Source organism: Manis pentadactyla, chromosome 1 (assembly GCF_030020395.1).
Source record: "Manis pentadactyla isolate mManPen7 chromosome 1, mManPen7.hap1, whole genome shotgun sequence".
NCBI classification, from domain to species: domain Eukaryota; kingdom Metazoa; phylum Chordata; class Mammalia; order Pholidota; family Manidae; genus Manis; species Manis pentadactyla.
Window position 1 is genome coordinate 34,586,291 of NC_080019.1, and position 72,089 is coordinate 34,658,379.

At 36.9% G+C, this 72,089-nt stretch overlaps 1 pseudogene; it reads left to right on the forward strand.

The window, feature by feature from the left end:
- Nucleotides 1-26,147: 26,147 nt before the first annotated feature.
- Nucleotides 26,148-27,706, forward strand: LOC130682573 (BTB/POZ domain-containing protein 10-like; annotated as a pseudogene).
- The last annotated feature ends 44,383 nt before the right edge of the window (nucleotides 27,707-72,089 follow it).

The following is a 72,089-nucleotide window of genomic DNA, read 5'->3' on the forward strand; positions in this document are numbered from 1 at the left end:
ATTACTCCATATTCATTTGTGCATTACTCCAAATTTTCTTAGAACTTAATTTAAATTTGTATGCCAAATTTGAAATGTGGTGGGAAATTTCATGAAATAAGGTGAAGGAAATAATACACTGTGATATTGTGATTTGTAATAGGAAATATGCTTTGACCCAGTTTCTGACACAGAGATTCTGAAACCCTTGGAATTTCCTCAGTGTGGAGAGTGATTAAGGTGTCTTGTCATGATAAAGAAGTAACTTTTGGACCCCCCCACCCCAACTAGTTGCCAGGAGAACCAACCATGTGACTAGAGGGTTGGGACTTCAGTGTCCTGCCCCGCATTCCAGGGTCAATGATGAATTGGCCTATGGGTAAGGAAGGCTCCTTAAAAACCCCAAGAGGATGGGTTCAGAGAACTCGGTTGGGAAGCATGTGGAGGTGCTGAGAGTGGCATGGCTGGTGAGGGCATGGAAGATCTGCAACCTTGTCCCATGCCTTGTCCTATTCATCTCTTCTGCCTGGTCATACCTGAGTTATATCCATTTATAATAAATCAGTATACAGTAAGTAAAATGTTTTTCTGAGCTCACTGAGCCACCCTAGCAAATTAACCAATGCAAAAATGGAGGGATCATGAGGACTTAGGATTTATGGCAAGTCAGTAAGAAGTACAGGTGATAACCTAAACTTGTGACTGGCATGTGAAGTCCAATGAGAAGGTCTTGGGAACCTTCAAACTGTAGCCAGGTGGTCAGGCGCAGAGGTAATAATTTGGGCTTGTGACTGGTGTCTTAAGTGGGGAGGGGAGAGCAGTCTTACAGGACTGAACCCTTAACCTGTGGAATCTGATACTATCTCTGGAGAGATACTGTTGGAATAGAGTTGAATTTTAGGACATCCAACTGGTGTCCAAAATTGCTTGTTGGTGTGTGGAACCACAGTACATTGGAATTGATAATAGGACCTATTTGTACATTCAGAATATTGTTTACAAAATAAAATTTGAATAAAATATGAAAATTATTTTACTTTTCAATTAAATGAGAAAGTTGCAAAAGAAAAATTTATGTGTAGTTATGGTTAAATGATAATAGCATAAATTTCATTAAAATAAGAAAGAAAACCTTGAAAAAGTAGAATAAAAGTAATTGAACTTGTGTGATCCAATATCTTTTACTGTGAATCATAATGTAGCTTTATTTTGTGAGAACAATGTTTCAGTCCTCTTCCTGTACAAGAAAAAAATATCCAAGCTATAACAACTCATTTCTTATTCTTTAAGTTTGCAAACATCAAGTGAAACACAACTCTACCAGCTGTTTTTCAACACACATAATTTTACCTTTTTAAAATTTATTGTTTATACTCTGGAAATTAATGACATAGTGTCACATAGGCCTTTGCAATCTGTCATTCATGTTGAAAGATATTTTTTATTTTATATTGGGATAACTGTATATAGCTTGTTTCCTTCTGTGACTTGTCTGTCAGCTTACCTGTCAACATAAATTGAAGTTTTGTTGGGCGGTTGAGTTTGTCCTCCTCGGTTCTTGTCCGGCCACAACAAAGAATTGAAGGGCAGAGGCACAGCAGTGAAGCAGAATGAAACTTGTATTTGAATACACTCTAAAGGAGGAGTGGGTGATAGGCAAAGCAGACAAAGTCAAGTTTACTTGAATAAAGCAAGAATGCAGAGGAAAGGGAGGCTCATTGAACTGCTGCTTGGCATAGGACACATCCCTTGTCAACTCCTAAAGCCAGCATCACCTGGCATCCATTGCCCCCTTGAATCTGCATGGCATGGGAACTGAGTCCCGACCATCCCCAGAGTCAGGCTTGCCACAGAGTCCTGGATGGCTTGAGATTAAGTTCTGAGAACTTCCCAAAGAAAAGAAGATTTTCAGTCAGGCTACTAAGGAGCATGATCATATGGCTGTGGTCCCATCCTGGTCGCCCAGGCAATGGGAATTTGCAAGCCCAAACCAGAGCTCTCAGCAGCCCCTCTCTACTTATCTGGAGTAGCACAGAGAGAGTGACACACTTGGAGGAAGGCAAGTGAGGGCAACCTCAGAGAGGAAGCACACTTAAGGGTTTGGGGTTGGGGTTTTAGAGAGCTTTTTTGGTGTAAGGTCAGCATAAGGCATGGTGTATACAGGTGATTCATAATTCCTTTGAAGTTTCTTCTTAAGAATATGGTTATTTAGGTGACTATGTTGGTTTGGAACTTTAGCATGTTTGTTCACATAGGTTTATTTATACTTAGGATGTCTGTCTTCTGCCCTGGTTACAAAGTGTCTTGATTAAGAGCTGGAGGAAGAGGAAAAAACAGCATATAGGTTAAGCTAAAGTATAAGCTGGGCCTTTTCTGCAGGCTAAGTTGAATTTACAATGATATGACCTAATTGACACAATGAAGACATGGCCTGTGCTGGGATACTTTTCTTTATCTAGGGAATATGTGGACATTCTGAGCTACTCCTGGCTTTTGGAACTTCAGCTAATTAACACATTAACTCTGTGAGTCCTTTCTTGCTCTCTAGTTTTATCTGGTTAACTCTTTGACTCCCTTTTAGTGGGCTTTACTGGCCTCTTCTCCCTCTACCTACTCATATCTAATTTTTGCCTAATAGCTTGGATGTTTGCCTGTTTAACTTGATATGTATAATCTAGGAGTGAAAGATAATTACATGAATATTAATTTTAAACTGGTAAGGTATAGTTGCATGTATAGCAAAATAACAATTTTCTCATGACTATATATTAGAATTTATCCATCTTATATACAACCATGTCTCTCTCTCTCTTTCTCTCTCTCTCTCTCTCTCTCTCTCTCTCTCTCTCTCTATATATATATATATATATATATATATATACACACACATATATATATATGTACAGATGAAACAAATATAGATAGATTTATATCAAACTAGATATATACGTGAGTATACACATATCTAAATCTACCTATCATCTTGCATGTATCTGTCAAAACATGCTAGGTTATGATGTGGAGAAAAGGAAAATCAGAATGTCAATGAGTGGCTTAAATCAACAAAGATTTTTTTTTTTGTACACAATTTATATCTGTCTCAGGTTGAAAAGAGTCTGCTTTCATTATTCAATGATATAATTGCATCCCTTTAGGGTGATGAAGCCCCCATCATGAATGTTGCTGGTTGCTGTGCCAGAGAAGGAGATCTCTAAAGGTACTCAAACCAACAATTAAATGTTCTGGCCAAGTAATAGCCATATCTTAGAAAACCTATCATATTTTGGGTACCACCCAAATAGGGGCACATCCATATACCCAGAAAGCAGAGTTGAAAATATATGATGAATGTACTAATTCCAATGACAATCTATACTTTATCATTAAATACTCAGTTCATCACTTAGCCAAAATATAGACACCCCAAAGGAAACAACTTAAAAGCCCAGTTCAGTAAGAACATTACGGCATAAAATTTAAAAGCTCAGGAACTCTGAGTGATGTGTGATTATCTCTTCATCAGACCCAGATTGCTCACCCTTGATCTAGAAATGTATGAAATAAAAACATGAGTTTGCTTCCTCTTTATATATTCAATCGATATAGGAGGAACCGGAATGATATAACTACAATAAATATCTTTATTGAGATAAGAGAAGTAGACACAAAACATGTAGCCTATAGCAGTTATGAGACATCTTTTGGTGGAGTTGAGCAGGAAAGGAGACCTCTGTCCTGCAAGTTCTCCCTGGATTATCATTATCACATTTTGCTCTACCTTTAGATACAGGGACTGTGTGAAATATTTATTTTTGTGGGTTCTGAGAAATGTTTTTTAGCCCACACTATAAATATAGATATGGGGACAGAGTTTTGTTTTAGGTCTTCATTAGCCATGTTTTCTTTCAGATACTTAGGAAATACAGTTCTCTTAAAAAATGTAATGAGCTGTTTGTTTAATTCAGGTTGCATCTCTCTCCATAATAAAACCCAAATGCGACTGGTATAATTAGTAAGACAAAGAGCCCTATTCAAACCTAAACTGTAGGTCCCAGTATCTGTATTCCTGGCGACAATGCTACACTGACTCTTAGTTTTTTGTTTTTTTTTTCCTTTAGCTTTCCCAACTATAATCACTTCAAAGGGCAATGATTGGAATTTCAACATGTTTACCTTAAAATAATTAGTGTATATTAAAGGCCTATTATTTTATGCCAAAAATACCTAGTTCATTTTAAAAAGTTTATACAGCAGGGTTTTGAGATCATAGAGCATCCCAATTCACTCCATGTCATCAATTTCTCACTATGTATGACATGACACCTAGCAATCAATAATGTATCTTACAAGTGCTATGATCACCTTCAGCTACACCAGCTTCTTTGATATAGATTTTACACAATTTAAAAAACATCTCACCAGTAACATTGCCTTGATCTACATTTTAGCAGAACCCCAAATTATGTTGTGATCAATATACAAGTTTCTTTATTATTCCACATCCCATTCTTACTAGTACTTTTTCTAACCCATTCTTATTTATTTACAAACACATTTTATTATTTTGTAGGATATTCATATTTTTATATTGTTTATATTTTTCTGCGACAATATTTAAGGTTTCTGCCTTTTTAAAAAATAATGCATTACATTTTGATTCTGTTACTCGCCAAATTGCTAGCTATCACTCAATGATGGGAATCCTCACAGATTGGACTAGAATTTGCCATGTTAGACTGAGGTAACTGCTGAAAATGTTAGGATAGAAATTACGTAGTACATTGACACAAAAATGAAGGATTATCAATTTTCTGGGTCTGAATATTTAAGTAGCAACAGAATTGCCTAAAGTAGCCTATGAGCATGTGAGTACCCAATGAGCAGCTTATCTGCAAAGGTAATACTCCCTAGGAGGTGCACTATCTGGAATTGTGGTGGACCAAAAGGGTACAGAACAAAGATGAAGGAAACCAGTATTCTCCATTCTGAAACTTACAAGCTATGAGACTGGTAGCCACCTAAACTCTACGGGCTTTAGTTCCGTGTATTAGTAGTAAAAGGACTGTCTTAAGTACACGACTGGTGTGCAGTCCGTGCTCCCTGGCGATGTCATCTACTGCTGCAGTTGTGGGCAGTGACGCAGCAGTACCCCAAACACCACTTACTGAGTGCTTTCTACATGAGAGAAAGTTTTTGATTTTTTGAATTTGACCTTTCCAATAATCCTATAGGGTAGGTAACATAAATATATGCTGCCTTTTTGAAAATGAGAAAACAGAGGCACAACGAAATTTCATAAATTGTTAGTTATTGGCATAGTTTGGCAGTGAGATCTGGCTTGAAACACACTCTTCAGTAAAGTGTAATGGATATGAAAATCCTTTGTAAGATGTAAAGTTTGGCAAATGTAAAGTATTATGCTTCTGAATAGAATAAACTACAATAATTTGACAATTTTTATTAGATTACCTTTCCTTTCTTTTAGTAAGAGATTATGTTTTAATTCTACTAATCAGTATACAAATCTTACTTAAATGAATGCTCTCTGAAAACTAAAACTGCATTAATAAAATGAAATCTCTGTAAAAAATTAGAAAGAAGCAGTAATTCTCATTGCAGTAATAAGTTGGGAATGGACAAATATTTTAAATATGCAATAAATAGTAATATGACAAGAAATGGCTGAAGAATATAGGAAAAATCATCAAATTCATCAATACAATCAACCATTGAACATTTAATAACATAAACTGTAAAGTATGTAAACACTTAATATGGATGATAAATAGTGTTTTTTAGGGCAGATTAGGCAGAAATTCACATTAAAATTCAGATAAAACTGGAATAAGCCCAAATTTCCTTTAAAAAAATAATGCATGTGTAAGTATGTGTATATGTTTATATACATGTCTATTTTTATTTATATGCCTATATACTTATATACATGCATATATTTATATACATATATAAACACATGCATTTAAAAAGTTCAAGTGCTTTATTGCTATTTCCACATCCAGAAATTTGGTTCAATTAAATAATATAAATTATAGTCAGAGATGAATGTTTACAAATATTCATTAGATTGTTACATATATCCCACAAAATTTAAACACATACTAAAAAATATGAAAATGAACTTAAGGAATTACATCATAACTTTCAAGTAGAATATTATAATTCCACCTAATAATACCTTACTAAGAATATATAATAATGTTGGAATATGTTTAAATTGTTAAGAACAGAAGCAAGAAACAAAATATATAATAATGCCCATTCTTTTTTATAATCTTTCTCATTTTGCAAAAGTTTTATATTTACAGAAAAGTCGAGGGGACAATGCAGAGTTTCCCTATACCACACACAACATTTTCCCTATATGATCCTCTCCTAAATCTCCCATATATGAACTCTGAATGAACGTCTCCTTTAAAAAATCCTACTTTTTATTACACTATCATGGATTGAAAAAAGATGATGGGAGACAAATTTCTTCTGTTGAAGTGGGAGTTCATAGAAAAGCAAGAGGATTAAGCTGCAGTGATCTATATGCTAATGGGTTAGAGTTGGAGACTTGCTGTGAATTCAAGTTTAGCCTGATAAACTTACAGTTTCAGATAGGAATAGTCACTATGTAAATATGCACAGGTCAGCATACACATGTTTCCTTACTCAGTCAGCTGACAGGGCCTGGAAGCCACAGCACCTCAGGAACAAGAAGCAAATCTAACACCCAGATCTTGGTTTATGACAGCATCATTCTCCAGTGAAAGAACCAAACTTCCTTAAAGAAACAGCTGATTGTAAAACTGGTCAGGAAATATATAGCATGAGCCTAGAGCAACTTGGAGTGCCATTAGGTGAGGAAATGCTAAGAAAATTACAAAATAATAGGAGTATATCGAAGGGACCTAGGAGTAAACTGCAAGACCTCCCAATGTCCAAGTATGGAACCATTTGAGCAGAATAATAATGTATTGGATTAGGGCCCAAAGTGTAAAATAAATATATATGCATTCATCCTGATTGGTTTAGTTTGAGTAATGATTAAATACATAAATAAATGGAGAAGAAACAATTCTCCCATGCAGAATTCTAAATAATTAATGTAGATACTCCATCTTCAAGGAGGTAAAGCATAACTAGCCACTCTTTAAATACACACATAGTCAATTTCTTGAAAATGTACAGTTGAAAGAGGACAGGGAAGAGAGTGCCTATGGAGTGGAGAAACCTGACCTTGATCATCAGCTAGGTGATCAAGGTCAACATCAACTAAGTGATGAAAATGTGGTACAAAGTGATGAAAATGGCATTTTAACTCTGTGTCTTCCTTTTCAATAATCCCAGTGCAATCAGGAAAAAAACATTAAGTAAATTTCATTTCAGGAGCATTCTGCAAAATACCTAACCAGTACTCTCAAAATTGCTAAGATCATCAAAAGTACGGAAAGTCTGGGAAACTGTCAGTCAAGAGGACCCTAAGGAGACACGACTACTAAATGTATATTGGATCAACTTCTGAACAGATAAAGGATATTAAGTAAAAAGTAAGAAAATGGAATAATGCATGCATTTGAGTTAATAATAATGCATGGTAGTCTGTGCATCAACATTGTTTAATTAACTGAAACAAATGTACCGTAGGAATGTAAGAAATTAATCTTAAAATTTAAGATTAATTATGAAACTGGTGTGGAATATTTGGGGACTTTGAGCAGTATCTTCACAATTTTTCTGCAAGTTCAAAAGTGCTCTAAAATTAAAAGATTGTCTTAAAAAATTCTTGTGCTTCACCTATTCAATGATTACTTCTAATTCCTGGCAGCTGTAAATCTATTGATTAGCTCTATAGTTTTGCCTTTTGCAACTGTCATATAAATGGAATCATACAGAATGTAGCCTTGTGGACTGGCTGCTTTCACTTAAAATATACATTTAAAATTCATGCATGATTTTGCTTGATAGAATATTCATTTTGATAACTGAACAGTATTCCATTGTGCCATTTTGTTTATCCATTCACTTATTGAATAACATCCTGTTTGCTTCCAGTTTTTGTTGATTATCTATAGAGCTACTATAAGCATTTGTGTGCAATATGAAGATAGAAGATTTCAAAGGAGTTTTGTAATTACCTAGATGTGTCATTGCTCCATGATATGGTAAAGCTAAGTTTGGAAGAAATGACCAAACTGTTTTCCAGAGTGGTTATGTCATTTTTCATTCCCACCAGCAATGAATGAAAGTTCCTATTGTTCACATCCTCTCTGTCAGTTAGTATTACCACTTGTTTTGATTTTAGCATTCTGATAGGTGTTATCACATATTGTTTTAGTTTGCACAAAATATTTCCACTGACACTTCAGCAAAAACAGGAGGAAGGTCACCAAAAGATGCTCAATAAAATTATTTAGTAGGTAAATACAAATACAAATTAATACCATAATAATATAATATTATGTTACAATTAGAATGTCTGAAGTTAAAAGACTCACCATACCAAGTATTGGCTAGAATGTGGATTAATTCAACCTCTAATGTACTACATATGAGAGAAAAGATTGTGTAATGTCATTGCAAAGCATTTATATAAAATTCAACAGTAAAGTATAATGCCATAAACATCAGTGGCCATCTTCCAATGGGGATCATGGAGGGATAAATTGAAATACAAATGGAGACAGACTTTTGGAGGTGATGGACACATTCATTATCTCGTAGTGATGGCTTAATAAGTACTCAGTATATTGTACATTTTAACCATGTGGACTTAATCTGTATCAAACCTTAATAAAAACTTTTTTAATTATAAAATTTTTATAATTATATTTCTTTGTATATACATAAATTTGGAATTCTGTTTGGTTATGACTCACAGAAAATTTGAGCCAGTAATCGCTTAAATAAATGATTTTTTTTCCAATTTAAGAATTTCAGAATTCCATTGTGTAATTAAACTGGCAAGCTTCTTAAATTTTTCTGTCCCACTGTTATTAGTGTTGAGTCTTTTCCTCACTGGTTCAGAAATGTACCTCTACCTGCAGAAATCAATCCAGAGAATAAGCAGTTTTAAAAAGAAAAGTAAATGAAAAAGGAGAGAAGCCTGTACCTGCTGACCCTACTTAAAACAGGTTTCTCATTTCTGTACAGCTTTGGTCAAAAGTTTATCCTATGGCAATCTCTTCCCAAAGATATTCTATAAAATATGGTTTTCATTTTCTTTGTTTAGCTTTACACATTGCCTCTCCAAACTAAATTGAAGTTTTTATAGTTTCTATTATTAATGAAGAAGGTTAGAATGGATATTAGATTGGTAACTAGCAGTGTGTGCCAGGGGCATCAATAGTCCTTTTATAAGATGTGGATACAAGAAAGGGAAAAGTCCTCAAGGTCAGGAATAGTAAAGCATATGCAGTATGATTCCTGGAGAATCAAACCTGCATGTTCGCCATCCCCACCTGCCTCAGTCCTGACAGCAGTGTCATGTATGGGCACCACACAGAAATGACTGCATGGGTTGGGATGGAAGACATAGACCATGCCTAACCTGCCCTGCTGTGTATGAAGAGTAAGTGGAGCAGCCCCACCCAAGGGACTCGACAGTCAAGTACCCCAAACAGTAAATGCCATCTCCCAATCTTATTTTCCATTAAAATTTTTAAAAAGCCAGAATACATGCCAAAGTCGTTATACTACCTGCCCACCCAGTGCCCCCAAAAGATACATCACAGATCTGGAGGGAAATATCAAGTGAGAAGATGAATAAAGACACAAAAGCACCAAGTGACTAAAAAGATCCCCTCCATGGATGAGACAATGTTAGAAATTATGCACACTGAGACTGAATTGATTCTGATTAGCTCTTTTCTATTCGTTGATAAAGTGAAATATATTCTCACGCTCTAAAGGATGTTAAATGTTTATTCCAAAGTCCTAAGGAACATGTTAAAAAGCATAAGGTATTCAGTATTAAAACGTATTTTTGAAATGGGTAAAAAATTACATTTTATAATCAAAGAGAACATATTTTAAACAGCAAGATCAATGAATGATGATATAGCCAGCCTGAAGTTGTAAGATTTATAACATACAATTCTATTCAATTTACACAATGTGCTTATAAAAGCATTATAAATTAAATGAGAAACTTTCAAATGGTTAAAATTGAACCAAGAAGTAGAAACTTGAATGAAGCAATGACCATAGAAACAGTTGGAAAGATAATCAAGAATCCTAATATCTGAGGTCCAGATCATGATATAGATGAAACTTGTCAAGTTTTATACATGGACCATTCAATGTTATAGAAAATGCTCCCCAATATTAAAGATCATCTTTCCAACCAGACAAGGTAAATAGTCAATAAATTTAACCACTTTTGAGTTATAGTCAGAATCTGATACAAGAAATTAGGGAATTGTCACACAGGTATACTTTTCACTTACAGAAACAGCTTGACAAGATTTTAGATTTTAGGCAAAGCTATAAGAAATAATATTCATTTTTACCTCAATGAACATGCACCTATTGTACAGTTTGTTTACATCTAAAAGTGCAAATAGACTTACAGATGATTTTCAGGCTAGTTTTGCAGGATAATATCAGCTAAAACTTAATTTCTCTAGAGCTAAAAAAAAAATGAAAGGAAAATATATTTGTTTCCAGAGTGAATTACCTATGAAATTATTTAATCTTTAATTTGCTGATTGTTAGAGATTGAAATTTCTATAACTGGTGTCATTTGTAGTGAAGGCCAATGACAACTGTAATGTTTGATAGTATTATTTATATCAAGAAGTACAACCATGCAACAGACTTTGATTAAGTTTTAGTGAACTGTATCGGATTTGCTTAGTAAAGTTGTGCTAATCCTTCTTGAAATCTGTGGTGTGTCTTTATTAAACCCAGTGAAGAGAAGACAGTACATATCATCTGTGATTATAATTTGAGAATGAATGCAATATAGAATCAAATTGAATTATGAATGAAGATACTGTTTTGTGTTTGGTGATAGATAAAAATACATTTAAAGGTTAAATACAGTTTGCTTGATAATTTATTAACATGGGGAAAATGAAATAATATAAAATAGCAATATTTGATGGGAGATATTTAAGAAAACAGAACTACAGATATCAACAGTAGATATCATCTCAAACATGAAAACAAAACAGAAAATAAAATTAGGTAACAAACAGAAAATTGAAATGGATATCATCATATTTTAAACTCTCAGTACAAATGTAGGTTTTCTTTCTTTAAAAGTAGAATTGATGGCTGGTAAAATTGGTTTGTTTTCAAATTTTATAAATATCTTGAAATCATTTTCCAAATTGCTTTTAACAGTTAAACCTACCAAAAATTCCATTTTCCCATATTCTGTCCATTTGATTAGTTTTCTATTGATTTTGTGGTATTTTTACCATTTAAAAAATATCTGTTTTATATTCTGAATACCAGTTCTTTGAATTTGCCATATGTAAATACACCATTTCAAACTGGTCCTTGCATTTTTTTAATTAAGGTAATATTAATATACACTCTTATGAAGGTGTCCAAGAAAAACAATGTGGTTATTACATTCACCCTTAATATCAAGTCACCCCCATATCCCATTGCAGTCACTGTCCATCACTGTAGTAAGATGCCACAGAGTTCCTATTTGCCTTCTCTGAGTTACACTGACTTCCCCATGATCCCACACACACCATGTGCACTAATTATCATAGCCACAATCCCCTTCTCGTCCTTCCCCACTCATCCTCCCCCAACCCTCCCACTTGGTAATGACTAGTTCATTCTTGGAGTCTCTTGAGTCTGCTGCTATTTTGTTCCTGCAGTTTTGTTTCATTGTTATACTCCACAAATGAGGGAAATCATTTCGTATTTGTCTTGCTCAGCCTGACTTATTTCACTGAGCATAACATCCTCTAGCTCCATCCATGTTGTTTCAAATGGTAGGATTTGTTCCTTTATTATGGCTGAATAGTATTTCATTGGGTATATGTACCACTTTTTCTTTATCCACATATCTAGTGATGGACATTTAGGTTGCTTCCATATCTTGGCTATTGTAAATAGTGTTGCAATAAACATATGGGGTGCACGTGTCTTTTTGAATCTGTGATCTGGTTTTCTTTGGGTAAATTCCTAGGAGTGGAATTCCCAGGTCAAATGGTATTTCTATATTTAGTTTTTTGAGGAACCTCATATTGCTTTCCAAAACGATTGAAATAGTTTACATTCCCACCAGCAGTGTAGGAGGGTTCCCATTTCTCTGCATCCTCTACAGCATTTGTTGTTCCTAGTCTTTTCCATGTTGACCATCTTAACTGCTGTGAGGTGATATCTCATTGTGGTTTTAATTTGCATTTCTCTGATAAATAGCTATGTGGAACATATTTTCATGTGCCGGTTGGAACCTGAATTTCTTCTTTGGAGAAGTGTCTTTTCATAACCTCTGCTCATTTTTTATTAGGGTTATTTGCCTTTTGGGTGTTGAGGCATGTGAGTTTTTTATATATTTTGGATGTTAACCCCTTGTTAGATGTGTCATTTACAAACATATTTTCACATACTAAAACTTCCCCAATCTGGTCTCCCAGGCCATGGAGGTGCACAGATCTTCCAATATAAGTGACCCAAGGAACACTATTCCTTGCATTTTAATTTAGTTTTTCATGCCTTTAGTCATGCATGTTTATATGTATTAGGAAGATTATTTGGCATTTTGTTTTTTTTTGACAAGTACCTTTATTATGAAAATAAGTCCTACAAATCAATAAAAAATGATGAATGTATCACGTGGATAAGAGAGCAAGAACAGAAGGAAAATTCACAAACTACAGAATGACCTCTGAGAACCCTCTGTTTTATTTTATTTTGTCATACAAGAAATATGTAGAGGGGGCGGAGCCAAAATGGCAGCGTGAGTAGGACAGTGGGAATCTCCTCCCAAAAACATATATATTTTTGAAAATACAACAAATACAACTAATCCTAAAAGAGAGACCAGAAGACACAGGACAACAGCCAGACTACATCCACACGTGCGAGAGCCCAGCGCCTGGTGAAAGGGGTAAGATACAAGCCCCAGCCCGGTGGGACACGAGCGCCCCTCCTCCCAGCTCCCGGCTGGAGGGAGAGGGAGCCCAGGACTGCTAAACACTCAGCCCCAGCCACCCGCACCAGAGCGCAGACACAGTGCATGTGTGGAGGGATGGAAACTAGGGAAATAGGGCAGCAAGACCTCTGAGCGGGTTCTGAAGATGAAGACCCTGTGACAAAGAACAGCGAGTGTTTTTTGAAAGTCTTAAAGGGACAGGGACTTAACAGCTAGATGGAAACAACACAGGTCACAGCCCAGTGGCTGGAATTTACAGGGAAAACCAGGCACACTAACCCCCTGGGCAACAGCTCTGAGACCCCTCACAGGGGTAAACAGCCAAACAGCCCCCCGTCCATTACCCCTCTGGGCGCTGTGACAGCAGAGAAACAGCCTAAGGCAAACCACGCACACAGAAAGGGAGATCCCTCCATATTAGACGGGCAAGACACAAAGACCCAGCCTACATGCAATTACCCAACACAAGCAACTAGGGGTGGCAGTTCTCCCAGTAAAGAAAGGCCAGTAGCAAGTGAAAAGTTTGGCCCTCCCAGCTGACAGTCAATAGCACCTGTCAACATGAAAAGGCAAAAAAATATGATCCAGACAAGACTAACCCAGACAGCTTCGGCATCTGCTACATCTTCCCCTGAGAAGGAACCTGGGAAGATAGATTTAACCAGTCTTCCTGAAAAACAATTCAAAACAAAAGTCATAAACATGCTGATGGTCTTGCAGAGAAATATGGAAGAACTAAGGAAGGAGAATATAGAAATAAAACAAGCTCTGGAAGGACTTCAAAACAGAATGGACGAGATGCAAGAGACCATTAATGGACTAGAAAACAGAGAACAGGAACGCAGAGAAGCTGATGCAGAGAGAGAGATAAAAGGATCTCCAGGAATGAAAGAACTCTAAGAGAGCTGAGTGACCAATAGAAATGGAACAATATCCACATTATAGGGGTACCAGAAGAAGAAGAGAGAGAAAAAGGGATAGAAAGTGATTTTGAAGAAATAATTGCCGAAAACTTCCCCAAAATAGGGGAAGAAATGGCCTCTCAGACCACAGAGGTACACAGAACTCCCATGACAAGGAATCCAAGGAGGGCAACAACAAGACACATAATAATTAAAATGGCAAAGATCAAAGACAAGGACAAAGTATTAAAGGCAGCCAGAGAGAAAAAAAAGGTTAACTACAAAGGAAAAACGATCCGGCTATCATCAGACTTCTCAACAGAGACACTACAGGCCAGAAGAGAATGGCATGATATACTTAATGCAATGAAACAGAAGGGCCTCGCACCAAGACTAGAGTATCCATCATGAATATCATTTAAATATGAAGTAAGGATTCAACAATTCCCAGACAAGCTAAAGTTGAGGGAATTTGCCTCCCACAAACCACCTCTTCAGGTCATCCTACAGGGACTGCTCTAGATGGGAGCACTCCTAAAAAGAGCACAGAACAAAACACCCAACATAGGAAGAAGGGAGGAGGAGGAATAAGAAGGGAGAGAAATAAAGAATTATCAGCCTGCGTTTATAATAGCTCAACAAGCGAGTTAAGTTAGACAGTAAGATAGTAAAGAACCTAACCCTGAGCCGTTGGTAAGCACAAACTTAAAGACGGCAATGGCAATAAGTAAATACCTTTCAATAATCACCCTAAATGTAAATGGACTATATGCACCAATCAAAAGACACAGAGTAATAGAATGGATAAAAGAGCAAGATCCATCCATATGCTGCTTACAAGAGACTCACCTCAAACCCAAAGACATGCACAGACTTAAAGTCAAGGGATGGAAAAAGATATTTCATGTAAACAACAGAGAGAAGAAAGCAGGTGTTGCAATTCTGGTATCAGACAAAACAGACTTCAAAATAAAGAAAGTAACAAAAGACAAAGAAGGACATTACATAATGATAAAGGGCTCAGTACAACAAGAGGATATAACCATTATAAATATATGTGCACCCAATAGAGGAGCACCAACATACCTGAAACAAATATTAACACAACTAAAGGAGGAAATAGAATGCAATGCATTCATTCTAGGAGACTTCAACACACCACTCACTCCAAAGGACAGATCCACCAGACAGAAAATAAGTAAGGACACAGAGGCACTGAACAACACACTAGAAGAGATGGACCTAATAGACATCTACAGAACTCAACATCCAAAAGCAACAGGACACATTCTTCTCAAGTGCACATGGAACATTCTCCAGAGTAGACCACATACTAGGCCACAAAAGAGCCTCAGTAAATTCCAAAAGATTGAAATCCTACCATCCAACTTTTCAGACCACAAAGGCATAAAACTAGAAATAAACTGTACAAAGAAAGCAAAAAGTCTCACAAACATATGGAGGCTTAACAACACACTCCTAAATAATTAATGGATCAATGACCAAATCAAAATGGAGATCCAGCAATATATGGAAACAAACGACAACAACAACAGAAAGCTCCAACTACTGTGGGACATAGCAAAAGCAGTCTTAAGAGGAAAGTATATAGCAATCCAGGCATATTTAAAAAAGGAAGAAAAATCCCAAATGAATGGTCTAATGTCACAACTTTCGATATTGGAAAAAAAAGAACAAATGAGGCCTAAGGTCAGCAGAAGAAGGGACATAATAAAGATCAGAGCAGAAATAAATAAAATTGAGAAGAATAAAACATTAGCAAAAATCAATGAAAGCAAGAGCTGGTTCTTTGAGAAAATAAACAAAATAGATAAGCCTCTAGCTAGACTTATTAAGAGGAAAAGAGAGTCAACACAAATCAACAGTATCAGAAACGAGAAATGAAAAATCATGACGGACCCCACAGAAATACAAAGAATTATTAGAGACTACTGTGAAAACCTATATGCTAACAAGCTGGGAAACCTAGGAGAAATGGACAACTTCCCAGAAAAATACGACCTTACAAGACTGACCCAGAAAGAAAGAGAAAATCTAAACAGACCAATTGCCAGCAACGAAATTGAAGTGGTAATCAAAAAACTACCCAAGAAAAAAACCCCCGGACCAGATGGATTTACCTCGGAATTTTATCACACATACAGGGAAGACATAATGCCCATTCTCCATAAAGTTTTCCAAAAAATAGAAGAGGTGGGGATACTCCCAAACTCATTGTATGAAGCTAACATCACCCTAATACCAAAACCAGGCAAAGACCCCACCAAAAAAGAAAACTACAGACCAATATCCCTGATGAACGTAGATGCAAAAATACTCAACAAAATATTAGCAAACCGAATTCAAAAATACACCAAAAGGATCGTACACCATGACCAAGTGGGATTCATCCCAGGGATGCAAGGACGGTACAACATTCGAAAGTCCATCAACATCGTTCATCACATCAACAAAAGAAAGACAAAAACCACATGATCATCTCCATAGATGCTTAAAAAGCATTTGACAAAGTTCAACATCCATTCATGATTAAAACTCTCAGCAAAACGGGAATAGAGGCAAGTACCTCAACATAATAAAGGCCATCTATGATAAACCCACAGCCAATATTATATTGAACAGCGAGAAGCTGAAAGCTTTTCCTCTGATATTGGGAACTAGACAGGGATGCCCACTCTCCCCACTGTTATTTAACGAAGTACTGGAGGTCCTAGCCACGGCAAAAAGACAAAATGATGAAATACAAGGAATCCAGATTGGTAAAGAAGAAGTTAAGCTGTCACTATTTGCAGATGGCATGATACTGTACATAAAAAACTCCAAAGACTCCACCTCAAACCAGCAGAACTGATTTCGGAATACAGCAAAGTTGCAGGATACAAAATCAACACACAGAAATCTGTGGCTTTCCTATATACTAACAATGAACCAACAGAAAGAGAAATCAGGAAAACAACTCCATTAACAATTGCATCAAAAAAAACACAATACCTAGGAATAAACCTAACCAAAGAAGTGAAAGACTTATACTCTGAAAACTACAAGTCACTCTTAAGAGAAATTAAAGGGGACACTAACAGATGGAAACTCATCCCATGCTCATGGTTAGGAAGAATTAATATCGTCAACATGGCCATCCTGCCCAAAGCAATATACAGATTTGATGTAATCCCTATGAAACTACCAGCAACATTCTTCAATGAACTGGAACAAATAATTCAAAAATTCATATGGAAACACCAAAGACCCCGAATAGCCAAAGCAATCCTGAGAAAGAAGAATAAAGTAGGCGGGATCTCACTCCCCAACTTCAATCTCTACTATAAAGCCATAGTAATCAAGACAATTTGGTACTGGCACAAGAACAGAGCCACAGTCCAATGGAACAGACTAGAGAATCCAGACATTAACCCAGACATATATGGTCAATTAATATTTGACAAAGTAGCCATGGACATACAATGGCAAAATGACAGTCTCTTCAACAGGTGGTGCTGGCAAAAGTGGACAGCTCCATGTAGGAGAATGAAACTGGACCATTGTCTAACCCCATATACAAAAGTAAACTCAAAATGGATCAAAGACCTGAATGTAAGTCATGAAACCATTCAACTCTTGGAAAAAAACATAGGCAAAAACCTCTTATACATAAACATGAGTGACCTCTTCTTGAACATATCTCCCCAGGCAAGGAAAACAACAGCAACAATGAACAAGTGGGACTATATTAAGCTGAAAAGCTTCTGTACAGCAAAAGACACCATCAATAGAACAGAAAGGAACTGTACAGTATGGGAGAATATATCTGAAAATGACACATCCGATAAAGGCTTGACGTCCAGAATATATAAGGAGCTCACATGCCTCAAAAAACAAATAACCCAATTAAAAAATGGGCAGAGGAACTGAACAGACAGTTCTCCAAAAAAGAAATACAGATGGCCAACGGACACATGAAAAGATGCTCCACATCACTAATTATCAGAGAAATTCAAATTAAACTACAATGAGGTATCACCTCACACCAGTAAGGATGGATGCCATCCAAAAGACAAATAACAACAAATGTTGGCAAGGCTGTGGAGAAAGGGGAACCCTCCTACACTGCTGCTGGGCATGTAAATTAGTCCAACCATTGTGGAAAGCAGTTTGGAGGTACATCAAAATGCTCAAAACAGACTTACCATTTGACCCAGGAATTGCACTCCTAGGAATTTACCCCAAGAATGCAGCAATCAAGTTTGAGAAAGATCAATGCACCCCTATGTTTATCGCAGCACTATTTACAATTGCCAAGGATTGGAAGCAACCTAAATGTCCATCGATAGATGAATGGATAAAGATGTGGTACATATACACGATGGAATACTACTCAGCCATAAGGAAAGGGCAAATACTACCATTTGCAGCAACATGGATGGAGCTGGAGGGTATTATGCTCAGTGAAACAAACCAAGAGGAGAAAGGGAAATATCAAATGATTTCACTCATCTGTGGAGTTTAAGAACAAAGGAAAAACTGAAGGAACAAAACAGCAGCAGAATCACAGAACTCAAGAATGGACTAACACATTCCAAAGGGAAAGGGACTGGGGAGGATGGCTGGGTAGGGAGGGATAAGGGGGGGAGAAGAAGGGGGGTATTAAGATTAACATGTATGGGGTTTGTGAGAAAGAGGAGGGCAGTACAACACAGAGAAGACAAGTAGTGATTCTACAACATTTTGCTACGCTGATGGACATTGACTGCAAAGGGGTTTATAAGGGAGACCTGGTATAAGGGAGAGCCTAGTAAACATAATATTCATCATGTAAGTGTAGATTAATGATAACAAAAAAAAACAAAAAGCAGTTCCTGTGAGGTGACCTCCAATGAGTTCTACACAATGGTATAAAGGGCATATAAAAGTGTAGGCAAAGGGTCTGTTTGTGTTTATACAGAGGATCAAAGCCTAATTGGGCTACTCTGAAAATGAACTAAGATACAATATGAAAAAGAACTTCCAACATCAGCACTCTCTGGAAGACTCATGCCAGAAGATGATCATCAAAAAAACCCAACAAAGATCCACACACTGCTACAAGTATAGATGTACTCATCCCACCAGTTCCTGGACTTGCCATGAGAATGAAGGAGATATCTAAGCTAGCCTGTGCATACAGTAAAACAACAAATTTGACTGGATCTATACTGTTGGAACTCAACCAAGAATTAGGAGAAGTGCAAATTGTGGCACTCCAAAATCTTACAACTACAGACTATTTACTGTTAAAAGAACATATGGGATGTGAACAGTCCCCAGGAATGGGTTGTTTTAATTTGTCTGATTTCTCTCAGACTGTTCAAGTTCAGTTGGACAATATCCACCATAACATAGATAAGTTTTCACAAATGTCTAAGGTGCCTAACTGGTTTTCTTGGTTTCACTGGAGATGGCTGGTAATTACAGGTATGCTTTGGTTATGTAACTGCACTCCTATTATGTTAATGTGTGTACGCAATTTAATTAGTAGTTTAAAACCTATCCATACTGAAGTTACTCTACAAGAAGATATGTCAAAGAAATAATCAATCTTCCCATGTTTTCTTCCGCCTGCTACTTCTATAGCTTTTCTTCTTCCTTCCTAATTACAACCCTTAAATAGAATTCGTGCCTCATATCAAATTTACCGAGTATCATAATTCTTCCAAGTGGTAAAGATACCTCAAGACAAATGCTGGGCATAGACGCCACAGGGCATAAATCTGCAAAGAAGTAAAAAGCTAACCATTTCAAACAATAAGGCTTCTCTCTCACTTACCAACTTTACATTTCCCTGTATGGCCCCGAAAGATGACTGGTTAGCCAGAGATGGGTAAGATTCCTCAAGGGAAGAACAACCTAAGACAGGCACAGTCGCAGGGGGGCCATCAGGTGAGAAATTGGGGATCAACAGAGGTGAGGCTTAGAACCTCACCCCCCCCCGTTCTGAGAGAAATCTTCTGCATATGTGGATGTTTTATTGCCCTTGTCTTGCTTGGATTAACACATAGTCTACAGGCACACACCTGATCATCTACACTTGCTCTCTTACAACACTAAACTATGTTTTCTTCCTTTATCTTGTGTCTACCTACCACTTCAGCATTTTATTAAAAATAATAATAATAAAGAGAGAAATGTGGTATCCACAAATAAATCAAGTATAAAAACCAAATGTGTATTCATATTTGAAGTGACTGTTTATAGTTCATAATGCATGAGCAAAACCTAAAGTTTCTGTGATGACTGCCCTTGTACTGTTCACCATGTAACTTATTCACTATGTAAGAATTTGTTCTCCATGTAAGAACTTGTTCGTTATGCTTCAGATGATTGGAGACTGATGAAAATTAGGCTTGGGGTGGATTAATGATTGTGCATTGAGCATTGACTCCCCTATACAGAATTTATTGTTGTTAACAACCATTTGATCAATAAATATGAGAGATGCCCTCACTAAAAAAAAAAAAAAAGAAAAGAAATGTACACACTTCCAATTGTAAAATAAAGAATTAACCGGGATGTAATGTATAGCATAAGTAATATAGTCAAAATATTGTAACAACTTGGTATGGTGATAGCTGGTACCTAGAATTATCATGTATATAAATGTTGAATCACTGTGTTGTACACCTGAAACTAATGTAATACTGTGTGTCAACTACCCTTCAATAAAAAATAAGTATCTTCAAAAAAAAAAAAAAGTAATATGTAGATAAAGACTGTGGAAACATGGCAGTATGAGAGGTGAGACAGAGGCTTCCTACTAAAACCACATATAATATGAAAATATAACTAACATGACTAATCCTGAAAGAGCAACAGGAAAGAGGGCTATGTCAAACTGCATACACCTGGAGAAAAGAATAAACTTCAAGGAATAGGGTAACGTACCAAATGCATTGCCCAGCTGGACCTAAGCCCTTCCCCCACCCCATATCACCTGCAGGAGTAAGAGAAATGGAACCGGAAAGGAGTGGAAGCCTGGGCCTACTGAATACCTAACTCTGGAAATCTGCTCTGGGAGCACAAACCTAAATTTCATGGTTCTTTCATAGTGCTCATGTGATTAGAGGGTTGGAAAGCTAAGACAGGCAGAATTCCTGAAGAGAATGAGATTCCAGATGCTTGTGGAAACAGGAATCCATATCCAGCTGCTCAGGGACAAAAGAAAGGTGGCCAGTCTGAGAGACTTCCTAACAGCAAGAGGGCTGCTAAAGGGGCAGGGATTGCACAGAGCTTACTGTTCAGGAGAAAGGACATGTAAACAAAATTGTCTGGGTGCACTCTGCCCAGCAGGTTGGAAATTTTCTCGATCATCAGGCACTCCAGCTCCCTGCATGGCTACACACCTTGAAAGACCCCCTCTGTTATATGGAGCCTACTGCGCCTTCCTTCTAGCCAGTCCCACCTGACTTGCAAACCGGCAAACTCTACCCTGGCATTAGGCCAGCCAGAAGGAAGCCCCATCTACAGCAACTACAAACACAAAGCATAGAGGCTTATACCTGTGCGCTCGGCCCACTGTTTCTGGCAGTGGAGGCATGCATAGCAGCCAGAAAGCAGGAAACAGCTCTTTCCTGCCCCCAGGAACCAATACTGTACCCATGCAACCCCTGACATTGCTTGAGGGGCTGAGCGGCTCCAGACAGTAGAGCTTCTGGGCACTACAGGGTCCCATAGACAAATATGAAAAGCCAAAGAAACCTGACTCAAAGTAAAATTATGAATACAACACATGAGAAAGATTCAAATAAGATCAACCTCATGAATCTTCCTGAAAGGGATTTCAAAATAAAAATTGTTAACATGCTCATGGAGGTACAGAAAGATATTCAGGAAGTCAGGAATGAATTCCAATCAGAGATCCAATCATTGAAGAGCACAATGGTGGGTATTAAAAGCAGATTAGATATGGTGGAGGAGATGATAAATGAAATGGAAAGTAGAGAAGAGGAATACAAAGAAACTGAAGAACAGAGACAAAAAAGGATCTCTAAGAATGAAAGAATATAGAGAGAACTTTCTGACCAATCCAAACAGAAAAAAAGCATTATAGGGGTACCAAAAGAAGAAGAAGGAGAAAAAGAGTTAGAAAGTGTCTTTGAGGAGGTAATTGCTGAAAACTCCCCAGTCTGGGGAAGGAGATAGTCTCTCAGGCCATGGAGATCCACAGATCTCCCAACACAAGGGACCCAAGGAAGACAATATAAAGACATATAGTAATTAAAAGGACAAAGACCAAGGATAAGGACAGACAATTAGAAGCAGTCAGAGAGAGAAATAAGATCACATACAAAGGAAAGCCCATCAGGCTAACATCAGAATTCTCAGCAGAAACCTTACAGGCCAGAAGGGAGTGGTATGATGTATTTAATGCAATGAAGCAGAAGGAACTCAAGCCAAGAATACTTTATCTAGCACAATTATCATTGAAATTAGAAGGAGGGATTAAACAACTTTCATATAAGCAAAGGCTGAGAGAATTTACCTCCCACAAACCATCTCTACAGTATATTTTGCAGTGACTTTTATAGATGGAAATGTTCCTAAGGTTTAATAGCCATCACCAGAGGTAATAAAAACACTGTTAAGAAAGTAGAGCAGTTAATTACTAAGAAAATGCAAAATTAAATCAACTATCACCAAAGTCAATCAACTGATAGACAAAGAGTATAGAATATAATACCTAATATATAAAGAACATTTAGATTATGTTTGTAATAGCATATTAAGTGTTAAGATAGACTATTAGATAATAAGGAAGTTAACCTCGAACTGTTGGTAACTATGAACCTAAAGCCTGCAATGGCAATAAGTACATACCTATCAATAATCACCCTAAAGGTAAATGGACTGAATGCATCAATCAAAAGACAGAGTCACTTAATGGATAAAGAAACAAGACCCATCTATATGCTGCCTACAAGAGACTCACCTTAAATCCAAAGACATACACAGACTAAAAATGAAGGGATGGAAAAAAATATTTCATGCAATTAACAGGGAGAAAAAAGCAGGAGTTGTAGTAATTGTATCAGACAAAATAGACTTCAAAACAAAGAAAGTCACAAGAGACAAACAAGGACATTACATAACGACAAAGGGGTCAATCCAACAAGAAGATATAACCATTATAAATATCTATGCTTCCAACACAGGAGCACCTACATATGTGAAACAAATACTAACAGAATTAAAAGGGGAAATAGAATGCAATGCATTCATTCTAGGAGACTTCAACACACCACTCACTCTGAAGGGCAGATCCACCAGACAGAAGATAAATAAAGAGACAGAGGCACTGAATAACACATTAGAACAGATGGACCTCACAGACATCTACAGACCTCTACACCCAAAAGCAGCAGAATACACATTCTTCTCAAGTGCACATGGAACATCTTCAAGAATAGATCATATACTAGGCCACAAAAAGACACTTGGAAAATTCAAAAACATTGAAATTGTACCAGCCAGTTTCTCAGACCACAAGTTATGAAACTAGAAAAAAATTATGCAAAGAAAATGAAAAATGCCACAAACACATGGAGGCTTCACAACATGCACCTAAATAACCAATGGACCAATGACCAAATCAAAACAGAGATCACACAATATATGGAGACAAATGACAATAATTCAACACTGCAAAATCTGTGGGATGCAAAGGCTGTGCTAAGAGGAAAGTATATTGCAATACAGGCCTACCTCAGGAAAGATGAACAATCCCATATGAACACTCTAAACTTACAATTAACGAAATTAGAAAAAGAAGAACAAATGATGCCCAAAGTCAGTAGAAGGAGGGACATAATGAAGATTAGAGCAGAAATAAATAAAGTTAAGAAGAATAAAACAACAGAAAGAATCAGTGAAAGCAAGAGTTGGTACTTTGAGAAAATAAACAAAATAGATAAACCCATAGCCAGACTTATCATAAAAAAGAGAGTCTACACACATAAACAGAATCAGAAATGAGAAAAGAAAAATCACTGTGGACACCACAGAAATACAAAAAATTATGAGAGAATACTATGAAAAATTATATGCTAACAAACTGGATAACCTAGAAGAAATGGACAACTTTCTAGAAAAATACAACCTTCCAAGGCTGACACAGAAAGAAACACAAAATCTGACCAGGTCAATTACCAGCAAGGTAATTGAACTGGTAATCAGAAAACTACCTAAAAACAAAACCCCTGGATAAGATGTCTTCACCACTGAATGTCATCAATCATTTAGTGAAGACCTAACACCTATCCTCCTAAAAGTTTTCCAAAGAGTCGAAGAAAAGAGAATACTTCCAAACTCAGTCTATGAGGCCAGCATCACTCTAAAACCAAAACCAGACAAAGACACCACAAAAAAAGAAAATTACAGACCAATATCCCTGATGAACATAGATGCAAAAATACTCAGCAAAGTGTTAGCAAATCGAATTAAAAAATACATCCAAAAGATCATCCATCAAGTATGATTTATTCCAGGGATGCAAGGACGGTACAACATTTGAAAATCTATCAACATCATCCACCACATCAACAAAAAGAAGGAAAAAAACCACATGATCACCTCCATAGATGCTGAAAAAGCATTTGACAAAATTCAACATTCATTCATAATAAAACCTCTTAACAAAATGGGTATAGAGGGCAAGTACCTCAACATAATAAAGGACATATAAGACAAACCCACAGCCAACATTATACTTAACAGTGAGAAACTGAAAGCTTTTTCTTTAAGATCGGGAACAAGACAAAGATGCCCACTCTCCCCACTTCTATTCAGCATAGTACTGGACGTCCTAGCCATGGCAATCAGACAACACAAAGAAATAAAAGGCATCCAGATTGGGAAGGAAGAAGTTAAACTGTCCCTGTTTGCAGATGACAGTGTATTGTACATAAAAACCCCTAAAGAATCCACTTCAAAACTATTAGATCTGATATCTGAATTCTGCAAAGTTGCATGATACATAATTAATACACAGAAATCTGTTGCATGCCTATACACTAATGATGAACTAGCAGAAAGAGAAATCAGGAAAACAATTCCATTCACAGTTGCATTAAAAAGGATAAAATACCTAGGAATAAACCTAACCAAGGAAATGAAAGACCTATATTCTGAAAACTACAAGACACTCATGAAAGAAATTAAAGAAGATACCAATAAATGGAAACACATCCCATGCTCATGGGTAGGAAGAATTGTCAAAATGGCCATCCTGCCTAAAGCAATCTACAGATTCAATGCAATTCCTATCAAAATACAAACAGCATTCTTCAATGAAATAGAGTAAATCTTTCTAAAACTCATATGGAACCACAAAATAACCCGAAAACCAAAGCAATCCTGTTAAGAAAGAATAAAGCTGGGCCCATTATGCTCCCCAACTTCAAGCTCTACTACAAAGCCACAGCAGTCAGGACAACTTGGTACTGGCACAAGAACAGAACCATAGACCAATGGAATAAACTAGAGATCCCTGATATAAACTCAACCATATATGGTCAATTGATATATAATAAATGAGCCATGGACATACAATGGTGAAATGACAGCCTCTTCAACAATTGGTGTTGGCAAAACTGGACAGCTGCATGTCAGAGAATGATACTGGATTATTGTCTAACTCCATAAACCAAAAGAAACTCAAAATGGATCAAAGACCTGAATGTAACTCATGAAACCGTAAAAGTCTTAGAAGACAACATAGGCAAAAATCTCCTGAATATAAGCATGAGCAACTTCTTCCTGAACGCATCTCCTTGAGCAAGGGAAACAGAAGCAAAAATGAACTCATGGGAGTACATCAAACTAAAATTTTCTGTACGGCAAAAGACACCATCAGCAGAACAAAAAAGGCATCCTACAGTATGGGAGAATATATTTGTAAATGACATATCTGACAAGGGGTTAACATGCAAAATATATAAAGAACTCACACTCCTTAACACCCAAAAAACAAATAACCTGATTAAAAAATGGGCAGAGAGGAGCCGGCCTGCGACCTGCTGGAGCAGCTCTGGTTGGTAGCCACCACCGCCCAAACGGCTTCCACCACGGACACCTCGCAAGGGATCTGGTTCAGGAGGAAGTGGAGGTGTTGCTAGCCCCTGCCTTTGTCTAGCCACTGAGTGGGCACTCAAGGGGCACTACAGGTTATGGGTGCTACATGTGTGCTCCGAGAGCAGTAGTGTGAGGAAGCTTGAAGTGGGATGGCAGGACAGCCTCATCCTTATGACAGTAACTCCAGTGATCCAGAGAATTGGGATTGGAAATTGCATAGTAGAGCTCATAAACTTTGTAAACATTCAAGTACCCCCTCAAGTGTTGCTAAAGGAGTTGTCAGCCACACCAAAATGAGTCTACATAGTACCAGTGGGGGACATGAGAGATCGAGAGACACACAGAGGTCCAGTGATAGATCACGAGATTCATCTCATGAAAGAACGGAATCTCAGCTTACTCCATGTATTAGAAATGTTACTTCCCCAACACGACAGCACCATGTTGAACGAGAAAAAGATCACAGTTCCTCTCGTCCAAGTAGTCCTCGCCCTCAGAAACCATCTCCAAATGGTTCCAGTAGCAGTGCTGGTAACAGTAGCAGGAACAGTAGTCAGTCAACTTCCGATGGCAGCTGTAAGGTGTCCGGGGAGATGGTGTTTGTATATGAAAATGCAAAAGAGGTAGCCCGGAGTGTACGAACATCAGAACGAGTGAAGCTAATAGTGGATAACACTAGATTTGTTGTAGACCCATCCATTTTTACTGCACATCCAAACACAATGTTGGTCAGGATGTTTGAATCTGGCAGAGAACGTAACTTTACACGTCCCAATGAGAAGGGAGAGTATGAGGTGGCAGAGGGAATTGGATCCACTGTGTTTCGAGCTATTCTAGATTACTATAAAACAGGAATAATCCGTTGTCCTGATGGCATTTCTATTCCTGAACTGAGAGAAGCATGTGACTATCTTTGTATCTCTTTTGAATATAGTACTATTAAACGTAGAGATCTCAGTGCCCAAATGCATGAGTTATCAAATGATGGTGCTCGTAGACAGTTTGAATTTTATCTGGAAGAAATGATCCTGCCTCTCATGGTAGCTAGTGCCCAGAGTGGGGAACGAGAATGCCACATAGTGGTGCTTACAGACGATGATGTGGTTGATTGGGATGAAGAGTATCCACCACAGATGGAAGAGGAGTATTCACAAATTATTTATAGCACAAAATTATATAGATTTTCAAGTACATTGAAAACAGAGATGTAGCAAAATCAGTTTTGAAGGAGAGGGGTCTTAAGAAGATTAGACTGGGAATAGAAGGTTATCCTACCTACAAAGAAAAAGTAAAGAAAAGGCCTGGGGGCCGCCCAGAAGTGATTTACAATTATGTCCAAAGACCCTTTATTAAAATGTCCTAGGAGAAGGAAGAAGGAAAGAGTCGGCAAGTAGACTTTTAATGTATAAAGAGTAAATCTATCACCAATCTTGCAGCAGCTGCCACTGACATTCCTCAGGGCCAGCTGGTAGTCATGCACCCCACTCCACAAGTGGATGAGCTTTATATTCACCCTGTCCATCCCCCTTCTGGCAGTAATGACCTCGACCCTGATGCCCAGAACCCAATGCTGTGACGTCAATGTCCCTGGAAACCATAGCTTGCTGCTTTTCACAGTGACATTGCGCTCTCCTCATTCTGCACTGCAGGCCACTCTCCTCACTGTGAGATGCACATAACAGTGTTTAGTAATTGCAGTGTAGGCTTTTTTAAAGACCAAAGGTAGCTGAATGGTTTTTTAAGAGAGTACAACTCTACCATCCTGCGGTTCCAGTTACATAAATGTCTTTGTTTACCAGTTGGTTTGTGAAATTGGTTCTTTGTATGGGGGACAGTTCTTTTTCACACATCTAGATCTTTTCAGAAGTTGTGGAAATTGGCAGCTGGGGTATTTTCAGTCTAGACTGACATTCATAAGACCCCAGATAAAATGTAGAGTATTATATAGTTGCACTTTATAAATGGTGGTTAAATGGAACTGTTCAAGCCATTTTTATAGTTGTGATGTGCAATATAACTTAAGTACGTGCTTCTATCAAAATTTTCCTTCAGTAAAATGTGTATACTTTGCTGCCCAAGATGAGCAGAAAAATGAATTTTTATCACTGAGCTTATTTGAATGATTAGGATGAGATTCAATGCCTGTATCTTATTGGTTCCCTCCAGTGCCATTTTCAACTTTTTAGAATGTGTCACATGCAGGGAGTGTGAACATCAGAGTTGGTTTATTATCCAGTCTGCCTTACCCTTAATCTGTTCACAGATATTTATTTACTAATGCTTTCTTTTCTTACAAGTATGGGATAGGAAAATGAAGTGTTGCTCTTCATTTACTAAATGATTGTAAACTCAAGTTTTTCATCAAAATAAAATTCCATTGTTTAAAAAAAAAATGGGCAGAGGATATGAAGAGACAATTTTCCAAAGAAGAAATTCATATGGCCAACAGACACATGAGAAGATGCTCCACATCTTTTCTTTCTCTTAATAGTACACAAAATATGGAAATGCAAATTAAAACTACAATGAGATATCACCTCACACCAGTAAGGTTGGCCAGCATTGAAAAGACTAAGAACAACAAATGTTGGTGAGGATGCAGGGAAAGGGGAACCCTCCTACACTGCTTGTGGGAATGTAAGCTAGTTCAACCACTGTGGAAAGCAGTATGGAGGTTGCTTAAAAAAACTAAAAATTGAAATACCATTTGACCCAGGAATTACACTCCTTGGAATTTACCCAAAGAATACAACTTCTCAGATTCAAAAAGACATATGCACCCCTATGTTTATTGCAGCACCATTTACCATAGCTAAGATATGGAAGCAACCTAAGTGTCCACCAGTAGATGAATGTATAAGGGGAGGTGGTAGATATACACAATGGAATACTATTCAGCCATAAGAAAGAAACAAATCCTATCATTTGCAACAACATGGATGGACCTGGAGGATATTCTGCTCAGTAAAATAAGCCTTGCAGAGAAAGACAAGTACCATATGATTTACCTCACTTGTGAAGTATAACAATGAAGCAAATCTCAAGGAACAAAATAGCAGCAGACTCACAGACTCCAAGAAGGGACTAGTGGCTACCAAAGGAAAGTAGTGTGGGAGGGCGGGTTGGGAGGGAGGGAGATGGGGACTGAGGGGCATTATGTTTAGTACACATGGTGTAGGGGGTCATGAGGAAAACAGTGTAGCACAGAGAAGGCAAACAGTGAATTTGTGGCATCTTACTATACTGATGGACAGTGACTGCATTGGGGTATGGGTGGGGACTTGATAATATGGGTAAATGTAGTAACCACATTGTTTTTTCTTGTGAAACCTTCATAAGAGTGTATATCAATAATGCCTTAGTGAAAAAAAGAATGTGTAATGTTGAGAGTGTAAACAAAATAATCTTTTCAGTAGCTGTAGACATTTTGCTTAGTGACAATACTAAGAGACTTCCAGCTGATCCATATCCCCAAATGTCTTATTCATTAAAGAACTTTACCCTGCTTATCAGAAATGAAAGAAAATGCCTGCTCCTTTTTTTTCTACTGATTAATTATAAATCATTTTTATTATTGTTCTAAGAACACTTTACATACAATCTATCCTCTTGGCAAATTTTTAAAAAGTGCACAATTTAAGTTAACGATACAGTATTATTAACTGTAGGCATAGTGTGTACAACAGATCTCTAGAACTTGCTCATCTTACACAACTGAAATTTTATACCTATTTAACAGCAACTCCTCATTTCTACCTCTTCTCAGCCCAAGGCAAGCACTGTTACACTCTGTCTCTGAGTTTGATTACTTTAGATACCTTCTGAAAGTGGAATGATACATATTTTTGTTTCTGTATCTGGTTCATTTCATTTAGCCAAGTATCCTCCAGGTTCATCCTTGTTATCACATATGGCAATATTTGTTGATTTTTTTTAACTTTTAAGGCTGAATAATATTCCATAGTATGTATTTACCACATTTTCTTTATCCATCCATCCATCCATTGATGGATATTTAGGTTTTCTTGCTTATTGTGAATAATGCTTCAGTGAACTTGGTAGTGTAGAAATCTATTTGAGATCTTAATTTCAATTCCTTTGGATATATATCCTAAGTGGGATTATTGGATCATATGGTAGTTCTAGTTTTAATTTTCTGAGGAAACTTCACACTGTTGTCCATAGCAGTTATGTTATTTTGTATTCCTATTGACAGTACACAAAGTTGCCAAATTTTCCATATCCTTACCTACACCTATTAGCTTTTATTTTGTTTTTGTAATAATCATCCTAACATATGTGAAGTGATATCTCATTGAAGTTTTGGTTTGCATTTCCTTGATGAGTTGTGATGTTGAGCATCTTTATATATTTGTTGGATATCTGTATGTCTCTTGAAACTCTCTCATTTTTGCTTCTCTGTATTTTTTAAAGAAATTTACCTAAGATGAATAAAGTCCATATGCTTTATCTAACATTTGTAAGTTCCACTCTTTATAATTGAGCTTTAAATACACCTGGAACTTTGCATGTGGGGGACAATGGGATCATTATGAACACAAAACATAAAGCACTTTAGTGTCAACCTAGGAAAAGTACAATATATGTTATTAGTATTATAAAGCAAAGTTATTTTCACAGAAAAAAGCATAACAAAAGAGGGTGGGCAGAGATGTGGGGATACATTAAAAGTTGTCTGTCCATGTAACTGAGGGTACAGAGAAAGAACACAGACAAAAGCAGAGAAGTAATACCATTTTTATTGATTATAGAACTCACATTTGTTTCCACATTTTAATATCTTGGAAGTTAGGATGCATCTTACAATTACTGGAATGAATTAGTTTATTTGTCAGTGTTTTCTCTTTCTTAATAGTACACAAAATACCATGTGACTTACAGTCAACACCACCCTGATTTGATGAAGCACTTTAGTAAGATTTTCCATGAGCTGGAGAGAGCAGAGATATCTGCATTAATGGGACACACTGACTGATGAATAGGACCAATGATTTAAAGACTTACTGATTACAGTAAAATATCAGAGTACCCAAAATGAAAAATCTTCTCAGATACCAGGGACAAAAATCAACTGAAACAAAAAGTAAAGAGAATTAGACTAACATCATCATTTTAATCAACAACACTAGAAAAATAGAAGGAATAAACCAACACATTACAAATTGAAATAAATAACAGTCTTGGACAGAAGGAAGGCCATGTAAGGGTACAGTGAAATGAGGGTCATTTGCAAACCAAAGAGAGGCCTCAGGAGAAACTAACCCTTTTCAACACCTTGATCTCAGACTTCTAGCCTCCAGAAATGTGAGAAATGAATGTCTGCAGTTGAAGATACCTGGGTTTGTGGTATTTGTTATGGCAGCCTAAGCAGACTAAGATAGACTTTGATATGTAGAAGTGGATTTCAGCTGTAACAAATTCCTAAAAATGTAGAAATAGTTGTGGAACTGGGTGATGGGTAGAGGCTGCAAGATTTTTGAGGTGCATGCCAGGAAATGCTTGGATTACTTAAAGGGACTTTGGTAGAAATATGGATATTAAAGGTGATTCGAGAGAGTATCAGAAAGGAAAGAGGAAAGCGGTGGAGAAATCTTCCATCTTCTTAGAGAATATGTAAATAGTCCTGAATAGACTGTCGGTAGAAATATGGACATCAAAGACCATTCTGATGAAGTCAGAAGCAGAAATGAGGATGTTAATTGGGAAGTGGGGAGAAGGTAATCCTGATACAATATAGCAAAGAGCTTGGCTGCAGGGTGATTTCTAAGCAAAGCGCTGGGGTGTGGCCTGGTTTCTCCCACCTGCTCTTAGTAATGTGAGAGGTGAGAGACAAATCAGAGGAGTTGTTAAGCAAACAGGAACCAGAACATGAAGATTTGGAAAATTCTCAGTCTATGTGTGTTAGAAACAATGAGAGTATTCTGGAGAGAACACTTTAGGGACTGATAAAGAGATTTTGGGATTACACAAGCAGAAAGACGGCAATTTGTACTAATATGGACAAAGACAGGACAAATGAAAGACTGCTGTCCGATTTCTGGGATTCTACAGGATTGCACAATACAGCTAGTTGACTGTGGATTTAACCCTCAGAAAAGGGAAGAAGTTCTCCAAATTGAGTCACAGCCAGACAGGGCTGTGTCTTCCTTCATTTGAAAAGGTGAGGCCGGTGCCTGTATTTCAGCAGGCCAGGCAGTCTTGGACTAGTGACACAGGCAAGGCTGCCATCAGGGCAGAGAAGACAGGTAGCTGTGACAGTGAACCTGGAAGGCCACATCTTCCCCCACACCCTAAGGGTCACACTGCTCGCACCTTGTGTCACCCACACACTAAGGTGCTCAGTTCTCCTGAGGACCCAGGAAGGGGTTATGGCTCTGACCCCTCTGGGAACCGCAGGAGGAATGTGGCTGGGTTGGGGTGGCTGCCTCTGCACTGCCAGGAAGTAGTTGGTTCCTCAACAAAGTTTCCTTTGTTCTCTGGTGGCTACACTGAACACCCACGGCCCCAAGTCACTGTGGGCCCCCCAAACCTCCAGCCTCCACTCCCAGGTATCCTGGTGGGAGTCAGGTAAGGACCTGGAAGGGGGCTGCTGAGCATGCTGTGGGCCTGGCAGAGAACCCACATTTGTCCAGCACATTCTGGGTGTGCAAGAATACACTCAACCACCATGTGCCCCACCCGGCCCCCTTGGCAAGCGTCCGCCGTAGATGGGGACCACCTAAGGGGCACCGGGTGCCTCTATACTGCCTCCTCCGAGGCTCTGGGCTCAGATATCCATCAGACATCACCATGAGAGGGACAGGGTGTCCTCCCCAACGCACTGCATGGAAAGCGCCCACGAGGATCCTTAGCCGGGTGACTCACAAGGCACATTTCCACACTAAGGCAGGCGATGTCGTCGGTGATTATTCCACAGAATGGACACACCTGCCAGTGCTTTCGCTACGTAATATGCAGGTGGGCTGCCAGCCAGCCCAAGCCCCTCTCTCCTGTTGGTGGGGAGCAAAGGTGTTGGGGGAGGACTGGACACTGAAGTTCATTCCTGTGGGGTGGCTTCCTGCCCAGAGACCTTCCAGGGCACCATTAGCATCAGGAAGACAGCCAGTGCCCTTGCAGTGCCCACGGCCCCCACGCCCAGCCTCAGCCGGCAGGTGGTTTCCCCCGCTCACTTTGACCCCCATGTTCCCTGGTCTGCCCTTCCACCAGGAACCCCCTGATTATTGCCTAACTGTAAATTTGGCTACTGTGGATGTTACAGGGATAAGATGTTAACGCTTTATTTTTCTTAGTAAAATGAAAGATCGGTAGCTGCACTCAGGCTTCCAGTAAGTGACAGGTTGCTAATGTTCACACACACGCTGCATATAATTCTAGCCACGCATCAATCCCCTAGATTTTCTACCTGCCTTGTGTAGGTTGGACAAGACTAGATACACCATTCCCTCAGCTTTTGAAAGTGTCAGTGAAAACATGTGGACTTAATAACACTGGCCTGTCCAGTTCAGCTGCCTCTGGTCTGCAGGGCATCGTAGCCTCTGCTGCCAGGGTGCCCTGAACCTCATCCTGCTCCCCCAGGCTCTCTCACAACCCCACGAGGCCTCCTGCCCCAATTCCCTCAAGGCTCTGCCCACCTGTGCTGCTCCCATCCAATCAGCCCACCTTACTGGGTAGAATCCCTTCCTACCTTGCAGTTCAGCCTCCTAATGCAGAGTCTGTGCTGAACCTACCTCCCCACAAACAGTGCCTGGCCATGGGGGTATGGGTGTGAGGGGCTCTCCTACATCCGGAGCTTGTCCTGCAGTCCAGCACTCATTGCTGCAGGGGGCTCTTAGCAAAGGCCCTGAGCAGTCCTGCCCCTCCTGAACTCTCACCTGAGGGGAGAGGGAACAAAGCTGTTGGCCCCCTTCAGGCTCTCCCATCATTCCAGGAGATTTCTCTTTAGATGTGGATGTATATTTATAACATACCATGGGAGGCTATTACAAAAAAAATAACAGTTTTGATCTTAACAACTCCATAAACAGGAAAGTTTTCAAATAATCACAGAGAGTAAATTAGAACATGTTCAACAGGCCAAGAATAGTATGAACACATATACGAAAAAAAGAAATTACTCAGAAAGTGACTTTAGCAAAATAAAAAGTTCTATGGGGAGAACTGAAGATGATGTAAAAAAAGAAAAGAAATGAATCATACTGCACTAATGTAAAATTCTCCACTGAGCAGCAGATATTTGAGGCATAGCCTTACTATTTGTCCTCTTTTGGATTGTTTACAATACTTAATGCAATTTTGACTGCTTTATTATAATTGTGTAAATATTGCTGTGGTGAGTTAAGTTTTCAGTATTAAACTGAAGCAAAAGCACAAAAGGCTTAATTATATTGTATGGAAAGGGATAAATGTTGTAAAACTTGACAATGTAATAATCAAAATAAAATGAACAGAAACCAGGAATTGACGTAAATGTTGGAAGTAGATCATTTAGTGTGTTCTTCATATTTTTTTTAGTGACAAGGTATTAGGTCTAAAGAATTAGACATTAAAATTAAAATTAATAGAATTCTATTAAAATAGAAGAAAATATATATTATTCAAAGTTATGAAATTAATCATCACATAACTAAACACTGAAAACTTTAAAAATGATTCTCTCTGAAGAATGGACCTGAAGCAGGTGAGGGAGGCTGATATTTCTTTTTGTTTTAAATTCCTATTTTTAAAATTATTATCACTCATACATAAAGTAGAATTAAAGGAGAGTTATAAATAATGGGAGAAAATTTTTCCTCTTTTCTTTTTCATTCCCAAGTTAGCTAATTTAACTTCAGGTTATTTCTTTCTCATATGTGTTCAAATATCTTATTCTTTTTACTTCATCGCCCAAACTTTTGCTATTTCCTTAATTACTTAAGGAAAACACATTGTTTGAATTATAGCTTTCAAAGTAACTCAGAAAATACCTAAATCAGAGTCCACAAACTAAACAATGAAATATATTTCAATTGAATTGAAATTATTAGATAAAAGTGGGCAAAACATCAAATAAGAATCATCATCTCTAAAATTCTTGAATGACCTAAGTTTTTTCATGACAATTTTTAATTAACTTCCACCTAAATATTTATTCTGCAACTGTTTTCTCTCAAGAGAACAATATTCAGAATAAAATTCAAAATGCAATCTTATCAGTGAAAACATTTCTGTTTTATTAAGCTAGTAATTTTGTAAATAATAGTTTTCTGACTTCACTGAAGAGGTATAGTATGCAGACCTTATATAGTAAGTATATTGATCTTATGGGTTTGCTTCATTTCAAGTACTATCTCAAGAGAAATCATTCTGAACATAAGCCAGCCAACCCAGAAATGAATATTTAGCTCAAAAATCCATCGTTGCATCAGACATATACAGATTTTAATTTTTATTCTCCTTTAAACATAGTTTCATTGAACCTAGAACCCATATATTACAGTTTCAGATTTTATTTGTAATGTCAAAGAAAAATATATTATTTTACCAGTAAGGAGAGAGCGTGTGTCTGTTGCTTTATTAAGGATATTATATTTCAATGCTTAAAATAAAATGGGAATATACCAGTTAAAGCTCAAAGAACTAATTTATAGAATTCCCATTTGAGAGGCGGAGCCAACATGGCGGCGTGAGTAGGACAGTGGGAATCTCCTCCCAAAAACATATATACTTTTGAAAATACAACAAACACAACTAGCCCTAAAAGAGAGACCAGAAGACGCAGGACAGTGGCCAGACTGCAGCTACACCAGCGAGAACCCAGCGACTGGTGAAAGGGGTAAGATACAAGCCCCGGCCCCGCGGGACCCGAGCGCCCCTCCCCCCAGCTCCCAGCGGGAGAAGAGCAGGCAGAGCGGGAGGGAGACGGAGCCCAGGGCTGCCGAACACCCAGCCCCAGCCATCCGGGCCAGAGCGTAGACACAGTATATGCCCAGGGGACCCTGGATACTGGGGGAACAGGGAGTAAGACCTCTGAGCGGGTGCTGAAGCTGATGCCCCTGTGACAAAGAAAAGCGGGGGCTTTTTTGAAAGTCTTAAAGGGACAGGGACTTAACAGCTTGACGGAAACAACCCAGGTCACAGTACAGCAGCTGGAAATTACAGGGAAAACCGGGTGCACTAACCCCCTGGGCAACAGCTCTGAGACCCCTCACGGAGGCAAACAGTCAAGCAGCCCCCCCATCCATCACCCCACCGGGCGCTGCGAAAGCAGAGAAGCAGCCTGAGACAAATTCCGCCCACAGAAAGGGAAATTTCTCCCTTCCGGCCAGGCAAGACACAAAGACCCACTCTACACGCAATTACCCAACACAAGCCACTAGGGGTCGCAGTTGCCCCAGTAAAGAAAGGCCAGTAGTAAGTGAAAATTTTGGCCCTCCCAGCTGACAGTCAATAGCACCTGTCAACATGAAAAGGCAAAAAAATATGATTCAGACAAGACTAACCCAGACAGCTTCGGCATCTGCTACATCTTCCCCTGAGAAGGAATCTGGGGAGATAGATTTAGCCAGTCTACCTGAAAAAGAATTCAAAACAAAAGTCATAACCATGCTGATGGACTTGCAGAGAAATATGCAAGAACTAAGGAAGGAGAATTCAGAAATAAAACAAGCTCTGGAAGGACTTCAAAACAGAATGGACGAGATGCAAGAGACCATTAATGGACTAGAAAACAGAGAACAGGAACGCAGAGAAGCTGATGCAGAGAGAGATAAAAGGATCTCCAGGAATGAAAGAATTTTAAGAGAGCTGAGTGATCAATATAAAAGAAATAATTTAAGAATCATAGGCATTCCAGAAGAAGTAGAGAGAGAAAAGGGGATAGAAAATGTCTTTGAAGAAATAATTGCTGAAAATTTCCCCAAACTAGGGGAAGAAATGGCCTCTCAGACCACAGAGGTACACAGAACTCCCATGACAAGGGATCCAAGGAGGGCAACACCAAGACACATAATAATTAAAATGGCAAAGATCAAAGACAAGGACAAAGTATTACAAGCAGCCAGAGAGAAAAAAAAGGTTACCTACAAAGGAAAACCCATCAGGCTATCATCAGACTTCTCAACAGAAACCCTACAGGCCAGAAGAGAATGGCATGATATACTTAATGCAATGAAACAGAAGGGCCTCGAACCAAGACTACTGTATCCAGCACGAATATCATTTAAATATGAAGGAGGGATTAAACAATTCCCAGACAAGCAAAAGTTGAGGGAATTTGCCTCCCACAAACCACCTCTACAGGGCATCCTACAGGGACTGCTCTAGATGGGAGCACTCCTAAAAAGAGCACACAACAAAACACCCAACATATGAAGAAGGGAGGAGGAGGAATAAGAAGGGAGAGAAATAAAGAATCATCAGATTGTGTTTATAATAGCTCAACAAGCGAGTTAAGTTAGACAGTAAGACAGTAAAGAAGCTAACCCTAAACCTTTGGTAACCACAAACTTAAAGCCTGCAATGGCAATAAATTCATACCTTTCAATAATCACCCTAAATGTAAATGGACTGAATGCACCAATCAAAAGACACAGAGTAATAGAATGGATAAAAAAGCAAGATCCATCCATATGCTGCTTACAAGAGACTCACCTCAAACCCAAAGACGCGCACAGACTTAAAGTCAAGGGATGGAAAAAGATATTTCAAGCAAACAACAGAGAGAAGAAAGCAGGTGTTGCAATTCTTGTATCAGACAAAACAGACTTCAAAATAAAGAAAGTAAAAAAAGACAAAGAAGGACATTACATAATGATAAAGGGCTCAGTCCATCAAGAGGATATAACCATTATAAATATATATGCACCCAATATAGGAGCACCAACATACCTGAAACAAATATTAACAGAACTAAAGGAGGAAATAGAATGCAATGCATTCATTCTAGGAGACTTCAACACACCACTCACTCCAAAGGACAGATCCACCAGACAGAAAATAAGTAAGGACACAGAGGCACTGAACAACACACTAGAACAGATGGACCTAATAGACATCTACAGAACTCTACATCCAAAAGCAACAGGATACACGTTCTTCTCAAGTGCACATGGAACATTCTCCAGAATAGACCACATACTAGGACACAAAAAGAGCCTCAGTAAATTCCAAAAGATTGAAATCCTACCAACCAACTTTTCAGACCACAAAGGCATTAAACTAGAAATAAACTGTTCAAAGAAAGCAAAAAGGCTCACAAACACATGGAGGCTAAACAACACGCTCCTAAATAATCAATGGATCAATGACCAAATCAAAATGGAGATCCAGCAATATATGGAAACAAATGACAACAACAACACTAAGCCCCAACTTCTGTGGGACGCAGCAAAACCAGTCTTAAGAGGAAAGTATATAGCACTCCAAGCATATTTAAAAAAGGAAGAGCAATCCCAAATGAATGGTCTAATGTCACAACTATCAAAATTGGAAAAAGAAGAAATAATGAGGCCTAAGGTCAGCAGAAGGAGGGACATAATAAAGATCAGAGAAGAAATAAATAAAATTGAGAAGAATAAAACAATAGCAAAAATCAATGAAACCAAGAGCTGGTTCTTCGAGAAAATAAGCAAAATAGATAAGCCTCTAGCCAGACTTATTAAGAGGAAAAGAGAGTCAACACAAATCAACAGTATCAGAAATGAGAAAGGAAAAATCACAACAGATCCCGCAGAAATACAAAGAATTATTAGAGACTACTATGAAAACCTATATGCTAACAAGCTGGGAAACCTAGGAGAAATGGACAACTTCCTAGAAAAATACAACCTTCCAAGACTGACCCAAAAAGAAACAGAAAATCTAAACAGACCAATTACCAGCAACGAAATTGAAGCGGTAATCAAAAAACTACCAAAGAACAAAACCCCCGGGCCAGATGGATTTACCTCGGAATTTTATCAGACATACAGGGAAGACATAATACCCATTCTCCTTAAAGTTTTCCAAGAAATAGAAGAGGAGGGGATACTCCCAAACTCATTCTATGAAGCTAACATCACCCTAATACCAAAACCAGGCAAAGACACCACCAAAAAAGAAAACTATAGACCAATATCCCTGATGAACGTAGACGCAAAAATACTCAACAAAATTTTAGCAAACCGAATTCAAAAATACATCAAAACCATCGTACACCATGACCAAGTGGGATTCATCCCAGGGATGCAAGGATGGCACAACATTCGAAAGTCCATCAATATCATCCACCACATCAACAAAAAGAAAGACAAAAACCACATGATCATCTCCATAGATGCTGAAAAAGCATTTGACAAAGTTCAACATCCATTCATGATAAAAACTCTCAGCAAAATGGGAATAGAGGGCAAGTACCTCAACATAATAAAGGCCATCTATGAAAAACCCACAGCCAACATTATATTGAATAGCGAGAAGCTGAAAGCATTTCCGCTGAGATCGGGAACTAGACAGGGATGCCCACTCTCCCCACTGTTATTTAACATTGTACTAGAGGTCCTAGCCACGGCAATCAGACAAAACAAAAAAATACAAGGAATCCAGATTGGCAAAGAAGAAGTCAAACTGTCACTATTTGCAGATGACATGATACTGTACATAGAATTCCCATTTGAAACAATGATTAAAATAATATAATATGCATTGCCTAAAAAAACTAAGCCAAGACTACAGGAGGCTGTAATAATGGACTATTATCCCTGTACATAGACATAAATATTTTGATTTTGTATTATTCTTCTGTCCATACATTATTTTGAACAACCATTGGAAAAACAGACAGGTATGCACTAAATAGGGCAACCATGTCTGAGAAATGGTGCTGGAATTGATTATGTAAATAACAGATGTATATGACAGGGTAATTATTGACCATTTTTTAGGTTGAAGGTGAAATGAAAAATAAAAAATAAAGTTAGTTTTATCAATTACATTAAATCCCAATGTGTTTTTGCAATATTTGGTGATGGGAAGAAATTATGAATGATGAACTTTTTGTCACTGAAAGATATACTAAGTAACAAATATGTGTACATAGGTGAATAAATAATATTGTTTTAACATTTTATTGTCAATATAAATTCCTTTTCTATTGACTGAATAACTCTCAACCAATTTTGTAAAGTCTAGTTCCTGATTCAAAAAAATGGTTCTAATATTTCAGCCTTAGAGAATTGTAGTTGCTGTGGGATATTGGTAACTACTCTTTAGTAAGTAAAGCACATAGAGAAATTGTTATGAGGGCAGAGGACATTATGAGGGCTTTTTTTTTACCTATTGAAAGAATTACTTTTTATCCTTTAATTTGTCAATGTAATATGTTACATTAATAGAGTTTTCTAATTTATATCTTCAGGAATTTTTTTTGCAGCTATGCCCCTAGCTAAGGCTGCCTTTCATCTACTCGTTGTTTCTCTTCTCTATTACTTGGCTTATTTTCTTACTTTTTATATTATACGTTTGAATTGATGATCACTTGGATCGGTGTTCCCTGTGAGGCTGGGTTAAGGGTTTTCACGTCATGGAGAGTGGTTTTTGCCTCTGCTAAGCACTCCCAATAGTTCCTACTGGAATCATTTAAATTAACGTTTCTGTTTCAGCTTTGATGGACTTTACCAATACATAATCTCAAACACCATATAATTGTAAGTATAGGCCTGAATTTAAAAATTCTTATGTTAAAAAAAAACAATCTCCAACTAGGCTATAGGCAAAGTAACACATTCATGTATATATGTGTTTCCCTTTGCTAAAAATGCAGACTGTTTTTCCCTCTCACTGTCCTTTCACTGAGGCTGTGTTTCTCCAGAGGTCTTGACCTTGAGTGGGAATGAAGGGGAATTCTCATTCCCTGTTCATCTTCGACTCCTCTCTTTGCATGAGCCCAGAACCTGGACTTTTGCTGCCCATGTGATCTATGAATCCCAAGGCTCCAAATCAGGCAAATACTTTTATTGTAAATATCTATTCATTGCTTGATTACTCATATGTTCCCCTGCTATTTCTTTTGCACAGTTGGAAATTTCCATTTTTAACTTCTGTGGTTCACCTGGTATCAGTGTCAATACCGATACATCATCTCCTTTTATTGAAATTCTGGGTATTCCCTTTTCTCAAGTGAACAGGTGTCTGGGAAAATTGCCACAGGTTCTTTTATGGAAAGATCAGAAGAATATTTTCAACAAATACTTATGGCACTATTACAATGACTTTTCATCCAGATTGTTTGCCTCTTCAATCATTGGATTCTGGTTTGTGAACTACATTACTTGCAGAAATTGGATAAAGAATCATTATTTTCCATTGAAATAGCTGATATACTGACCTCAGTGACTTTCAGTTTTATTTTGCTTCTGTTGATCAAGCAATCTTTTAGGTAGCGCCATACTTATCATGTTTCCAGGAACATTATAAACTTTATGAATTATTGTTCTGAGGGTCCAGGCACACTGCTAACCCCCTAGGCTTGCTGTACACTAGGAATTAAAAGCGTTTATGTATTAAGATATAAAGTGTCATAATCTGACCACTGACATTCTGGAATTCTATCATCCATGTTGAAATTAGGAAGTTCTTTTCATGGAAACATCTTCCATTGTTAACTGTAGACAGAAGAACACAGTTAATACCAAAATTCTCAAAAGATATTTATGTCTTCCTCTCCAATCCATTCCTTATTGCTTTATTGAAGAGAGTGACCCCTGGGCCTTTCCAAGAAATATACTAAATAGAAATTTCTCAGTTGTTACATACTAAATCCATTCTAACATTCCCTACCCTTTGAGACTTCAGAGACCTTCCTTAATATCTTAGCTCTAAAGATAGACTGACATCTCATCTCATTTACTATAGGAAAACATTATGTTTAAGATTCAAGGAGATATCCCAGAATGTATTAGGCTATCTCTGTCTTTTCTTGCCAGAACACTGAATTATATCAGCAAAAATTAAGTCCATTTTTAAATGTATTTTCCCTTATATAGCCTTGTGTTATTTCTACTCTGTTTCAACTCCCTAAAGATACATCTCCATACACATTATCCAGGTTCCTTCCAGTGCAAATTTAATAAGCTATTTTTTCCCACTTACAGTAGAAGGATTGAGATCTTCTTTTTTCTGGAGCAGAAACCATCTTCCCAGTTTGAGTGATGCTGTGTTCATTAGCAAGAAGAAATGCACTGGTTTGGAATATCTTGAAAGGAACAAGCTTTATCATGTGAGGTGTCCACTTCAGGTTGGATCGCTATGCAGTCTCCAGACAAGGAAGTCTGCTTTTTTTGTTTTTTTTTGTGAAAAGGAGAAAGTTTGTTACTGTTAGGTTAACTAGGGAGTTTTCAGTAAATTTGGATATTCACAGTTCCCAGATTTGTACACTCAGAAATTATCATCCTAAATCTAAAGTCCCTCTCCTGCCTAACCAGGGAAGTGACTTTGATATAATTCTCATGACTGTAGATTACTCTTCATCCTTTATAATTAGATCCTGAAGCTACTGTTCAGTAAGGTCTGACATTGTAGGAATTTCCACAGAAACCTCATAAAGATGCTCTCGCTTTCACAGCTTGACTTAAGTTGTTAATTCACACTTTTGAACTTGTTTTTCTTTTTTGCAAAGCCCAAAGTGCCATAAAAAGAGGCTTTTCTATATAATAATTAGCACTGCCACTCTACTATTCAAGTACAATAGCTACTTTCCCTCCAAGAAAGTGCTAACTTTCATATGAGCCTCATTCCAACTGACCATAGGTAAATGCTATGTGGTCACTGCAAAAACAAAGGTTGACTTCCACCCTAATTACCTCCAGAAATGAGCGTCCTCATTTCTTTTTGAAAAGTAGGAAAGCGAGCTCCAGGTTGAGATTCTGGACTCTTCTGGTAATATATGTCTTAGCTGTGAAATCCTAGAAAAGAAGGCCTGGAGAAAATGCATGTACTAATACTTTATTTGGAGCTACGATTCTTGGACAGGAAGAACTGAAGTGAAACAAAAAGGTAGAGGAAGGAAATTATAATAACTTTAACCACGCGTACCAGAGCATCACAAGAAAACATGGACTAGGTGAACCAACGCATCTAATAACCATCCATCAGAGGAGAAAATAAGACTATTTTTCCCATTTCTTTTATTTTTCCTGCCTTTCATATTTCTCTTTTGCTTCATGATACGTAAACTTCTGCTTGTCCATCATGTGTAGCCCAGCCCAACAGGCCACCCTGGGGGTAGCCAGATCTCATGCCTCATGCAGTGATTCCTCATCAGAATTGGGAACAGGAAGGAAAATCCATATACTTTATGAATCCAGTCAGTGAAAGCAGGCTGCCCGAGCTATTGAAATGTCCACTGTGGCAGATCTGATAGAAGCTGTCGTACCGAAAACCAGGCCCCAGTCTTGGGGAGTAAGGGACACCTAGTGATTTCAGACGATAATGTAAAGTTGGTAGAAGTAGAGCTTACCTCTGAGCAAGTGGTGGGGACCCAGGGCACTCATGGGTCACTGAAGGGGGAACAGAAGTTAATGCAGCTCAATCCTGCTTTTTTTCTCCATATCCAATTTAAGAAATTATTTCTAATCTCCACATGTATTTTGTATAGTTCTTTTAAATGTATCTCTTATAGGCAACAAATTGACAATTGGTTATTTTTGTGAAATTAAAAGTTTCCTTTAATTAATGTGTTTGAGTCAGTTATACGCAACACACATTGTTATTTTAGGACCTATTTCTAGGATGTTATTTCATAATTTCCATTTACCTTATCTCCATTTTTCTTGCTGGCTTTCAATTTATGTATTTGTGTACAGCAGTTGTGTATGTCAACTTTCTTCTTGCTGAGTAAAAAGTTTTGTATTTTCTAATTCTTTACTTACTTTGAGGTTAAAACCTATATTTGAGCTATATTTTTCCTTTCCTGATTTGCAAAATTTGTCAAAATATATAAATTTCTAAATGAAAACAAGAATTTGTGCATGGTCTTAGCATTAATTTTTCTCTGTTTTTTTCCAGCACCATAGTGATATTTTGTACAGTGTTATATGGGGTTTTGTGGATTTTTCTTTACTTTTGTCTGATTTTTTTACTATGTTCAGTTTGCATATGTCTCCCAGCATCACCTACATTATTCCTCCAGTTTTCAACTTTCCTCCAAAATCTCTTTCAAGTACAATATTTGTTGATAAACATAAGAGAATTTAACTAATAATATCTTCATTGCACTTCTCATTAAGTGAAAAGTTAATGGATAGTAAAATTTAATAATTTGGAAAATTTGCTCCATTATTACTATTATTATTATTATTATTATTGCAGCCAGTATTTTTGTTATAAAGTTTTGTCCCCCTCGATATGATTTTTGGTCTGTAGTTATTTTTAAAATTTAGGTACAGTTTTTTTTTTTTTTTGGTACCCTATTTGGCATACTATGAATCCTTTCAATATATGTTCTTTTATCACACTTTGGTTATGTGAACCATGTCATCACTACCATTATTTTTTCCAGTCCACTTGTTTCTCTTTTCTTCTGGGACTCCTGTTGTCTGGGGTATTGATATTTATAGTATTCACACCAGTTAGGGCAATTTTCTCAAAATTATTTATTTCTTAAAACCTAATGTATTTTTAGGAGTTCCTCAATCTAATTCTTCAGCTCACTACTATGCTCTCCATGTATGTATGTGTTCTACTGGTTCGTTTATGATTTCTATTTGTCTGTAACTCTGGAAGGAAAATCTGTTCCCAGCCCAGGTCAAATTACCTTTGAACCCGAAATCAGTCAAAGGGAGAAATACAGTGGGAGAAACCCATTTATTGCTTTTAAGTTGTTGTCAACTTCTTTTTGCCCATGTCCCTCGGGACCCCTTCCAACCTCTCCAGTCCATATATGCCCTCCTTCCCCATGTAATTGCCTATTGATATGGAGATGGACTACTCTGTCCACCCCTTGGAAGCACCTATTGATATGGAGATGCACCAAGGCCAGGTGAGAGATTCTGCAACTAATGCAGTTTTACCCGCATTGTCTAGAATAATTCTCTTATTCACTCATATTTCCATTTAGTACTATTTGATGAAAAATAATTCCTGTCTCATATCACCAATACTTTCCCTTACTCTTTTGCAGTTAAATTTTACTTTCTTAAAGATAATCTAAATATGAGTGTTCCCATAATTCTATATTGTTTGGTTCTCTCTCTCAACTCCTATTTTGGTTTATAGCAATTCTCTTCAAGGGTAGACTCACCCTCCACTGGGGGTGCCAACCTCCTTCTCAGGTAATCAGTGTTGGTGATGCACCCAAACCGCATGCTCTGGTTTATGATGCTTTGGCGAATTTAAGGAGAGAGAAAAGGATATAGTGGAACAGAAGTCCAGGAGCCATAACAACACACTGACTACCTATGTTGGCTATTTATTGCCCCTCAACCACATATTTCTTCTAGTCACTAGTATATTTTAAATTCATTCAAAAAAAGGTCTTCAAAAGCAGCAGCAGCATAGTGATTGATACTTATATAGCATTTGCTATGTGATAAACGCCTGTTTGTATATGTGTGTCTGTTCATTTAGTCCACACAGCAGCCATATGAAGTAGATATTATCAATAAACCCCTTTACAGAGAAGGAAACCAATATAAAGGGAATATAAGTAAATGACTCCTGAGTCGGATCCTGAGTTCTGGCACTTAAAAGATTTTATCCAGTTTTCAAATTGAAACAAAGGTTTAAATATGTTTTATTTTCTATAAAACACCTAGATGAATATACTAAAATTAATTCTGTTTTGTGATGTCATTTTCTTAAAAATATGAGTTGTGTAATCTGGGAGTTTGACTTGCATCACGCATTGAAAAGCAAAAAGCAGATAAAGTGTTTTATAAGATATTTAGGAAAATTATTTTATATGTTTCTTCTTATAAAAATAAAAGTTATAAAAAAATTAGGGATTGATGTTAGACTTTGAAAGAACAAAGAAAGCTAACATACTAAAAATGCAGTTTTTCAAAAGGAAAGAAATAGGAGGTGAAGACAAAAAGAATGAAACTTTTGCAGTAAGGACTTGTTTTTCAATTAAAATAAAAAGTAAGAAAATATACTTAGGAGGAGGTGGAAAATGAGTTTGATTTGAATTAAACATCATGTTATCATATGAGGAAGAATCAAAAATTCAAATTAGAAATGTGACATTGCATTTCAAAATAATTTTTCTTCATAGACATTGTAGCTGAATGTACAGTCTATTCCTACATTTCCTCTAAATGGCAAAGCAATAAATGAGGTTAGAGAAAAGGAAATGGAAAATAACTGGGAGTGAAAGGAGAAAAGTCACAATGGGAGACCTATTATCAGGGTTAATTATTATTCAACTCAATTACTTGATTTACTTTTAAATACAGTCTTTAAAAGCTATTTTACATGTTCTATATATTTTTGTTGGGGTTTTGTATTGGTCAATATTCTGATGCATAGAACAGATTCCACTGTAGAAAATTTGAATAGAAGTATTTATTACAGCATGTCATATGGCTTACAGATTATTGAGATGGCTGAATAAAAATCTGTAGTATGTGATTCCAGAATTTCAAGGCTGTACAACAGCATCAAGCTGCCAAATGAATTACTTTTGCCGTGACTGGGAAGTTGCTTGTCAGACAAAAGGCATCCATTTTTATTACCCATATAAATACTGGGACTGCCTTAGTCTGAGCTGCTAAATTAGCTACAGTTACTGGTTCCAGAACAGCATCACTGTGCTCCAAACAGGAAACCTTACATGCAAAGTCAGGAAGCTGCCACTTCAGGGCCCCATATCATGCTAACATTTCTACTATCGAAAATCTATTTCTGGTAAATCACCAAGCCTCAATGATAGATTTTAGCTCTCAAACAATGCCATATTTACTGTAATCCACATTGATAAAAATACATGCCCAATATCTCATTTATCTCAAATTTCAAGTTTCATGTAATTGCATTTTATGTGGAACCTGAATCACACTTGGATCATCAGCTGAAATGAATGGGGAAATTTTCGTTTTAGCTTTCTGCTCTCCACAGGAAAGGGGAGTCACGCCAGAAGAAAACTGGAAAAGATATTGTGAACCAAACCTTCATGACTGTATTAGACTTCACTCTTACTTTATTTCTCCATTTTCATCTTTGAACATTTCAAACTTCTTTTTGTTAAACAGAGAATTATATATTTAGTCTATGTTTGAACATAGTCCCAAAGTCTGGAGCATATTTATTGTATACAAGTACTTAATAAATATCTATTCAATAAATTAATGTGAAGTATATTTTGAGATTTGTAAATGTATTTTTGCAAGAACACAATAGGAAAACATTTGATTTTCTGGTTACTTTCTTTATGGAATGAATTTACCATCTGTAGCTTTACCTGGAATTCCTACATATTTGGCAAATTTGTTAAAGGTTTAGGGTAGATTGAATAGATTTAACAGTATTTAATAACACTGTTTGCATAAGAAATTGCAATGTACAAAAGTAGGAAATTTTCCTAAAGGATAGAATAGTCAGACCAATGCAATTCATCAAGAAATGATTCAGTTTTCAAAATGGGATAGTAATTATCACTGTAGCCTGATGGCTGTAATTCTAATCTTTCTTTATCCACCCCTCATGGGCACATAACTTGTTCCTAGGAAGAAAGAGGGCTATAATTAACAGCTGCAACAGCTGTTTCCCTATAACACAAACAACCAACAAAAAAATCCATAAAATTTTGTTGCCCAAGCAAAAATGATTTGGGTCCCAGGACGTAATGTTACATAAAATGTAGAGTGATGCCCTCTCTCACACTACATCTCAGACCTCCATGAAATGGAGTTTTTTTTACCAAAGGGGAATATCCTGCATGAGCAAACAAAACAAAACAAACTCAGATTAATATCCATTATTGTCTTTTTGTTTCAACAGTTAGTAGCAAAGAAACAGTTGCTTCCTAGCTTTATTCACTTGTGGTTTTGTACTGCAGGTGATGAAGAGTCCATGGCTGCTGCTGGAAAGTTGGGTACTTAGGGTTTGTAACTAAGTTAGCCTGAGTGAGAACATGTTTTTGAACTCCTACCTAGCCAGCAACATGACCACCACATTCACTTCATGAGGCTATTGACACAAGTATACTGGCAGGCTTCCAGGAAATCCTTTGCTCTCTGCTAAACATTGGCACACATCTATTCTTTTAGTTATTTCTCCTTTCAGACACAGTTGGAAAGGTAATATAATCATTAAAGTTCTGCTCATGTGAAGTTTCCTTCTGCATAGTCCTTCTAGGGCCTCAGTAAGCCAGGATCCAATACCATGAAATGCGTGGGATTATTTCTTGGCTGTTTGTGGTCATAAAAACCTCACGTGGAGTCTTAGATATGGATTAAAGAAGAGATAACAGAATTACAAGATTGAGGAGATACGTTGGAAGTTGAACACACTTTGTGAAATCACTTGGACTTTAGGTCTTATCCTTGGTAAATCTCTTCTACTTACTAATGGAATGGTATTGGGCCCTCTTAATTTATATAGCCAGTCATATCAGATAAGGTTAAATCTGTTCTAGACAGGTAACATCTTCTAATTTCCTGAAACCATGGGTGCTTTTCAGTCTCTTTCAGAGACTAACAGCAAAGGTTCTTCCTTAAGAGAAGCCTGTTTCAGTAATGAAGGGAAATGTGTTTGCTTTAAACCCTCAGAGGCTTCTGCTATGATTTTTCATTTGTGTCTTTCTATGTCTACAAAGAATCCCACAGACATTTCAATGCTCATTGGAAAATTCTACTTAGCAATAGAACTCTTCTCTGTGGCCCACCCAGAATACCTTTTCTTGATATGAATCCTATGTAAAGCTGATAGTTTGGGAAATGAGTGAGTTGGATATCCAATTATGACTACTTTTGCATTCATAATTTTAAAAGGTCCACAGTATTTTTTCATTTACTTAGAATAAAATTCATCAAAGTGTTCTTTGCTTTAGAGGAATAACCCCACCTTACTTAAGCCACAAAATCCCCTAAACTACACAATATAGCAGCCTCCTCTATTATGTGGGACTCATGTATCTTTGCGTATGTCTGTAAATAACAAAGAAACATAATCTGCCACACATGTACCTTAGCAAGTCATTTAGAGTACTGGGTAACTTCTGCTTTCCACAAATGCCATTAATAGGTTAAAAGTCAATGTGTCTTGTATTCTGACACTGTACAAGTGTACTGATTTACTCATGAGATAAAATAGTAAGGTTTAGATATGTCCATAGAAGTAAAGGAAAATTACACCAATTATTTTCTCTTTAACAAAATGGAGGAAAAAGTCAATCATATGCAAGATCAACAACTGCATTAAAGTTACACAAAGCAAAAATACAAAAGTCCATTATGTGAGGGCCTTAATCAAACCCTTACTCTTAGGGAGCAAGAATGGTATTCTTGGTATCATGAAATTATTTTGCTCCAAGCTATTGTTTTCATGTCTTCTGCAAGTTTTTAATGACCTACTTTTATTTAGTGCACAATGACTCATGCAAATGGCTAAAGATTATTTTGAGATATCTAAAAAGAAGACTCTTTATATCAATTTTTATTGGAACTGTACTGTTTTCTTTATGTTAACAAAGTGATCCAGCATATAGGAGACATTATGTAGTAGCTACACTTGCATCTGGTTCCTCCATACCATATGCCAAAGCATGCACAAAATGCCTCTTATTGTCCACTGTTTCCGGACATTGCTAAGGAAGGGTGATCCTGTACTGTAGTCCAGCCTAGCCAAGTTGACATATTGCAAAGCCACGAAAAGCAAGAGCTTTGGTCAGATATGGCATGATGCCTTGAGCTTAGCCATGTACACATTAATAATAAATCTAAGAATGCTGAGAAGATGATTTCAGAAAAAAAATAACTAATTGCATTTTGACTATTTGTAAAACATGTTTTACAAGCATCAGTCTCATTAGAGACTTGATAAGATACTTTAATATGATACTGATTCCGCATGAAAAGAGAGTTTCCACATTGGTCTAGTGCCAATGGCAGGAGGTCATGGGATATCATTGACTTTCTATTGCAAGATAAGTTTTCCAGTTCAGTGGCAAGTGAATCAATTACACTCAAACAAGAGAGGAACTGCATTATCAGGTAAATTGGAAGAGCTGCTACATTAGATAAGGGAGGGTCACTGGGAACCTTCAAGTTTAGGGAGGTTCTGAGTCTTTCAAGTCCTTTCAGGTAATTTCAGTCTAATGACAGGGGTCTTCCTTTTCTGTCAATGCCCCAAGTTTTAACATTAAAGGTTAGTAAGGATGCTAATTGAATTGATAATAATTCAGCCAACTCCAAGCTTATTTTCTGGCTACCACAACCCTGTGAGTAAAGTTGTAAGAGGTTCTTTCAACATAGACATTATAATATACCTGGGTCTCAGATCACTCCTTGAACAAAGAATTCAGAGATTAACATTTATTACTCCTTTACTATAAATGTCATATGAAAGATCACAACATCCCATATTTCCTGACTCCTGAATACCATTAATAAAACAGTACTCTGTGATCCTGCAGAGTCTGACCCTTGTTGCTCACAGACCACCAGCAATAACTTAGTTGTTTTGTCATAGGGCACAACAGTGGCCAGGATTTTTTCCCCTGAATTTAAATAGAGCTTCACTGCCTTCAGCCTATTCCTCAAAAATACCTCACATTACCCTCTCACTTATTTTAGGAACATCTTTTCTTAGTTTATTTTCCTGTCTTCCTGTCATTTGCTTGTTTTGGCTACCATCAATATTGTCCAAATAAAATGTTTTGAGTCCTCAAAAACCTGATATGTGGTCAGAGCACACATGGAAATGATGAGCACCCAGTTTAGCTCTAGAGACTGAGAAGCAGGAACTGCAGCAATTACATCGTGACACATGCCATCATGTCAGAGCACCACAACCAGAAGGGCAAAGTGTGCGAAGCCTCCTCGGTTTCTTTGCTATTCTTTTCAGCTCCAGATTCAGACTAAGAAGGAAGCATGTGATTGTTCTAACTTCAGTGAACACTTTGTATATGCAGTAGACTGAATTCAAAGGAGAACGAACCATTCCTTTAAAGGCTATCGGGGTAATCTAGATGTATGGCAGGGACCTGGGACATGCATCATGGTTAAGTTTTCCTGCCTATGATGAAAAAAGCTAGATGTAAACAGTATAGTATGAACAGGAAAGATTCTGTCTTAAGGCTAAGATTCCATTTTAAAAAACTAGGAAGTCAGGAGGTAAGATTCCTCACATATTCTTTAGCAAACAGACAGTAACTCAACTCACTTTGGGGGCAGGGTGCACAGTCGATATGTTCCCAGAGGGAAGCTGCTATCCTGGGGAGTATCCAGATCAGTAAATTTCTTGTGTTAAGTTAATTTTGCAGAATTACATGGAGGACTGATAATAGAAGAGAAGAGATTAAATGTCTCTCACTGGACATAAGCATTTTGAGACCATTTTACAAGTCTATAGCCCTTGGCCCACTGAAAAATCCTTAAAAGAGGGAACCCCCAGCCTTTTAGTGTGCCTTTTTTCTAAGGAGACCTGCACTTTTTCTTTCTTTAAGTGCATAACTTTAAATAAAGCTTTCTCACTGCTCAACTTAATTGCATTTTGTCTCTCTGTGCTTTTCCAGTGGTAAGTGTTTTTGTTTCTTTGTTATTTCATTCTATTCCAATCTCTTCACTTAGTTTCTGCTTTACTCCTGGTAGGAGGGAGGAGATGCTGAAATGAGAGCTGAGATTTAGGCCTGCAAGTTCCCATCGCCTGGGTGACCCAGACAGAACAGCAGTTGCAGGAGCCTGCCTGAAAATCTCCTTTCATTGGGAAGTTCTCAGAACATAATCTCACTCCATCCCATGATCCGTGGCCCCCCAAATCCCAGGGTGGTAGAAGCTAGCCCTCATGCAGTGCAGCTCCAAGTGGACATGGGACACCAAGTGACCCTGGCTTTAAGAGATGGCAAGGGAAGCTGCCCTATACCAGGAAAATGTTCAGCAAACTTTCTCTTTCCCTCTGCACTTTCCTGTTCTCAGCCACCTGCAAGGCAGCTGCCATTCCCTGTTACTCTTAGCTTTCATGAATTCCTTCCTTACCTATACTCTTCTGATCAGCTCAAGAATTCTTTCTCATTCAAAAATCAAGAAACCTCCCCTGTCCAGGTTGAGGTTTCACCTGGTGTACAAGGAGAGACTTCCCCAGACATAGCTGCCCAGTAATACTTTTAGGAAATAGAAATGGTTATTGAGTAGTTAAAAAATAAAATATCATTCACTGAACCTAACTTGTTTAATATTCTTAAAGTTGTAACCAAGAATGCATGCATTTAATCTTTTTCAAAATATATCTGCTTAATGTAGTTCTGCAATTGACAGAGTTCTCAAATGTAGCACTTAAAGAAATACTTTGCAATTTTTAGTGTGTATAAGAATTAACTGGCATGTTTGATTAAAAAATGCATATTTCAGGGTCCCACTTTTAGAGAATCTGGTTTATAATTTTGGCTTGAGGGACAGAAATCTACACTTTCAACAAATATTCCAAATGGCCATCATTATAGGCCTACACACTTAAACAAGTGCTGTCCTACAGAATGCTGAACATGTTATAGAAAATAGATAACAGACCCTATCAATTAATAGCTGTACTAGTTTCATCTTATATCATTAAACAATTTAAATTTATGTATATACTTGACCGGTTCATTTAATTCATGATATTAATATTCCTCAATGTTTCTATTTATTCAAATTTCTACATAATCATGGTTTGGTACAAATTTCTATTTTATATTTTCATTTTTAAAATGTATAATACATATATACTTAAACACACTTTCAATATGATTATTAAATCAACATTTTATCTTTTAACTTCAATTCTGTGAAGAGTTATCATCTTCATTTTATAAATATTGAAAGTAAAGCTTTGAGAAGTTAAACTGACCAAATGTTTATAAAAAACAATTTAAGAATAACTCTTTTTGATCAAGATATTTAATCTAAACACATCTAGCTATTATCTTACACCACCTCAAAGAATTTTGAGATTTCTTTCTTTTTCAGAAATATCAGATGCCATTACTTAAAGTTCTACAATTTAGATTGGAGATAATTCCAAATAATTGAAGAACTAAAAATGGAACACGTATGCTGCATTGTAATCATTTACACATATCTTTCTTCTCCCATATTAGAAAATTCTCTTCTGAGAATTAATACATTATATATTAGATATGTATATGATATATTTATGTGTAATGTTTTATAATGTTCATGAAACTGGAAATGATAACTATTTTTTATTTTAATCATTTTTCTCAATGTTTAATCAAAAGATGTGTACATTTAAAGTCACTCTAGCAAATTTTGAATGGATTCTAAAATGTAGACAAAATGTGGAGCAGAGACCATAAGTGTACAAAATTCTATAATCACAAAATTACCTAAACAAAATACTTAAAATACAAATTTAAATCACTAATCAAAACAGATGGGAGTTTTCAATACAAACATGATGGATACAGTAAGTTAATCCTTGCTTCCTGTATAGTCTACAATATTACAAACAATGTCACTTGTATCTCTAACTTCACAGTACCTTATGTCTGTCATTTACAGCACATTGCTTTTTAAATTTATATTACAGATAATTTGTTATATATGTTATATATCAGTTGAATTTTTCTGATTTATTTCATCTCTCATTTACTACCTAATTACTGATTTCTCAATAGTTTTTCAATTACATAAATAGACCAAGTATTCTAAGCCCATAGTTTTCTGTTAAGAAGTCAGTTGATTTTAACTACTGTATCTATAAGTATATATAATGAGTAATACAAAACAAATGTTCAAACTTAGGTAGCCTGTGCAGATTGGAATAACCATCACAGTTTACAATCTTAAGCTGCTTTGATCTTTTACCTATTTACTAAACCTCGTTAGTTACATACTGCAACTACTCCTGCATAATTACCAAAGTCTAACCAGAGCATGCTATTTGTTTTTTAGAGAGTATATTTGAGCAATGGTGAGATTTAAAGGAATCTAAGTTTTCATAAAATAAATAAAATCATTGGAAAAGAACCAAAATATTATAAATTAGCTATATAAATTTTTGAGGAAAGCAAACAATAATTTCTAAGATCTGAAAATGTCCTTTCTTTAAGGTAAGTAAAATTAGTATGCTTTACTTTGTGTGTCTGTGTGTGTGTACATGGTTCCAAACCTGTAGTGAGCTACAACATTACAACTGCAGCAAACAAGATATCATTTTCTACCCTTGGAAATACAGAAGCCTAGGGCTTGCTTTAGGAACAGTGAATTGGAAACATAATGATACATTTTTCCCATCAAACCTCATTACAAATCCTGGATATGTTTAATTCTACTCATAGCCCCCATAAGACTCAGAAAGAACAAATACAATATATCACCTGACTTGTCACTGAAGTATTAGTTATCAAATGCAGTCTAAAATAAAACATTGAGCCTACCACTATACGAAATGCCTCTAATTGCTGTTAAATGCATAGCAACTCCTATAATAAAGTGAGTTTTTTTCCTTTTTTACAGCACATACACAAAAATGGAGAAAAATAATTGAGGGAAAAAATCTGTTTTTAAAGAAGATGCATCTGCCTGTCAATGAGCTTAGCAAACATGTTTCTTTACAATTATGCCTAAATTTCCATAAAGCAATACCAAGTGTATTGTTGCTGTACCATCTCTATTTACTGTGTGTGACTCTTAATCAGCAGATCTTCAAGTGTTCTACTAGTGACTGGTAGTTTCAAACTGATGTGGGTTGTATAAAGAAAAAAGAATAAACCTAGAAGTGGAAAGCAGGAAATCCTATCAAAGCATCTTAAAAGGTGATAGTTCAGGAAAGTACTTACATGCCTGAGGGAGCTTTCTATATGGTATTCAAACTATGGTTAGCATTCCCATGGCACTTTAAGAGGTAGTTTGCAATGGTCTTTCTGATGGAAAAAGTTTTGTCGGAAAACAATAGGTTGAAGGAAACACACAACAGTTGAAGAGTAATTATGCTAACATTGTTTTGAGAAGCTTGTGGGAAAAAAGTAGAAAACAAAACAAAATTAAAGATGTTTCATCTGACATTCCTTGGATATCAGATATTCTGTATTTTACAAATCAATGCCAATTGATCGCCCCTTCTTTTTCTCTGGTCCATGTATTAGATGTTCCTTGCATTTAAAGTTCTGTTGTATGCAAAAGCAGACCAAAATACTGCTGATTGAAATTTATCATAGGAAAAGAAAATTATGCATAGGAACATATTTATTAAAACAAGTAAAATATAAACTGGTCATAAATGTATTTTGAAAAATAATAAAAGAAAGCATCACCATTATTTGGAATAATTAAATATGGACTATTTGCTGGATAAAGAATCAAGTCTTTTAAGAAATGTTTTAAAAGGCAGAAATATTAGAAGAATTAAAGAATATATAACATAAACATAAAGGTACACAGACAAGAATATGAAGAATATGTAACTGTAAGGAAATTAAACAACTTTGCCTACAATTCAGGGGAGTCCATTGTTATCTATGCCATGTCATTATAGGACCATTTTGATGTGATTGATGTGTTTTAGTTCTTTTAAATCTAAATTTAATGTTAACTGTAATATTTAATACATTCACATGGTTCAAAATAAAAATGAACAAAAACTGTATGTTGCGATCTCTGTCACCACATTCTGCATGTAACTCCTCCCCCAAAGATAATAGTTCCCAAGTTAACATATCCTTGACATAGTTCTGTTAGCAAATTATAATAATGCTCTTTTATAGGGGATAAAAAACCACCTTAATTAATCTCATTTTTCCTAGCTTATTATAATAATGTCATGCCCTCTTGTTTTATTTCATAAAAAACTAGCACTGTTTCCCATGTTACTGCCCATAATCCTCCAGAATAGAATGCAAGGATCATTTCTGTGACTTTTTATCTTAAGCCAAAGAATGCAAGAGAAAGTAGACAACTATTTCACCTTTATTTTATCGATTTTTAAAGCTTTTTTTTTTGGAGTGCTTATCAGAGGATTTTACCTCATTTTTATTTTCTTAAGGTACAATTGATATACAAACTTATGAAGGTTTCACATGAGCAACACTGTGGGTACAACATTCACCCGCATAATCAAGTCCCTCCCAAAAACCATTGCAGTCACTGTCCAAAAGCATAGTAGGATGCTATAGAGTCACTACTTGTCTTCTCTGTGTTATACTGCCTTCCCTGTGACCCCCCTACATTATGTGTGCTAATCATAATGCTCCTTAATCCCCTTCTTCCTTCCCCACCCATCCTCCCCAGCCCCTCCCCTTTGATAACTGCTAGTCCCTTCTTGGAGTCTGTGAGTCTGCTGCTGTTTTGTTCCTTCAGTTTTGCTTTGCTGTTATACTCCACAAATGAGTGAAATCATTTGGTATTTGTCTTTCTCTGCCCATTGGTCAGAAAGCAGGGGTGGTCCTGTGCACAGAAGAATTACCTTACCCAAAGTGAGGTCTGGCCTTTGTCCTCAGCTACTGGTAGCTGACACTAGGTCCTTGAATGTCATACTGATAGGAATGTCTTTGTTTACCTGGGTGACAACCAGACAATCTCACTGATTTATAATGGACCTTTGGACCATGCAGTATCAGGTCTGCTTCTGGATACCTGGATACTAAAGGTAGACTTTCAGAACAGAAGAATAAAAGCCAGCCACCCAGACAGCATGTGTTTGAGTTCTAATAAAAAATGTGGGCACCAAGGCTGTGTGAATTCCTTGGTTTGGATTACCCTGTCAGTATTGTCCAGTATCAATTCCAGGAAATGATTACATCCATCTCTTGCAGAGAGGACCACTAAAGCTCTGCTTTGGCACTTTCCCTGTACTCTGCCCCATGAATCTCCTCCCTTGTCTGTTGTTAATCTGTATCCCTTCCTCACAATAAATCGCAACAGTGAATAGAACAGCTCTCAGTGAATTCTATCAGTCCTGGAGAGTTACTGAATATGAGGGTGGTTTGGGTCAAAAGTGAATGTGGTCTTGTGTGAACTGCATTCCCACTAAATTCTTAGCGGGGCTAAAAACTGTCCATGAGAAATGAATAGTAGACTTTGTTCAAATTATGGATTTGTTTGTTGGAAAATCCGAACAAGTCATTTTGACTGTTAAATTTATGTCTGTATTAATTGCATAACCAACATGTGCTCCTTATTGAAAACTAAAAGTCAAGGGTAAATCTCAACACCCAAATATCAAATAACCTGATAAAAAAAATGGGCAGAGGATCTGAACAGACACTTCATCAAAGAAGAAATTCAGATGGCCAACAGGCACATGAAAAGATGCTCCAAATTGCTAATTATCGGGGAAGTACAAATTAAAACCACAATGAGATATCACCTCATACCAGTTAGGATGGCCAACATCCAGAAGACAAGGAACAACAAATGCTGTCTTGGTGGGAATGTAAATTAGTTCAACCATTGTGGAAAGCAATACATGGAGGTTCCTCAGAAAATTAAAACTTTTATTTTAACTGAAAGTGTAAAGCTATGTGAATGAGAGAAACTCAAAATTGATCATTGTAATAGTAGCCTGTGGTCTCTGTGTTAGATGCTATATCTACAAATCTCACTGTTTTGGAATGTTATTGATGAAATACAGTACTTAATGAACTCATAACTTTCTAATGAAAAGAAAAGTCTACTGGGGTCAAGCCTAATGGTTTGCAAGAACAGTAGGATGAATAAAAAAATCACCCACTGGCATCTTTAATTTTGTAGTCTGGGAAAAAGAACGATATATAAAAATTCTTCTTTCTTGAAAGATACTGATGATCTAAGACATAATTTTACACTTACAATTAGGGCAGTACTAGGCCTGCAACAGAAACTGACGTGTCAGTTGCAATACTTTACATAATAATTCAGGCTCTTTTACTAGCTCACTGGTTTTGTGAGTTTGTACAGTATGTCCAGCATTTTAATTAACCAACTGAACATTTCAATATCTACATTCTTTCCATTTATTTATTACCTGAACTTCATTAACATCAGAAGAACAGTGAAATCACAGGTTCTAAGTCATTCCACATTAGAAAAATATTTGGATTACATGAAATTCAGTATCTATAATTTCTATATCTATATTTTTGCATATGTATGTGTATATATATATATATGCAAATATATATATATATATATTGCATATTTTGGAGCTGATTTTTTTAAAGCTGCTAAAATCAATATGCATAAAAATGACAGTGACACCATACAGTTGATATTGACCAAAATAATACATACTGAGTATGCTGTACTCCATAGGTAAAAGGACATAGAGCTCATATTCCTGCCTCATTTTCTTCTTCCCTTGTATTTATTTATTTAATTGAGCAACTATTATGTCCCACTATTGTTCAAGTATATTTACAGTCCTGGTACGCATGAGCTCACATTGTAGAATAAACTTACACTCTGGTGATTGGTATCCAGTGAAAGTTTGTAGAACTAAAATAATACTTTAGGAATTTGTGAAAATTGTTATAGACTCCAAGTTTTAATATATTTTGAGCATAAAATCAAGAAATGAATTTGGTTAGCATGTGAATAAATTAGTCAATTATGAGAAATAGAATTTTTTGAGATTCTATCTTTATTTGGAAATGTGCATGCCACTTGAAAAATAGGTATTTTGAACTACTATAATTAAGTGGCCATTTATATGTATTAATTTAACTGGAAAAATCATATTGTACAATTCATTGGTACTTTGACTAGCCTTTAGAAATTCCAAAATGCTTTTAAATTGAGTGTCCTGTCCTAATAAGAAAAAAGAGTGTAGATTTCTCCTTTTCCTGATACTCGCATCTCCTCCCTCCTCTCTCTCATCTCCCTTCTCGTGCACATGCTCCTTCTTTTGATGTTCCTGCTTCTACTTTAATCTGTCTTATCTATTTATGTTCATCTACCTCCTCCTTAACTTTCTTCAGCCGTCTGTCTGCTTTTTTTCTCTTCTCTTCTCTCTCCTCATTATCTTTTCCTCTTATTCTCTTTATTCCTCCCTTCTTCACCTCTGTTTATTTGAAAAACATTCATATTGAAATTAAGATGAAAAGAGAGTCCATTTCCTCATTAATGTATTTAACTATGATCTTAGGACAAAGATTGAAGACAGCTTTTTAGGTCCCCAAAGGGTCTTAATGGATATTCTAAGTTCAGATCTTTCATTTTACCAACATTGGCCTAAGGCAGTAATAAATCATATTTCAAACAGTACATTGAATAAAAGAAAATGCAAATATCCTCAGATCAATAGCCTGAGGTTTATCATTATACTATAATCACTGACATAATTTAACTCTAATGCCATCTAAAATTAAGTTTAAGTACCTAAAGAGAACAAAATGATAGAATACAGCGTATGAGCTAAAAACTACACATTATTTTTGCAAATACAAACCTAAAGCAGAAACAATTTACTAAGTAGCTTAGACAATTAGATAGCAACTTGAACTCCACATTACAATTTTAGATGACTGAAGCTTAAAGAGTAAGCAATAGCTTTATTAGTTAGTAAATATTACTGGAATGATGTTTCATATAATTAAAAAATATAATTCCTTTTTCTCTTCCATCACCTGGCTGCTTCATACTGACCATTTTTGCTTCTAAAATTTCACATTGACTCTATTCTAATGGACTACTTAATCTTTTATCTTGCATTAGCAAAAATCTCTTTCATTGGAACACTGAAACTTAATTTTTACCTGATGCATCTGTCCTCTGCCTAATGTGAGAATGATTGAAAGAGCTTATTATGAATGCCTGAAATATCTACAAATCATCAAATATATTTTATTTGTATATATTTATTCCTTGATTTTCAAGCATATTCCAAATATTTTCATAAAGTTTTTAAACTAATGGTATCAATGCCATTTATATAAATAGCTCATATATTATTGTGAAACTTCAATCACTAAGAGAATATGTATATATAATATAATATAAAATTATAATATAATATAACATAACAGGTGTTACATATAAATGGTATAAAATTACATATAATATATAGATTGTGTATATATAATATAGTATATATATAATATGTACACATATGTGAATATGTGATTATATATATATATGTAAATATATATATTCATTTCAGTGAAATATTCCTGTAGAAAGTATCAATAGAATAAAAAAATTATTTTCAGGGCTGTAGGAGTCTCCTCTGTACCCCTCCCTGATAATAATAGCTCACTTGCTCCCCCAAAAGGAAACTATTCTCTTGCAATTACCCACTTTACAATGAAAGGCAGTACTTGTTTACTTCACTTAGAATCTGTAGGTTGTTCTTTGATAACAGTTATATATTATTTTTTTAAGATCTCCCTAGTTGTAATGATGGCTATCATTTATTAAGCCAATAGTATGTGTTAGCCTATTCTAAGTCATTTACAAACAGAATTTCATTTCATTTTTTCAGAAACTTTCTGAGGTAGGTCCTCATGTTCTTTCACAAAGAAGAAAACTGAGGGTTGGGTATGTTAAATGCTTGCTTAAGCTCGAGAGGAACTGGCATGTTTATTGTCACAGCCAATGTGTTGCATGGCATTGATAGCCCCGGAGAAAGCATCATTTTAATCAAGGAATCATTTTGTTGCCTAGAATCATAGGAGGCTTTTAGGAAAAATACCACAGTGAGATATTGAGTTGTGTTTCATCAATTAGATCAGTAGATAAATCAGTTGAAATTGAAAAACTGAATGTGGTGTCCCCTATAACACATTTAATTTTTCTTTCATTTTTTTACTTAACATATATATATTCAAAATATTCTATCAACTGTTGGAAAGGACTTAGCTTTGAAAATTAATGCTAGAATACACTTTACTTTCAATAATTATTTGTAAAAGTAGATAAGTTTATTTTTATATACCAGAAAAGTATACTTACGTATGATATGAAATGTCATTAAATAATGAAGCCTATAACATAATATGGCAGAGGAAAGGAGCAAAGATAAAAATTGGAGTACAAGGCAGAAAATAATATGCCAGGAAATAATCCTAATTTTAAACAGGTTAATGATAATTATACTTCTCTGTACTTAGAGGCCCCCAGAATTAAGCTGCCAGCATATACTGTTTTTAATGTGACTACTATAGACAAGAGTCTATATATGAAATTTTAAAATAATGACATTCACAAACAAACAATCTCAAAACAAAGAAAGATACACACAGTGACACTGCCCTGGAATAAAACTATTCCGAAGGATGAGAGACCCTGGGAGTGCTGGCTATCAGGGTCAGTGCCTTGATTAGCAGAAGGTGAGGCCAAGCGTGAGAAAATAGAATTGAGAATTTTAAAAAAAGTAAGAAATATTGTTTATGGTGTTAATTCTGTGATCTAGAACACAAGAAAAGCCATGCTTAATAATGAAGGTAGATTCAAAAGATTCAATCTCACTGGATCTCTCTCAGCCGAGGGCATACAGAGAAAGGGGATTTAAAGCAGAAAGCGAGTAGATACCAGGTAAGAAATCAAAACACATCCAAAACTTATGCCTCCAGCCCTGAACATATAAATGCTTGAGAAGTCACTTCAGACTATGAGTCACACTTTTACCCATCTCAGTAAGCAAAAAGTTACTATAAGATGATTACTATATATTATAGGTAGTATAATTCTATTTTTATCTTCAAGTTGGTCTGAAGAATGAATCATGCAAGTCTTGAAATAATCTTAAAAGAGTGACTGACACTATAGAGTCAAAATTATAGTGCTGAAATTGCAAAAATTTGGGACTGAATAAATCTATGAATCTGAGATAAAAAAATTCAGTGATTGTACGATTGAATGTATAACATATATGATTACTGTGCAGGAGGAAGGAGGGCTAACGAGGCAGTGGAAGCAAAAAGACTGCTTTTACTTTTGAAAACACTAACATGAAAATATTTGACCAGAAAATAGAAGAAAAATTAAATAACAGTTAAAAAGTTCTATTTAGAGAAAGCAACTGTGCATCGCCTTTATAGATCTGGATTTTTTTTTTTATTAAAAAAGTATTGTGATGACAGTAGAACTTAAAAAGGGTAAATACCATTAGGTGAAAAAGGGCATTTGGGAGCTGAAGAGAAATTCAGCTGTGAGAAAAGTAAGGGAAATTGTACAACATTATCAAATAAATAAAGATCTATAGTATGAGACAATTAAGAAAATAAAAAGCAAGCCATATACTGAGAGAAAATAGTCTGATAAAAGGTTGGTATCCAGAATATATAATGAAAATACATTTAGAAATACATATCACATTTTTAACTCGAAATAACTTTTTATATTTTGTTTTGTTTGCTTTAGTAAATATATTTTACTGAATGCACTCTGAATCAAGCATGTAGTGACACTGTTGGGAAAGGCAGTCTCTCATGCATGAAATTTATTTATTTGTTTGTTTGTTTATTTATTTATTTTTATTAAGGTATAACTGACATATAACACTTAGTTTCAGGTATAGGACCTAATGATTTGATATGTGTATATATTGTGAAATAGTCACCACAATAAGTCTGTTTAACATCATTACCATACATAGTTACAAAAATTCTATTTTACTTTTTGATGAGAACTTTCAAGATTTAATCTCTCTGTAACTTTCAATTGTGCAATAGAGTGTTATCAACTATGATCACCATGCTGTACACTACCTCCCCACAACTTTATTTATAACTGGAAGTTTATATCTTTTGACCCTCTTCACTCATTTTGTCCCAAAACTCGGCCACTGGCCACTACCCATCTGTTCTCTGTATCTATGAGCTTCATTTTCTTATTTGTTTTGTTTTAGATTCTACACGTTAGATCATATGATATTTATCTTTCTCTGACTCATTTCACCTAGCATAATGTCCTCAGGGTCCACAGTATTATTGCAAATGGCAAAATTCTATTCTATTTTATGGTTAAATAATATTCCATTCTATATGTATTCCATATGTGAAATATATATACACATACCACATTTTCTTTATCCATTCGTCAATTGCTGGATCATATCATAGTTTAATTTTTAATTTTTTTTAGGACACTGTACCATTTTCTGTACTCTGAAAATTGTGGCTACAGGGTTCCCTTTCATCTACATTCTTGCCAACACTTATGCTGTTGTTATATCTCAAGTGTATCATCACACATATCAGCCTGTGATATAAAGTGTGAGGTGATCTCCCATCATGGCTGGGATTTGCATTTGCCTGATTGTTAGTGATACTGACCACACTGGCCTGTCCCTGTTGGCCATCTGTATGTCTTCTTTGAAAAGATGTCTATTCAGTTCTTCTGCTCATTTTTAAATGGATTGTTTGCTTTTTTCTGCCAAGTTGTATGAATTCTTTATATATTTTGCATATTAATCTCTTATCAGATACATGATTTGCAAATATTTTCTTCTATTCAGTACATTGCCTTTATATTTTGCTGATGATTTCTTTGCCATACAGCAGCTTTAAGTTTGATGTGGTCCCACTTGTTTATTTTTGCTGTTGTTGCCTTTACTTTTGGTGTCAGATTCAAAAAACTGCTGCCAGGACTGATATCCAGCTCACTGCCCATGTTTTCTTCTGAGAGTTGGATGGTTTCAGGTATTACTTGAAGTTGTAAATCCATTTAGAGTTCATTTTTGTGTATGGTGTAATCTAGTGATCCAGGGAAACTTTTCTTTTAATCTTTAAAAAAATTCTATTTTTTTTTTTTAATAATTATTTTTTATTGAAGGGTAGTTGATGCACAGTATTACATTACATTAGTTTCAAGTGTACAACACAGTGGTAAAACATTTATATACATAATTCTAGGTTCCAGCTATCACCCTACCAAGCTGTTACAATATCTTGACTATATTCCTTATGCTGTACATTACATCCCGGTTACTTATTTATTTTAACATTGGAAGTCTGTCCTTTTTTTTTTTTTTTTTTTTGTGAGGGCATCTCTCATATTTAATGATCAAATGGTTGTTAACAACAATAAAATTCTGTATAGGGGAGTCAATGCTCAATGCACAATCATTAATACACCCCAAGCCTAATTTTCGTCAGTCTCCAATCTTCTGAGGCATAACAAACAAGTTCTTACATGGAGAACAAATTCTTACATAATGAATAAGTTACATAGTGAACAGTACAAGGGCAGTCATCACAGAAACTTTCGGTTTTGCTCATGCATTATGAACTCTAAACAGTCAGTTCAAACATGAATACTCATTTGGTTTTTATACTTGATTTATATGTGGATACCACATTTCTCTCTTTATTATTATTATTTTTAATAAAATGCTGAAGTGGTAGGTAGATTCAAAATAAAGGTAGAAAACATAGTTTAGTGTTGTAAGAGAGCAAATATAGATGATCAGGTGGGTGCCTGTAGACTATGTGTTAATCCAAGCTAGACCAGGGCAATAAAACATCCACGTATGCAGAAGATTTCTCTCAGAACAGGGGGGGTGAGGTTCTAAGCCTCACCTCTGTTGATCTCCAATTTCTCACCTGATGGCCCCCCTGCGACTGTGCCTGTCTTAGGTTGTTCCTCCCTTGAGGAATCTTACCCGTCTCTGGCTAACCAGTCATCTTCCAGCGCCATACAGGGAAATGTGAAGTTGGTAAGTGAGAGGGAAGCCTTATTGTTTGAAAAGGTTAGCTTTTTACTTCTTTGCATATTTATGCCCTGTGACTTCTATGCCCAGCATTTGTCTTGAGGTATCTTTACCACTTGGAAGAATTATGATACTCGGTAAATTTGATATGAGGCACGAATTCTATATAAGGGTTGTAATTAGGAAGGAAGAAGAAAAGCTATAGAAGTAGCAGGCAGAAGAAAACATGGGAAGATTGATTATTTCTTTGACATATCTTCTTGTAGAGTACTTCAGCATGTATAGGTTTTAAGCTACTACTTAAATTGCGCACACACATTAACATAATAGGAGTATAGTTACATAACCAAAGCATATCTGTAATTACCAGCCATCTCCAGTGAAACCAAGAAAACAAGTTAGGCACCTTAGGCATTTGTGAAAACGTATCCATGATATGGTGGATATTGTCCAACTGAACTTGAACAGTCTGAGAGAAATCAGACAAGTTAAAACAACCCATTCCTGGGGACTGTTCACATGCTATATGTTCTTTTAACAGTAAATAGTCTGTAGTTGTAAGACTTTGGAGCGCTACAATTTGCACTTCTCCAAATTCTTGGTTGAGTTCCAACAGTATAGATCCAGTCAAATTTGTTGTTTTACTGTATGCACAGGTCAGCTTAGATATCTCCTTCCTCATTCCCATGGCAAGTCCAGAAACTGGTGGGATGAGTGCATCTACAGCTGTAGAAGTGCGTGGATCTTTGTTGGGGATTTTTGATGATCATCTTCTGGCATGAGTCTTCCAGAGAGTGCAGATGTTGGAAGTTCTTTTTCATATCGTATCTTAGTTCATTTTCAGGGTAGCCCAATTAGGCTTTGATCCTCTGTATAAACACAAACAGACTCTTTGCCTACATTTTTATATGCCCTTTATACCCTTGTGTAGAACTCGTTGGAGGTTACCACACAGGAACTGCCCTTTTTTTTTTTTTTTGCTTTGTTTTTGGTATCACTAATCTACACTTACATGACGAATATTATGTTTACTAGGCTCTCCCCTATACCAGGTCTCCCCTATAAACCCCTTTACAGTCACTGTCCATCAGCATAGCAAAATGTTGTAGAATCACTACTTGCCTTCTCTGTGTTGTATAGCCCTCCCTTTTCTCCTACCCCCCATGCATGTTAATCTTAATACCCCCCTAGTTCTCCCCCCCTTATCCCTCCCTACCCACCCATCCTCCCCAGTCTCTTTCCCTTTGGTACCTGTTAGTCCATTCTTGAGTTCTGTGATTCTGCTGCTGTTTTGTTCCTTCAGTTTTTCCTTTGTTCTTATATTCCACAGATGAGTGAAATCATTTGGTATTTCTCTTTCTCCGCTTGGCTTGTTTCACTGAGCATAATACCCTCCAGCTCCAACCATGTTGCTGCAAATGGTTGGATTTGCCCTTTTCTTATGGCTGAGTAGTATTCCATTGTGTATATGTACCACTTCTTTATCCATTCATCTATCGATGGACATTTACGTTGCTTCCAATTCTTGGCTATTGTAAATAGTGCTGCAATAAACATAGGGGTGCATCTGTCTTTCTCAAACTTGATTGCTGCATTCTTGGGGTAAATTCCTAGGAGTGGAATTCCTGGGTCAAATGGTAAGTCTGTTTTGAGCATTTTGATGTACCTCCATACTGCTTTCCACAATGGTTGAACTAACTTACATTCACACCAGCAGTGTAGGAGGGTTCCCCTTTCTCCACAGCCCCGCCAACATTTGTTGTTGTTTGTCCTTTGGATGGCAACCATCCTTACTGGTGTGAGGTGATACCTCATTGTAGTTTTAATTTGCATTTATCTGATAATTAGCGATGCGGAGCATCTTTTCATGTGTCTGTTGGCCATCTGTATTTCTTTTTTGGAGAACTGTCTGTTCAGTTCCTCTGCCCACTTTTTAATTGGGTTAATTGTTTTTTGTTTGGTGAGGCGTGTGAGCTCTTTATATATTCTGGACGTCAAGCCTTTATCGGATGTGTCATTTTCAAATATATTCTCCCATACTGTAGGGATCCTTCTTGTTCTATTGATGCTGTCTTTTGCTGTACAGAAGCTTTTCAGCTTAATATAGTCCCACTTACTCATTTTTGCTGTTGTTTTCCTTGCCCGGGGAGATATGTTCAAGAAGAGGTCACTCATGTTTATGTCCAAGAGGTTTGTGCCTATGTTTTCTTCCAAGAGTTTAATGGTTTCATGGCTTACATTCAGGTCTTTGATCCATTTTGAGTTTACTTTTGTATATGGGGTTAGACAATGGTCCAGTTTCATTCTCCTACATGTAGCTGTCCAGTTTTCCCGCACCACCTGTTGAAGAGACTGTCATTTCGCCATTGTATGTCCATGGCTCCTTTATCAAATATTAATTGACCATATATGTCTGGGTTAATGTCTGGATTCTCTAGTCTGTTCCATTGGTCTATGGCTCTGCTCTTGTGCCAGTACCAAATTGTCTTGATTACTATGGCTTTATAGTAGAGCTTGAAGTTGGGGAGTGTGATACCACCTACTTTATTCTTCTTTCACAGGATTGCTTTGGCTATTCGGGGTCTTTGATGTTTCCATATGAATTTTTTAATTATTTGTTCCAGTTCATTGAAGAATGTTGCTGGTAGTTTCATAGGGATTGCATCAAATCTGTATATTGCTTTGGGCAGGATGGCCATTTTGACGATATTAATTCTTCCTAGCCACGAGCATGGGATGAGTTTCCATCTGTTAGTGTCCCCTTTAATTTCTCTTAAGAGTGACTTGTAGTTTTCAGAGTATAAGTCTTTCACTTCTTTGGTTAGGTTTATTCCTAGGTATTTTATTTTTTTTGATGCAATTGTGATTGGAGTTGTTTTCCTGATTTCTCTTTCTGTTGGTTCATTGTTAGTATATAGGAAAGCCACAGATTTCTGTGTGTTGATTTTGTATCCTGCAACTTTGCTGTATTCCGATATCAGTTCTAGTAGTTTTGGGGTGGAGTCTTTAGGGTTTTTTATGTACAGTATCATGTCATCTGCAAATAGTGACAGTTTGACTTCTTCTTTACCAATCTGGATTCCTTGTATTTCTTTATTTTGTCTGATTGCCATGGCTAGGACCTCCAGTACTATGTTAAATAAGAGTGGAGAGAGTGGGCATCCCTGTCTAGTTCCCGATCTCAGAGGAAATGCTTTCAGCTTCTCGCTGTTCAATATAATGTTGGCTGTGGTTTTATCATAGATGGCCTTTATTATGTTGAGGTACTTGCCCTCTATTCCCATTTTGCTGAGAGTTTTTAACATGAATGGATGTTGAACTTTGTCAAATGCTTTTTCAGCATCTATGGAGATGATCATGTGGTTTTTGTCTTTCTTTTTGTTGATGTGGTGGATGATGTTGATGGACTTTCAAATGTTGTACCATCCTTGCATCCCTGGGATGAATCCCACTTGGTCATGTTGTATGATCCTTTTGATGTATTTATGTCTTCCCTGTATGTCTGATAAAATTCCGAGGTAAATCCATCTGGCCCGGGGGTTTTGTTCTTTGGTAGTTTTTTGATTACCGCTTCAATTTCGTTGCTGGTAATTGGTCTCTTTAGATTTTCTGTTTCTTCCTGGATCAATCTTGGAAGGTTATATTTTTCTAGGAAGTTGTCCATTTCTCCTAGGTTTCCCAGCTTGTTAGCATATAGGATTTCATAGTATTCTCCAATAATTCTTTGCATTTCCGTGGGTTCCGTCGTGATTTTTCCTTTCTCGTTTCTGATACTGTTGATTTGTGTTGACTCTCTTTTCTTCTTAATAAGTCTGGCTAGAGGCTTATCTATTTTGTTTATTTTCTCGAAGAACCAGCTCTTGGTTTCATTGATTTTTGCTATTGTTTTATTTTTCTCAATTTTATTTATTTCTTCTCTGATCTTTATTATGTTCCTCCTTCTGCTGACCTTAGGCCTCATCTGTTCTTCTTTTTCCAATTTCGATAATTGTGACATTAGACCATTCATTTGAGATTGCTCTTCCTTTTTTAAATATGCTTGGATTGCTATATACTTTCCTCTTAAGACTGCTTTTGCTGTATCCCACAGAAGTTGGGGCTTAGTGTTGTTGTTGTCATTTGTTTCCATATATTGCTGGATCTCCATTTTGATTTGGTCATTGATCCATTGATTATTTAGGAGCGTGTTGTTAAGCCTCCATGTGTTTGTGAGCCTCTTTGCTTTCTTTGTACAGTTTATTTCTAGTTTTATGCCTTTGTTGTCTGAAAAGTTGGTTTTTAGGATTTCAATCTTTTGGAATTTTCTGAGGCTCTTTTTGTGGCCTATTATGTGGTCTATTCTGCAGAATGTTCCTTGTGCACTTGAGAAGAATGTATATCCCGCTGCTTTTGGATGTAGAGTTCTATAGATGTCTATTAGGTCCATCTGCTCTACTGTGTTGTTCAGTGCTTCCGTGTCCTTACTTATTTTCTGCCCAGTAGATCTATCCTTTGGGGTGAGTGGTGTGTTGAAGTCTCCTAGAATGAATGCATTGTAGTCTATATCCCCCTTTAGTTCTGTTAGTATTTGTTTCACATATGCTGGTGCTCCTGTGTTGGGTGCATATATATTTAGAATGGTTTTATCCTCTTGTTTGACAGAGCCCTTTATCATTATGTAGTGTCCTTCTTTATCTCTTATTACTTTCTTTTTTTTGAAGTCTATTTTGTCTGATATTAGTACTGCAACCCCTGCTTTCTTCTCACTGTTGTTTGCTTGAAATATGTTTTTCCATCCCTTGACTTTTAGTCTGTACATGTCTTTGGGTTTGAGGTTAGTTTCTTGTAAGTAGCATATAGATGGGTCTTGCTTTTTTATCCATTCTGTTACTCTGTGTCTTTTGATTGGTGCATTCAACCCATTAACATTTAGGGTGACTATTGAAAGATATGTACTTATTGCCATTGCAGGCTTTAAATTCGTGGTTACCAAAGGTTCAAGGTTAGCCTCTTTAGTATCTTACTGCCTAACTTAGCTCGCTTATTGAGCTGTTATATACACTGTCTGGTGATTCTTTTCTTCTCTCCCTTCTTGTTCCTCCTCCTCGATTCTTCATATGTTGGGTGTTTTGTGCTGTGCTCTTTCTAGGAGTGCTCCCATCTAGAGCAGTCCCTGTAAGAAGTTCTGCAGAGGTGGTTTGTGCAAAGCAAATTCCCTCAGCTTTTGTTTGTCTGGGAATTGTTTAATCCCACCATCATATTTGAATGATAGTCGTGCTGGATACAGTATCCTTGGTTCAAGGCCCTTTTGTTTCATTGTATTAAATATATCATGCCATTCTCTTCTGGCCTGTAGGGTTTCTGTTGAGAAATCTGACGTTAGCCTGATAGGTTTCCCTTTATAGGTGATGTTTTTCTCTCTAGCTGCCTTTAACACTCTTTCCTTGTCCTTGATCTTTGCCATTTTAATTATTATGTGTCTTGGTGTTGCCCTTCTTGGATCCTTTCTGTTGGGGGTTCTATGTATTTCCGTGGTCTGTTCGATTACTTCCTCCCCCAGTGTGGGGAAGTTTTCAGCAATTATTTCTTCTAAGATACTTTCCATCTCTTTTCCTCTCTCTTCTTCTTCTGGGACCCCTATAATACGGATATTGTTCCTTTTGGATTGGTCACACAGTTCTCTTAATATTGTTTCATTCCTGGAGATCCTTTTGTCTCTCTCTATGTCAGCTTCTATGCGTTCCTGTTCTCTGATTTCAATTCCATCAATGGCCTCTTGCATTCTATCCATTCTGCTTATAAACCCTTCCAGAGTTTGTTTCATTTCTGCCATCTCCTTTCTGGCATCTGTGATCTCCTTCCGGACTTCATCCCATTTCTCTTGCGTATTTCTCTGCATCTCTGTCAGCATGTTTATGATTCTTATTTTGAATTCTTTTTCAGGAAGACTGGTTAGGTCTGTCTCCTTCTCTGGTGTTGTCTCTGTGATCTTTGTCTGCCTGTAGCTTTGCCTTTTCATGGTGATAGGAATAGTCTGCAGAACTGGGACCAGTGACGGCTGGAAGGACTTCCTTTCTTGTTGGTTTGTGGCCCTCCTCTCCTGGGAGAACAGCGGCCTCTACTGGCTTGTGCTGCGCAGCTGCGCGCAGACAGGGTTTCTGCTTCCTGCCCGGCTGCTATGGAGTTAATCTCCGCTGTTGCTGTGGGCGTGGCCTGGCTCGGGCAGCTACTCCAAAATGGTGGAGTCGCGTTGGAGCAGGAGCTGCTGGGAGGCTATTTATCTCCGTAAGGGGCCTCCCTGCTCCCTGCAGCCCAGGGGTTAGGGTGCCCAGAGATCCTGGATTCCCTACCTCTGGATTAAGTGGCCCGCCCTGCCCCTTTAAGACTTCCAAAAAGCACCCGCAAAACAAAACAACGACCACCAAAAAAAAAAAAAGAAAAAAAAATTTTTTAATTAAAAAAAAAAAAAGTTTTTAATTAAAAAAAAAAAAAAAAAGGTGGTTGTTCGTTTTTCTTTATTCTCCGGTGCCAGCCTCAGGCCTCTGCTCACCGGTCTTTCTGCCCTGTTTCCCTAGTATTGGGGTCCCTATCCCTTTAAGACTTCCAAAAAGCGCTCGCCAAAACAAAACAGCAAAAAAGCAAAAAAAAAAAAATGGTCGCGCGCTTTTCTTATGTCCTCTGTCGCCCAGCCTCCAGTGCCTGCTCACTGTTCTTGCTGCCCTGTTTTCCTAGTATCGAGGGCCCTGCACTCTGGCCCGGATGGCTGGGGCTGGGTGTTCGGCAGTCCTGGGCTCCGTCTCCCTCCCGCTCTGCCTGCTCTTCTCCCGCCGGGAGCTGGGGGGATGGGCGCTCATCTCCCGCGGGGCCGGGGCTTGTATCTTACCCCCTTCGCGAGGCGCTGGGTTCTCTCAGGTGCGGATGTGGTCTGGATATTGTCCTGTGTCCTCTGTTCTTTATTCTAGGAAGGCTTGTCTTTGTTATATTTTCATAGATATATGTTGTTTTGGGAGGAGATTTCTGCTGCTCTACTCACGCCGCCATCTTCCGCCCCTCTCCTGTTAGGATTTCAAAAAAAATTCTATTTTATTTAGATATAATTGACATGTTGATCTGATACATTAATCTATTGCAACATAATTACCACCATAGCTTTACCTAAAACCTCTGTTCCCGCAGTCTTTTTAACCACCGCTGTGTCATTTAAGTAAGAACGGGGCTTGAGCCTG